Genomic DNA, 72,089 nt, shown 5'->3' with positions numbered 1-72,089 from the left:
ATATGGTCCGAACTCCCATATTTATCATCCAGTTAGGCCTAATCAAAATGTTTTCCATTTCACCTGGTAAGTGCAAAGGGCTCAGAAAAGGGTCTGAGTGATGGCGGTGGGGCCCCATCGCTTTCTCATCACTGAGCTGCAGTTGTTAAAAGTCCCATTTCTCCGTAGTGTCTCACTCAGAGCTGAGACAGGCAATTTCTCCCGCCCCCACTCCCAGCCTCCTCTGCTCCGTACGAGCTGCTCTTGGCAGCAGCAAAAATCTATGGCATTGACCCCAGAGCGGGAGGGAGGAAGGGCAGACTGTGACCCCAAGGAAGGCTAAGGTCAGAGGGGAAGCTCAGAACTGATAGATGAAATGAACCTTGGAGCAGGCGCCTCCTTGGATAATGAGGGGCTGCAACCTCCTGGGAGGGGGCAGAGATGGGGAGGGGAGGCCAGAGGTCCTCTTAAGTATGAGGGGCTGGGGAGGGGGCGTGGACTATCCCTGGCCCCTTGGGAGAAGCGAGGGTGGGGAGGGCCTGCTGATTAGAAAGAAAATGTGACAGCCATGTAAAGCTTCCAGCGGGATTTATGCATCCTTTGCCAAGACGCCGGGAGGAGGCTACTTGACAGCCCCCATTAGAGGAGGAGAAATAGAGGATATTAAGCCTTGTTCTGTTAGGGGAACCCCTGGGACTGGGGGATGGAGGTGCCCCTGCTGAATTCATTACTGAGGGAGCACTGTCTTCATAAGGAAGACAAATAATGCAGACATTTCTCCACTTTGATACAGCAAATTCTGATTGGGACTACACTGGGATGAAATATCCCCCTGTGGCTGTTAGTATCCGAAAGCAGATGTCATTATTTTCCTTCACAGGAGACTCTAGGTGGCGTGTGGGTGGTGGGAAAAACAGGAGCTTGCAGTTGAGTTGGGCTCAGCTGGGAAATGGGTTGTTCCAAGTGGTGGTGAAATAGAACTACGGAGACAAGCTCAGCAACGTGGTCCTTGTTTCAGGACCATGGAGAGCCGTGACCGTAATTTTCGCAGGGGAGTAACAAGATCAGAATTACTAGTATGCTTTTGAGGATAATTCTGTCAGCCCAGTGGAAGGTGGGCTGAAGGGACTGAATGGGGCTCTTCCCCCTTTTCACTTCACTGATGGCAAATGCATCTATTGGACACAAGGCAGGGAGGCCTTTAGAAGACAATCCCAGGGACAGCAGAAGGAAAAGGTTGAGAGAACTTCCTCCATAGGGGCAGGCTAGTGAGAGGGTGGTGGACAGTTACAATAAATTGAGTGTTTCGTTAGAGCCTACCTTGTACTCAACACTCCATGTATATCATCTCCTTTAACCCTTGCAGCCCTCCTGCAAGATAGGTATTAATATCACCTGTTACAGATGAGAAAACAGGCTCAGTGGTGTTAATTAACCTCTCTACATGACTTTAACCAACACACACCGCTTTCATTTGCTGAGAGAACAAAAGATCTTTCTCTTCAGTCCACTTGCCTCAGTCTGCCGTCTGTCTTTTTCCCTTTGGAGACGTGGTGTTTTATATCCAGAAAGGCTTTTCAGATGATCTCATCCACCTTTCCCACTGTATAGAGGATTGAGGTAGGAGGTGGAGGCAGATGCAGCTCAGGCCTGTATTCTCTCTCTTCTTCCAAGTGGCCTCTGTTCTCAGTGGTCAGTATGAATCCCCCTCTCATCTGAAGCTCACACTCCCTCCCAACAGACAGGAGATTGACTTAGAGCAATTATATTTCTGGAGCAGTATGAGATGAAGTGATTGTCAAGAATCCCATCATGCTCCCCCCCTCCCCCCTCCCATTGGGACATCAATTTGATCTCTCATCCCTTTGATCTCTGATGCTCAATGATCCTCCTTAATCTTTGTCACCAGAATCACCTTTATGTGCCTCCTTAAATCACCTACTGTGTGCCCAGGAGCTCCCTTCCATAATAGCAATTAATGTAATCCTCACCACAGCCTGGTGAACTCAGTGGCAGTGTTTTGACAGTTGAGAAAACTGGGGCTCAGAGAAGTTAGATAAGGTCATGCCACTAGGGAGTGGCACAGTAGGATTCTCACTGAGGTTGATGTCCTTCCAAAGCCTCGTTCATGAAAAGAGACTCTCATCCCATTTTCATGCCTGTTTATTATGGAACAAACAGATTTGAGTACCCACTATATGTCACCTATAGTGACCAGCACTGGAGGCTTGCCTCAAAGACGGGAGGTTTATTCTGTGCCCTCACTGAAGCCCTAAAAGGAAGGACAGAAGTCAAACTTCTGTTCTCCTGTTCTTAACAACAGACAGAGCACTCGTGTCCACAGCACTCATCAATTCACAAAGCACGTAGCTACACTAAGGAAACGCAGAGCTTCGGTCCCCCTTCCCATATGGAGGACAACATGGGAAACAGAGGAGCGAGGCTCAGAGAGGATGGGCTAAGTGGGCAAGGCCGCACAGCTGGTAGTGCAGGCTGACTTCTTGCCCCCTGCTCTTCGCACAGCTCAACATGGATTCTTTCTCTCCTCTTAACTCTTTGTTAGCAAAACCCCGATTCTTCCTTTCATCTCTGTTGAAACTTTCTCCATCACCTCCCTTGTAGCTAGAAGTTGACGTGGCACCTTCTTCTTCCTCACTCTAACTCAGGCTGTCTGTATTCACACTCGTCAGATCTGTGGTCCTTTATGTGGCCTGGCCCTCTTTTCTCCTTTAGATGGTGTGTGACCTGAATGATCCCTGAAGACCATTCTGGTCCATTTCAAAGTTTAACCCTAAGGAACTAGCAGGTTCTGTATGCACAAAGTTCTTTCTCATTCTTCTTTCAACTACCCACCCATCCACCTCACCTTCATCCATTCATCTACTCTCCCTCCTTTCATCCTTACTCCCCTCATTCCCTTCTACCCACTATTTCAACTCTTTCTTTCCTTCCTCTCTTCCAACTATCGATTCAGCTACTCAAAACATATATACGGAAAATCTACCATGTTTGAGACATTTTTGTAAGCACCAGGAACCCAGCAAAGATCAAGACATGCAAGTTTTCTATTCTAGTAGGGAAGACAGAATATAAATAAGAAAATAAACAAAAGCTTCAGGTAGTAGTCATTGCAATGAAGAAAATAAAGTGGTGAGGTAGAGAGTGACTTCAGGATGATGCTTTCATGGTCAGGGAAGGCCTTTTGGGATAAGGGAAAAAAATGGCACTTTCTACTCAACACAGATTCCTTATCATAATTTAACTGAAGTTTGATCCCAGATGTGATTGGTTGGTTTAGTTTACCTTTACTTCATTTATTTTAAAGAAGAATTCACTGAATATTAATAATTGCTAGGAATTTGACCAATGTGGAACATACCCCCCTCAAAAATAAAACACCACACAAAACCCACCAAGTTAAATATTTGGAATCCCTTCACACTCCCTCAAAATAAAAAATTAGTCCGGATGGGTAGCAGTGTGTAGCAGAGCAAGGAACCTGATAGCAGTTTTGGCAGACCCTAATTCTAAGTCCTTTCCAATATATCATGCTGTCTCCTTTCTTAGTAGGTGATAGAATTTGCTCAATCATGATAGAGGAGCAGTTAGGGGCATGAGTCAGACTACCTAGATTTGAAACTCAACTGCTCACTTACTACCTCTGTGCCGGCTCCACTCATCTGTAAAATGCAGATAATCCCTACTTCATAGGGAATGCTGTGTTTAACCAATGGTTCCAATTTTTATGTGTTAGATAAATTCCAAGGTTCTTTCCAGCTCAAAAAAGGCCTCTAATTGCTTCCTGCTGAAGGAGCCTGGGAATTAGAGTAGAAGAACATACGACTGGTAAGTAGGATTATTGGGTTTCAGTCCAAGCTTTGCTCCTAAATAGTTGTCAGTTTGGGGCAATCATGCAACTTTTCTGGGCCATAATTTTTCCTCTTCCAATTCAGATTATGTGTGTACTCTGAAGAGTGACTTCTTTTTGATTGATAGACTGCTATAAGAATGATGGGTTTGTCTTGAATATTGTAAGGAAATATTTGGAAAATTTAAACTCGACTGTCCTATGACATACTTTCTTTCTTTCCCTTAATTTTTAATTTCTATGCTCAAGTTACTTCACATGGTTTTTATCTAATAAATGATACTTGTGTAAATAATGTGCTAACATTAGCTGGTTTGCATAGGGCCAGAACATCTGGACAGAAATGGAGAAGATACTGGTGGCTAGCCAGCTATTTTATCAACAACAGCCCTCAAATACACAACATTTTATTTAATTTATTTAATTTTTTATTGATTAAGTTATTACATATGTGTCCTTATCCCCACATTACCCTCCATCCCCACCACTCATGCCCTCACCCCCCTGTTGTCTGTGTCCATTGGTTAGGCCTATATGCTTGCATATAAGTCCTTTGGTTATTTTAGATCTGCAATCTGGAACAAACTGGAAATGTCAACAAATTTCTCTTGAAATTCATCCTTTTCCAGAATCTTCTATATGTCCAATTTTCCCACCTATGGAGGACATCTTTGAAAAGTAGGTATTCCCCTTTCACAGGTGAGGAGACTAAGCTTTGATGTAAAGCTACTTGATTGAGGTCACACTAAGAAGTAAGGTCAGATATAGATTCCAACCTGATTTCCAATGTAAAATCTTAGTCCAGTCTTGCTTTAGAATGTTTTGTCTGTGATTCCATCTGGAGTGGTCATAGTCACACCAAATCACCCCTTTGTCAGGCAATTTTGTGACTTCAAAGTTGAGAAGCCCCACACTCCTTGCAGTCCAGGCTTTTGTATCTTTTTTAGATGAGGGAGAGACTATGAAGATTAAAAGTCACAGCTCTACTCTAGCCAGTTTGGTTCAGTGGATAGAGCATCGACCTGTGAACTGAAGGGTCCTACTTTTGATTCTGGTCAAAGGTAGGTACCTCAGTTGCAGGCTCGATCCCTGGCCCTGGTTAGGTGCCTGCAGGAGGCAACCAATCAATGTGTCTCTCTCACATCGACTGTTTCATTTCTCTGTCTCTCCCCTCCCTTTCACTCTCCCTAAAAAAAGAATGGGAAAATATCTTCCAGTGAGGATTATTACAAAAAAAGAAAAAAAAGCCACAGCTCCATCCTAACCCAGCTGCTGACCCTCATGAGTCTGGGGCTCTGAAATTGTATTACAGTTCTTACCATATACATCCTTTCACAGGGGGTAGAATGGGGATGGGGTGGGAGGTTGTGAACAAAGAAGATAGAATCCAACACAAGCTGAAAACCAGAGGCTCCTGAGCTGAAGGCTTTTTGGTGCAAGGAGCCTGGCTTATTTGGGTGACACGTCTTCCCCTTTCCCCCTCATTCCTGCCCTTCTATTATTGTTCTAGAAAAATTGGGGGAGGGAGGTCTCTAGCACCCAATAAAGTACAATTGAAAGATTTTTCTGGGGGAGTTGAGGGGAGGACAGAGAGAAGATGGTTATAGCAGAGGGCAAGAAAATCTTTACGTTAAGAATGCCTGGAAAATGCATAAAAGAAACAGTTTTTATAGAAAAGCACAAGAGTGCATTTGGTCAGAGATCTTTCTCTTACTGATCCACTCTCTCCTTATTTTTTATAGCTTTTACTGCAGTGTTAACAAAATCAATATTAGGTTATTTTATGGAGTAGAAGTATTGTTCAAAAAATTAGCTGTGATTAGAATTTCTAAAAGCAAATCCTATTCTTCTCTCTTAATTCAAATGATAAAATTGGAGAAAATATTGGCCTAGGATATAACAAAATTATTCTTAATATTGCAGGATGTCTTATAAAATCCTGTATTTACATTTTTAAATATTAATTTTCAATGAATTAATAATAACCTGAATAGCACCACAAAATCTTTATTGAAAAGCAATTAAAATATTTCTGTCTGGTAAATTATCTTAAAGTCTTACAGAACTGGAACAAGCTAAGGATAATATTAAGGTTTTAACTTGATAGATAACATTAACTGAGGCAAGGAATCAAAGAGAAAGATTAAGCTGGCTCAGGATGGGGAACAATCATGTGTTGTCCATACACATGAAGAAAGAAATTTTATGAGGTTTAGTGAAAATGTTAAGACTCTCTTTCTCCTGGGCCTTTGAATATTTTCCCTTTTGTCTGGATAATTTTGCCATATCCCAGCATTCTCTGAAGCTCCCCATGCTGTTGACTAGCTCTATTTTTTTTCAGCACTATCACCTTCAACATAATATAAAAATATTTTTATTATGTTTTTGTTTATCTCTCCCATGCTCCTTGAGGACAGGGTAGTTTGCCTGTTGCCTTCACAGCTGTATCCACTGCACCTGGAACTGGCCTCGCTGTGTAGAGAAACCTTGATAAATCCCACTTGGTGGGGCATCTCCTCCCTGAAATCCATCCTACACAAGTTTCATCTTGTACTTACTCTATCATAGCACTTTTCATAACATGCATTTAAATAAAATTTTATGTGAAGCTCATTTAACATAAAATTAACCATTTCCAAGTATACAATTCAGTGGTATTCAGTACACCTACAATATTGTGCAACCACCACTTATTTCTAGTTCCAAAACATTTTCGTCAGCTCCAAAGAAAATTGTGTAGCCATCAAGTAATCGGTCCCCATTCCCTTCTACTCCTAGTACCTGGCAACTACCAATCTGCTTGCTATGTCTACAGATATGCCTGTTCTGGGTATCCTATCTAATAAAAGAGTAATATGCAAATTGACCATCACTGCAACCCACAAGATGGCCACCCTCATATGGACACAAGATGGCCACCACAAGATGGCCGGCAAGGGAGGGCAGTTGTAGGGGACCAGGCCTGCAGGGGAGGGCAGTTGGTGGGGAACCAGGCCTGCAGGGGAAGGCAGTTGTGGGGGACCCAGTCCTGCAGGGGAGGGCAGTTGGGGGGGATCAGCACTGCAGGGGAGGGTAGTTAGGGGCAACCAGGCTGGCAAGGGAGGGCAGTTAGGGGTGACCAGGCCGGCAGGGGAGCAGTTAGGCATCGATCAGGCTGGCAGGGGAGGGGTTGGGGGAGATCAGGCTGGCAGGCAGAAGCAGTTAGGGGCAATCAGGCAGGCAGGCAGGCAGGCAGGCGAGTGGTTTGGAGCCAGCAGTCCTGGATTGCAAGAGGGATGTCCGACTGTCCGTTTAGGCCCGATCCTGGTAGGGCCTAAATGGGCAGTTGGACATCCCTCGAGGGGTCCCAGATTGGAGAGGGTGTAGGCTGGGCTGAGGGACACCCCCCATGCACGAATTTCATGCACTGGGCCTCTAGTTTCATATAAATGGAATGGTACAGAATGTAAACCTTTTGTAACTGGGTCTTATAGTTCATTCATGGTATAGCATGTATCAGATCTTCATTCCTTTTTACAGCTGAGTGATCTTCCATGGAATGTATAGACTTACTTTTGTTTACCCATTCATCTACAGAAGGACATTTGGGTTGTTTCCACCTTTTGGTTATTGTGAGCAATGCTGCTATAAATAATCCTTTGCAAGCATTTATTCACACCATATTTTGATTGCTCCTTTTCTGATTTGTCTCCCATACAAAAGTATGGACTCCATGAGGGCTGGGACCGAGTCTGTATGGTTCAAAAACACATTCCTAGACTGAGCTGTGGCTTGGAAAATATTTGTCTATGAATGATACCAAATGTCCAAGTTCCTTGAATTTCTAATTAACCAGACATAATTGAAAATTCTTAAATAGCAGGGATACCACAGCCTTTAAAATTTCAAAAATGCCACAAATATAAAAGAATATCAATTGCTTGATTCTATATAAAGGGTAACTGCCGGAGAGGGGAGGGAGACAGGAGGTAGGAGGGAGGAGGCAACAGAAAGAGGTGGAGAAGCAAGGGAAGGAGAGCAGAGGGGGGCTGAGGTGGGAGGAGGAGGGGGGATGCTCAGGATGAAGGAGACAGATCGCCTTTCAGGTGTGCTGTGTGCCTCTCCAGACTGAGAGACGTCCTCTCTGCCCCCAGGAAACAGCATTTGTCTTTCATTTTCAAACATCAAAGTTCATTTCTGAGATAGAGGTTTGCTTTTGTGTGGAATTCTGAAGGTGTTCAAGAGTGACTTTGGCTTTTAGAAATACACTTTTGAAATGGAGAGTTGATTTCTAATTTTAGTCACTGTTTTTTTTTTTGTTTTTTGTTTTTTGTTTTTTTTTTTAACTGTGGGAAACATCACATAACAAATTTATCCTTTTAACAGTTTTAAGGTGTATCTGACAGTATTATTAACTCTATGCACATTCTTGTACAACAGAGCTCTGAAACTTTTTCATGTTGCACAACTGAAATTATATCTAGTGAACCTATGTAAGCATTTATTGAACACTTATTATGTACCTGCAATGAAAGGAAACTGTTGTCTCTCTGGGTAACTAGCCCCTTTGTCCATTTACATGTAGGAACTATCTCCATTTTTATAATGTTTCTCAGTTTATAGGTACTTCCTTATATTTCTTTATATGCACCTTATACTTCATTAAGTACTTTCCACTTATCCCATTATGTGACTCTCCCCAACTGTTATTATTTTCATTTTCCAAAAAGGAAACTGAGGTCAAGGAAAGACAATTGTTTTATCCAAGGTCACAGAGATAGTAAGTGACAGAGCTAAGATTTGATGTCAGATTTTGAAGGCAAGTTTATCCCCAATGCATTATGCTACAATGATTTGTTCCAAATAACATTAAAGAGTGACTTTAGCATTGTCTCTTGGGTTGCTGGGAAAAGAGGAAGGTTACTTATAAAATAAGATTCATTATTCTGGTTCAAAATATCTAAAAAGCAATCTACCACATAAGTTGCTTTCTTCTTGCAATCAACTTCTCTAATTTAAAATATTTTTCTTATTTAGCTTTTCTCTCTTGTTTTGAGTATTATTAATTTGCAAGTTTTAGCCATTGCATTTGATAAGTGCTGAGGTATTGGGGCCAAATTTGAATCTTGGGTTTGCTGCTAAATTAGGTCTTTAACCTTAGAGTAGTCATTTAACCTCCTGAAGTTTTGATGGCCTTGTCTGTAAAATGTTGATTACAATAGTGTTTATCTCATACTGTCCTAATGAGGAGTAGATGAGATAATGCATCGAAATTGCTTAGCATATTTCCCATATCAACCATTTAACAAGGGGGAGATGTTATTATTATCCTAAATATAAAAAAATGAATGTTCACATTTGTAATACCTTAACTAATAATAAAAAAAATAAAAAAATAAAAAATGAATGTTTTATCCAATTGAAGGCATTTTTGGTAAAGGACTGAATTCTTACACCTTAGAAAGTATGGAAAGAGTCCAGAATTTGAAGTAAAATACCTACAAATAGTATGAATTTGGTTTCCTCATTGTAAAATTTGCATGATAATACCTATCTCACTGCATTTTTGTGAGAATATTTCTAAAGGTCCTGAAACAAAATAAATATTCAATAAGTACAAGATACTGTTATTATTATAGACTAGAGGCCCGGTACACAAAAATTTGTGCACTCGGGGGGGAGAGGAGATCCCTCAGCCCGGCCTGTGCCCTCTCGCAGTCTGGGACCCCTCGGAAGATAACGACCTGCTGGCTTAGGCCTGCTCCCAGGTGGCAGAGGGCAGGCCCAATCCCTAGGTGCAGCCCCTGGTCGGGCTCAGAGCAGGGCCGACTGGGGAGTTGGGGCACCGCCCCCTGTCATGCACAGAGCAGGGCGGATCGGAAGGTTGCGATGCCACCCCTAGTCATACTCAGGATAGGGCCGATTGGGGGGTTGGGGCACCGCCCCCTGTCACACTCAAGGCAGGGTCGATAGGGAGGTTGCGGCGCCACCCCCTGTCATGCACAGAGCAGGGCCGATCAGGGGGTTGGGGCGCTGCCCCCTATCATGCACAGAGCAGGGCCCATCAGGGGGGTTGGGGCTTCGTACCCTGTCACACACAGAGCAGGGCCGATCAGTGGTTTGAGGAGCTCCCCCCTGTCACACACAGAGCAGGGCCCATCAGGGGGTTGGGGCGCCACACCCTGTCACACACAGAGCCACAGGGCGATCAGGGGGTTGGGGACCTCGCCCCTGTCATGCTCAGAGCAGGGCTGATCAGGGGGTTGAGGAGCTCCCCCCTGTCATGCTCAGAGCAGGGCTGATCAGGGGGTTGAGGAGCTCCCCCCTGTCATGCTCAGAGCAGGGCTGATCAGGGGGTTGAGGAGCTCCCCCCTGTCAGGAACAGAGGAGGGCGGATAGGGAAGTTGTGGCCATGCCCCCTGTCACACACAGAGCCGCAGGGCGATCAGGGGGTTTGGTCGCTGCCCCCTGTCACGCTGATCCCGGTCCTTGGAGGCCGCGCGGCTCCGCTGATCCCGGTGCTGGGAGGCATATTACCCTTTTACTATATAGGATAGAAGCCTGGTGCATGGGTGGAGGCCGGCTGGTTTGCCCTGAAGGGTGTCCTGGATCAGAGTGGGGGTCCCGCTTGGGTGCCTGGCCAGCCTGGGTGAGGGGATGATGGCTGTTTGCATCTGGTCACACCCCCTCGGGGTGGGGGTCCTGCTTGGGTTCCTGGCCAGCCTGGGTGAGGGGATGATGGCTGTTTGCAGCTGGTCACACACCCTTTAGGGTGGGGGTCCCCACTGGGGTGCCTGGCCAGCCTGGGTGAGGGGCTGAGGGCCATTTTCAGGCTGGCGGGTGACTGAAGCTCCCAACCTGTCCTTTTTTCCTTTTTTTTTTTTTATTCTGGGCCAACTTTAGCTCTGAGGCTTGGCTCCAGCTATGAGACCTCCGCTGCTGAAAGCAGGTTTCTGGCCTTTGTTTACCCTTCTGTATTTGAAACAATGTTCCGGTCCTGTTGGCGGAAGCCCGGGGTTTTGTTTAGCTTCTATATTTGCTACAATGTTGCTTAGAGTGCAGCTGAGAGGCTGGCAAGGCAGGCGGGGAAGCTTGGCTCCCTCCGTCACTGAAGCAAGCAAGCCTCCCTGTTCCCGTTAGCTGCCTGGCTGCCGGCCGCCATCTTGGCTGGCAGTTAATTTGCATATCTCCCTGATTAGCCAATGGGAAGAGTAGCGGTCATACACTAATTACCATGTTTCTTTTTTATTAGATAGGATACTATTATTTCAAATTAAAAAGTCCCAAATTCACAGATCAAGAGAGTTAAGTACTCCGAGAAGACACCCAAGGAGAATGCTAGCTGGGCACAGAATTATTATTTTGGGATCAGAACTCAGATAAACATTCAGACTCATTTCCATTTGCCTGTTTTCCATGTTCTATTTAGGTGTGAAGCATCTCAAAGGTAACGTGGCCTAAACAGAACTGTTGCCATATACTTCTCCCCCTGCTCTATAGATCTCCTCTTCCCCCAGTATATCACATTTCAGTAAACGGCACCATAATTCATCCAATTACTTAGGCCAAAAGTGGACTAATCCATGGCCTTTGCCTTTCTTTCACATCCTATATCCAATGCATCAGCAAATATCAGCAGCGTTGCCTTCAGAATGTAATCCCAATCCAACCACTTCTTACTGATCTCCTCCACCATTATCTTAGCCCCAAGCATCAATCTTTTGCTTGGCCTCTTGCACTGCTTTCTGACAGAACCCCCTACTTTCACCCTGGCCTACAGGCCAATGCCTATGACCACATACATTGTGTACAACACAACTTCGGGGACGCCCTTCACATAGACTTCAATGTGAGAATACCTCTGGAGTCATGCAATACAATGACCTTATTTGCCTTCTTTCAGTCTATTCTCCATGAAACAGAATGTTCAAATTTAAGTCAAAGTCTGTTGCTGTTCTGCTCAGAACTCCAGGACTTTCTTTCATGCCTACAGTAGAAAGTGAATTTTTTTGTAAGATGCCACAGAACCTAATTGCAGGCCACAAATTAAATAATTTTGCTCTTTTACTATTTTCTAGCCACATGCATCTCCTTCCCTTTTCTTGACCATCTCAGCTACATTTCTCTCAGGGCTTTTGACCTTGCTGGTTCCTTGCCTGGAATGCTCTTCCCTCAGGTATTTGCATGGCATTCATTTTCATTTTAGTCAAGTCTTTTTCTCAGGTATCCCTTCCCAGAGAGGACTTTCCTGTTTATCCTGTAATTTAATTTGATGTTATTTTACACTGCTTCTTTTTCTTTATTCTACCTTACATTATATATTTACTTGTTTGTTTGGTTGTTCTATGTTTCTATCATGAGCACTTGGTCCTTTTGAAGGTAGGGATTTTTATTTTTCATTTAATACACCACTGTAGTGCCAGAAAGGCTAGTATTTAATAAATGTTCAATAAACAGTTAGAGGTTGGACAAATGGAATATGAAATTCATTCATTGGTTCATATATTCCTTTCTTCCTTCCTTCATTGAACAGTCATCCACTAATAAACTATGCTGTCTTAGGATCCCACATACATCATTTCCTTTCATTCTCACAATGATATGATTTTCAATTTTACAAGTTAACGGAGTCTTACAGAGAGTAAGAATCTGGGCCATATGAGATATCAGTCTGATGGGCTTCATTGTCCATGAGCTTTCTACTCTAGGAAGTTTCACCTACCAAAACCATGCTGGCTGGTGGTTCTACATAGCAGTTGATAAAATAAAAAATGAGAAATAATTTAATTATGACAATATGTAGAGTTTATTTGAGGGTAAATTACTAAGATTTTTCTGCAACAGTGAACAACCCCATTATCTCAGAGGCTCATGGTAACAAATACTTCATTCTTGCTCATGAGGGCTATGGATTAGCTGGGCTCAACTCAGCTCATGTGTCTTCTTATCCTGCAACCCAGACTGAAGGAGGAGCTGCTGTCTGGGACATGCTATTTTGATGGTGGAGTTGGAAGTGAGAAGGAGCAAGCCAAACCAGGCAAGCACATTCAAAGCTCCTGATTAGATATGGCAAATGTCACATATTTCTGATAGCCTATTGGTCAAAGTATGTCATGTGACCAAATTAAAAAATCAATGAGGCAGGAATGTATATTCCTCCCTCAGTTTGTGCCATCCTATCACATGGCAATAGATGGAAATATATAATCCTATTACAGATAAACAGAACAGTTCAGAAAAATCATCCCCAGTGTATCACAGCAAGAGAAGATATTTCCAAAACGGGCTCTACAGAGCAAAAATAACAAAAGCCCCCCTCTAGATGTCTTTGCAGGAGAGGTGTCAGCATGGTTTAGGGTCTGTCTTCACACTGGCAAATCTGGATTGACAATATTATTATTTCCACCAGCAGTGAATGGCTTCCAAGGGACTTTAGTCATGCTTTCCTTTATGTGTTCACTCAGCAAAGACTGAGCTCTCGCTCTGTGCTAGACACAGCGGAAACTGAGATAAACTTCACAAAACATTGTTGGGAAAACCAGCTGTTAAATTACTTGTTTACAATTAGAGCTATGGATTTTTTAGCAGCCAGATCTTTGGTACACTGCTTGGAAGATCTTTTTCTCTTGCATCCTGGGAAGTCAAATCAGCCTTGGCGAACAAGGAATTAGAATAAAAGGAATTAAAGTGTCTCATCAGAGCTTGAGCCAAAACATGGACTCATTGATTCTTAAATAAACAGATTGGTTGTAACCCTCATATACAATATCTTAATATCTCTCTCTCTCTCTCTCTCTCTCTCTCTCTCTCTCTCTCTCTCTCTCTCTCTCTTTCTCTTTCTCCTTCTGAACACACACACACACACACACACACACACACACACACACACAATCTTGGAGATGCCCCGACATATTCATGCTCTTTTGCATCTTTTCTCCTAGATTTCCTGTATAACTCTTCAGCTAAATCCTTTATCAATGCTTTAATGGACAACTATAATTTTATTTATTCAACAATGCCCCTCTCTTTTTTCTTGGACCATTCCCTCCTGTTTCTTTTACCACAGTTATGCAGTCTGCCAAAACCACTGTCTTCTCATATGCTCCTTCTCTGCCTGCTGTTGATTGGTTTATAGGTGGGCGTCTGATCTAAGTCTGGCCAATGAAAGCTCTTGTTAGAACTGGGATTAGGAGTAGCAACATTTCCCCTCTCCACAGGAAACATTATGGGTGATGTGAGCCTAAGAAGGTTTAGGCCTCCACATTTCCTCTTTGTGAAGGAAGGCAGCCTGAATCGGGGGAAATAAGACCAACACACTGAAAGTGTCAGAGAGAAGACACCCGCACACACCATTATAGGTAGTTTGCAAGTCCCATGTCCAATTGTTCCTGGTGTCCAGCATATTTCTGTATTTTATTATTCATCCCTCTCTTGGATCCTGTGAATAATTAATTCCCACCCTTTGAGGCAAAGAGAGTTTAAGTTGTATTTCTGTTTTTTTGAAAACAGGTCACACTTTGAAGAATAGTGGCATTTTAAAAACTGTCCTTGAAGAAGAGAGGACTAAAGCGGAACATAAATAAGTGTTTCAAGGATAGGCAGAGGAAGGGGGGGCTGGCATAGAAGCAAGAGGGAAGCCAGGAGGAGGCGGGATCATAGATGATTTAAGGAGGGCCATGTTGAGCAGGAAGGCAAAATCTACAGTAGTAACACACTTCTGAGAGAATTGGCAGGATGGGGACCAAAAAATATTGGATGTAATTGTAAGCAGGCCATTGATGACCTCAGTGTAAAGCACACCCAGAGGCATGATGGAGGCAGAAGCCAGCCAACATGGGTTAGGGAGCAAATAGGAGCTGAGGAAGCTGGGCTCCTGAGAATAAAGAATGCTAGGTGATTCGACAATGAAGAAATGGCAAGAAATAAGGCCAGTGTCAGGACGGGGCACTTCTTTGAGGAAAGGTTCTTTACTTCTTCCCCTTTCTTAATATGGAATAACTACAATCAATAAACATTTACTAAGTACATATTATACTTTAGATACTATGTTATGTCTTGGAATAAAAAGATGAATAAAACACAAGCAAGATTAAATAAATTACAATACATCCATAAAATGGAAAACTAGTAGCCCTAAAAAGGATGTTGTAAAAAGATGATTTAAATAATAACATCTTAGGAAAATAGTTTAAAAAATAAGGTTTAAAAAATACCAGCACACACATATAGTTCAATTTTTACTGTATACACCCAAATAGATATATATGCATAGAATAAAGGCTGGAAGAATACAGAGAAAAATGTAAGTAGTGGTTAATAGTGGTGCTGAGATTTATGAGCAAGTTTCATTTTATTTTCTTACTCTGCATTTTCTAAATTTTCTACATTTAACCTATGCTATCTTGCAGTACAAGAAAAATACACAAAGATAATATATATTTCTAAAAATTGATGTAATGTAGACCCTGAAGTTGGTCACCAACTAATAGAAAAAACAATAGACTAAACAACCAAATACACACAATACTTATTATTATTATTTTTTTTTATTGTCTAAAGCAGTGGTTCTCAACCTTGGCTGCACATTAGAATTACCTGGGAATCTTTTTAAAATCCTGATTTCTGGGCCTCATCCTCCGGAAATTCTGTTTCTTTGTTACTAATGTTGTGGCCCCACCCCATAACAAAGAAACAGAATTTCCAGAGGATGAGGCCCAGAAATCAGGATTTCAAAAATATTCCCAGGTGATTCTAATGTGCAGCCAAGGTTGAGAACCACTGGTCTAAAGTTTTACAAATGTCTCCTTTTTTCCCAATTGACCCCACCCCCCACCATTCCCACTCAGGGCAAACCCCCACCACCCCAGTGTCTGTGTCCATTGGTTATGCTAATATGCATGCATGCAAATCCTTTGGTTGCTCTCTAATCCGCGCCCCCTCCCCCCCCCCCACACACACACCTCCCCTACCATTTGTCTCTGGATCTATTTTTGTTAATCAGTTTATGTTGATTATTATATCCCACATATGAGTGAGATTCATATGACTGGCTTTATCTGACTGGCTTATTTCTCTTAGCGTAATGCTCTCCAGTTCCATCCATGCTGTTGTAAATGGTAAAAGTTCTTCTCTTTTATAGCGGCCTAGTATTCCATTGTGTAGATATACCACAGTTTTTTAATCCACTCATCTGCTGATGGGCACTTAGGTTGTTTCCAAATCTTAGCTATTGTAAATTGTGTTGCTATGAACATAGGGGTGCATATATTCTTTCTGATTGGTATTTCTGGTTTCTTGGGATATGGTCCTAGAAGTGGGATTACTGGGTCAAATGGGAGTTCCATTTTTAACTTTTTGAAGAAACTCCATGCTGTCTTCCACAGTGGCTGCACCAGTCTGCATTCCACCAGCAGTGAAGGAGGGTTCCTTTCTCCACATCCTTGCCAACACATGTTGTTTGTTGATTTGTTGATGATAGCTATTCTGACAGGTGTGAGATGGTATCTCATTGTTGTTTTGACTTGCATCTCTCAGATGATTAGTGACTAGTGACTTTGAGCATATTTTCATCTGTCTCTCAGCCTTCTGTATGTCCTCTTTTGAAAAGTGTCTATTTAGATCCTTTGCCCATTTTTTGATTGGATTGTTTATCTTCCTTTTGTTAAGTTGTATGAGTTCTTTGTAAATTTTGGAGATTAAACCCTTATCTGAAATAACATTGGCAAATATGTTCTCCCATGCAGTGGGCTTTCTTGTTTTGCTGATGGTTTCTTTTGCTGTACAGAAGCTTTTTATTTTGATGTAGTCCCATTTGTTTATTTTATCCTTAGTTTCCATTGCCTTAGGAGCTGTGTCAGTAAAGATATTGCTACAACATATGTCTGCTATTTTGCTGCCTATGAAGTCTTATAGTATTTTTATGGTTTCCCATCTTACATTTAAGTCCGTTAGCCATTTTGAGTTTGCTTTTGTGTGTGGTGTAAGTTGGTGATCTAGTCTCATTTTTTTGCATGTATCTGACCAAATTTCCCAGCACCATTTATTGAAGAGACTGTCTTGACTCCATTGTATGCACTTGCCTCCTTTATCAAATATTAATTGAGTTTGGGTCGATTTCTGGGTTCTTTGTTCTGTTCCATTGGTCTATATGTCTGTTCTTGTGCCAGTACCAGGCAGTTTTGATAACTGTGGCTTGGTAATATAGCTTGATATCTGGTATTGTGATCCCTCCAACTTTGTTCTTCTTTCTCAGGATTTCTGTGGCTATTCCGGGTCTTCTTTTTTTTAAATTTTTTAAAAATATATTTTTATTGATTTTTTTACAGAGAGGAAGGGAGATTTATAGAGAGTTAGAAACACCAATGAAAGAAAAACATCGATCAGCTGCCTCCTGCACACTCCCTACTGGGTATGTGCCCGCAACCAAGGTACATGCCCTTGACCGGAATCGAACCTGGGACCCTTGAGTCCGCAGGCTGATGCTCTATTCACTGAGCCAAACTGGTTAGGGCTCGGGGTCTTCTTTTATTCCAGATGAATTTTTGGAGAGTTTGTTCTAGATCTTTGAAATATGCCACTGGTATTTTAATGGGGAGTGCATTGAATCTGTAGATTGCTTTGGGTAGTACGGACATTTTAATGATGTTGATTCTACCAATCCATGAACATGGTATGTCCTTCCATTTATTTATGTCTTCCTCTATCTCTTTTTTCAATATCCTGTAGTTTTCCAAGTACAGGTCTTTTACTTCCTTAGTTCAGTTTATTCCTTGGTATCTTATTTATTTATTTATTTTTGGTGTAATGGTAAATGGGATTTTTTTTTTTTGTTTGTTTCTCTTTCTGTGGGTTCATTATTGGTATACAAAAGGCCATAGATTTCTGGATGTTAATTTTGAATCTGCTACATTGCCAAATTCATTTATTAGGTCTAGTAGTTTTTCGATGGAATCTTTGGGGTTTTCTATGTACAGTATCATGTCATCTGCGAATAATGACAGTTTTATGTCTTCTTTTCCAATTTGGATGCCTTTTATTTCCTCTTCTTGTCTGATCACTATGGCTAGCACTTCTAGTACTATATCGTACAGGAGTGGTGAAAGTGGGCATCCCTGTCTTATTTCTGTTCTTAAGGGAAATGAGTTTAGTTTTTGCCCATTGACTATGATGATGGCTGTAGGTTGGTCATATAAGGCTTTTATTATGTTGAGGTATGATCCCTCTATTCCCACTTTGCAGAGAGTTTTTATCAAGAAAGGGTGTTGGATTTTGTCAAATGCTTTTTCTGCATTGATTGATATGATTATGTGATTTTTGTCTCTCAATTTGTTTATGTGATATATCACATTTATTGATTTGTGGATATTGTACCATCCTTGCATCCCCAGAATAAACCCCACTTGGTCATGGTGTATGATCTTTCTAATATAATGCTGGATCTGATTTGCTAGAATTTTGTTGAGGATTTTAGCATCTATGTTAATCAAGGATATTGGCCTGTAGTTCTCTTTTATTGTGGTGTCTTTATCTGGTTTTGGAATTAGGGTAATGCTGGCTTCATAGAAAGAGCTTGGTAGTGTGCCTTCCTCTTGAATTTTTTGAAATAGTCTGAGGAGGATAGGTTTTAGTTTTTCTTTGAATGATTGGTAGAACTTCCTTGTAAAGCCATCTGGACCAGGGCTTTTGTTTGCTGGGAGATTTTTGATCACTGCTTCAATTTCTTCTGTAGTTATTGGCCTATTCAGATTTTTTGATTCTTCCTGATTGAGTTTTGGGCACTTGTATTTTTCTAAGAATATGTCCATTTTGTCTAGGTTGTCCATTTTGTTGGAATAGAGTTGTTTATAGTATTTTTTCACAATCCTTTGTATTTCTGTGGGATTGGTTGTTACTTCACCTCTTTAATTTCTGATTTTTTTTTTTATTTGGGTCCTCTCTCTTTGCTTCTTGGTGAGCCTGGCTAGAGGTTCATCAATCTTGTTTATCCTTTCAAAGACCAGCTCTTGGTTTTGTTGATCTTTTGTATTATTATTATTTTTTTTTTTTGGTCTCTATGTCATTTATTTCTGCTCTGATTTTTATTATTTCTTTCCTTCTGCTTATGCTTGGCTTTTTCTGTTGCTCTGTTTCTAACTCTTTGAGTTGTAGGGTTAGATAATTTATTACCATTTTTTCTTGTTTTTTGAGGTAGTCCTGTAGAGCTATGAACTTCCTCCTCAAGACTGCTTTCACTGTGTCCCATAGATTTTGGATTATTGTGTTTTCATTGTTGTTTGTTACCAGGATGCTTTTTATTTCTTCTTTGATCTCTTTGGTAACCCAATTATTGTTTAATAGCATGCTATTTAGCCTCCAGGTGTTTGATTTTTTTGATTGTTTTTATTGTAGTTGATTTCTAATTTTATGCCATTGTGATCTGAGAAGATGCTTGATATGATTTCTATCCTCTTGAATTTGTAGAGACTTTGCCTGTGCCCCAATATGTGGTCTATTTTTTTAAAATGACCCATGTGCACTTGAGAAGAAAGTATATTCTGTAGCTTTGGGGTGAAATGTTCTGAAGATGTAAATTAATTCCATCTGATCTAGTGAGTCTTTTAGGATTGATGTTTCTTTGCTGAATTTTTGTTTAGAAGATTTTTCCAGTGGTGTTAGTGGGGTATTAAATCCTCTACTATGACTGTATTGCTGTCAGTCTCTCCCTTGATATCTTCCAGAAGTTTTTTTTTTTTTTTTATGTATTTGGGTACTCCTGTATTGGGTGCATATATGTTTACCAGAGTTATATCTTCTTGTTGAATTTCTCCCTTTAGTATTATGAAGCGGGCTTCCTTATCTCTTGTTATGGCCTTCACTTTGAGGCCTAATTTGTCAGATATAAGTATTGCCACCCCAGCTTTTTTCATTTCCATTCGCCTGAAAAAATTGTTTTCCATCCCTTCACTATTAATCTGCGTGAGACCTTTGTTTTGAGGTGGGTCTCCTGTAGACAGCAGATATATGGGTCATGTTTTCTTATCCATTCAGCTACCCTAGGTCTTTTTGATTGGTGCATTTAATCCATTTACATTTAAAGTTATTATTGATAGGTACTTGTTTGTTGCCATTTTTACAATACTTATTATTAAAGCCAAAGTCAAGAGCTTATGTGAGTGGAGAGTAATTATATCCATCCATGGGGCTGGGCAAACTTCTCAGAGGAAGGCCTTGAAAAGTGAGCAAGAATTTGTCTGGTGACCAAGAACACAAGGAAGTAAGCACGAAGTGGAGCAGTCCATGAAATAGTCAAGGAGTCTCCAGCAGTCTGGGGCAGAAGGGAAGGGTAGAGGAAGGGGGCTGCCGGGGCAATAGGCTCTGCTGCCCACAAAGGACGAGGGCTTTATCCTGTAGTGAGCCCATGGAGGAAAATCAGAGTGAAGCAGGTCTTTTTTTAAAAAAAAAATGTTTGTTGTTTTTTTTTTATTGATTTCAGAGAGGAAGGGAGAGAATCATTGATTGGCTGCCCTCTGCCTGCCCCCCGACTGGGGATCGAGCCTGCAACCTGGGCACATGCCCTGACTGGGAATCGAACCATGGCCTCCTGGTTCATAGATTGATGCTCAACCACTGGACCACACTGGCCAGGCAGAGTAAGCAGGTGTTTATACGGGAGCTGTTGCTCAGATGCAGAGGATGCATAGAGGGTGATGGGTCAGTAAGGAGGCTAAAAGTCCAAGTGTGAAAGGGTGAGGACCTAGACTAGGAAAATCATGGTAGACCTGGAGAAGTGGGACTGTACTTGGGAGTTATTTAGGAAGAGAAATTTATAGGGTTTAGTTACAAGAGTAATAGCTGTTGCAAGGTGGGCTCTCCAGCAGACCTTTACGATTATATTTTGAGGTGCAAGATGTGCATTAGGGATACACACGTGTGAAGAAAAGGGATAAGAAGTAGGTCCAGAGGGGGGAGTCAGACTGCACCGTCTCAGTCAAAAGGGCAGGAGTTCAGGAGCTAGCACTGCACCTCCCAGCTGTACTGCATGGACCGATGGCCACATCTTGGTGCCCTGTTTCACTCAGCCACAGGATATGACGACTCCAGGTAGGGGTCACCACAGGCAAGGTGGCTCTCTGAAGGCAGACGCTGAAGAGCTGATAGCTGTGTACCAAGTTTTAGGGTCATTGTATCTCTGTGTCCACAAGAACCAACTGTGGAGTGCATACTGATATCACAGTGCTCATTTCATCTTCCCCCACCCTATAAAGTAGTCACGGCAGTCATCCCATTTTATAAATGGGGGAAGATGCCCAAATAATCAAGAACTTTGCTCAAGGTCATAGGGTGAACCACAAACCTACACTGCCTGTCCCTGAGAGTGCAGAGGGGGAGAGGGGACAGATGTGACCAGGGCCCGGCTGGGCTGGACTAACAGTCCTCCTGATTCTCCTGTGACATTACAGCCTGAGGACTTGGATGTTGTCTGCTTCTTCCCTCTGCCTCACCTCTCTCCCTCCCTCCACCCCTCTCTTCCTCTTTTTGTCTCTCCCTCCCTCCCCCATTTTTTCTCATATACCATTTATTATCACAGGAAGGAAAATCAAATTCAATAAAGTACACATCAATTTATTAAACAAAGTCCAGCATGGGGATTAATAAAATAAATACAGACTTCAGTGAAATTGTGCCCTAGTACTTATTTTTAAAGTCATGTTTCAACAAGGTTATCCATAGGAGTTAGGGATAATTTTTATCAAATGACTAGAATAGACACTAGTTAGTAGTGGCAAAGTTTTGTGCTCCACGTCACTTACTACTTAAGTGTCTAAAAGAATTCCCCGCCACCCCACCCCTTAAGTGACATGATCACTTGAAAGCATTGCTGACAGAGTGTCTGGGACAGCAAAACGTGCTGAGGGGTTGGGCAGTGGCCTTCAGGAGTGTGGAGACCCAACAGACAAACAATGACAAAGGAGAAGGCAGGGAAGCATCCTTCATAGTCTCAGGATCTGAGTAAACATTTCAGCTCCTCTCACTAACTTGCTCTGTGATGGGTGAAATCATCTCGTGTTTCCCAGTTTGGTTTCCACAACTAAAAATGCCCGTGTCATCGGGTTATTGTCAGAATGAAAGGAGATGGGGCCTATGAAAGAGCCTGGCTCCCCATAGGTACAAGAATCAGAAGCATTTCCTTCATCTCCAGCATTTATGCTTTGAGACCGGCTCTTCCCCTCCTCCTCTCATCTTTCTCATCTCCAGTCCTCCTGCAGAACCCAGATTTCTGCATGCAGGGGCTCCCGGGAGCCCTGGGCTCTGAGCACCGGCAGAGCGGATAATGCCTCCCTGCACTCAATCAACCTGGCATTCATCCGCAGCCAGGGAGCGCAGCCAGTCTGCTTTCTGGGCATCACACACAGAACAAGGAAGACAGGCCCCACCGAGTTATTTAAAACCCGATTCGAGAGAGAGCATCTTGAATCCGAAGTTCTTGCCTAAATATAAACGGCAAAGCTTATTCAACATCAAATCAAATCAATGATAATTTGAGGCCTAATTAGCACTTGGGGCTTTTTTCGGCAGTGTGGTGATGTGGTGTATAATGCTACGTGATTGGGGAGAAGCGCGCAATTATGAAGCTGAATACATTGTCTCCTGGAGACTCAGAAGGAGCAGATTTCCTAGCAGGAGAGGACTGCCACGGCCAGAGGGAGGGGGTGTGGAGGTGTGGGGGTGTGCGAGGGGGTCGCTAAGTGGAAGAGCCCATGTCACCCATTGCCAGAAGGGGTACCGCTGAGGGCAGCCTTCTAGTTGGCCCCACTTCCTGACAGAAGGTTTTTATTTCCACTTGGATCAGCAAAGCTTCACCGCTCACTTTAATTCTAAGAGGTGAAAAGAGGAGATGAGATGATTTCAGACAGGAATTGAACAAAGGGAAATTGAACCTTGGCACATGCTTGCTAGGAGCAAGGGGTCAAGATAATCAGCAGCAAATATTGGTGGAGTACTTTCCATGTGGCTATGCGTAAGCCTTTACTTACTGCACCAATTTAATTCGTAGACTAGCCCAATGACGTCAGTAGTGGGTTAATTGGATGAGAAAACGGAGGCTCTGAGAGGTTGAGAACTTTCCTAAAGTCTTACAGATGGAAGTGAGCAGCTCAGAGCTTAATATACTCAGTATACTTCTGGCTCCAAAGTCCATGCTGCTAATTCCTGCACTGTACTGCTTTGCATAAGTTACGCTGTGTAATCAATCTCAGGACACCTATGGAAGGGGGTATGTTCTTAGAGAGATAAAGAGATTTACCCAAGGTCACCAGGTGATAAGTGCCCAAGTCTGAAGTCTAAGAGAAAGGTAAAGTGAGAACAGAGAAAGTAATAACAAAGGAATATTAACTCCTCACACCAAGACTCTGTTGAAGAGAAGTGCCTGCAGTCTGCTCCCCCGTCCTTTGAATGAATTCCTCTAAGCCTGGGATTTATCACTGGTTCCAGGATTCTGGTGCCAATTGAGACTCTGGCCTGAGAGCTACATTCTGGGAGAGGACAGCATATGTTTCTCATATGTGGACTCTGGCCCACCAGTCACAGCTGTCTGGGGTGTTGGGTTGAGAAAGATTCTAAGTCCCATTAGGGCTCAGTAAGAAAGAGGGACTGGGTTGGTTAGTGATGTCTGTGGTGGCCACAGCACAATGGAATGGTGGCATATCTGCCAGGTATTGGCTCTGCTTATCTTAGGTTCTGATTATTCCAGCTGCTCCTATAGTCTCTCTCTGTGCAGTGAATATGTATCAGGGGATATATTCTAATGTAACAGGTTGAGACAGCTGAATTCTGTAGGAGTCCCTAACATGAACATGTAACACACCTATTAGTTAACCACATCCCTTCTCTTCCATGGACTCTGAGATGCTTTATTTGAACCTATTGATATGATCAACCAAAAAAGCAGGTGTCTTGAAATAGAAAAGCACAGTAAGAAAAATAAAACCCTTGGGCTGAATTTCCTTTTCCAGATTGAACATGAAGAGGCCAAAGAGTGGCTGTTTTTTCCAAGTGTGATGAGGATGATTCAAATTATACTCACTCAACTGGGGATGGCCTGATGGGGGTCCAATTGCTGAGTACCACGTTGGACACAAAAAGTGAGACAATTAGTCTTCTCAAGAAGCTATCAAGATGGCTTAATTGGCACCAGGAAACAAGAGGGTTTTTTTTTTTTTTGCTGTTGTTTTAATATGAATAAACTCGAAGAGCTGAGGCCTGACGATATTGGCATGAGCAATCGATATGAATACATTAGCAATTTTATTAGATTATGGTGTGGATTACCATCTGATTTGGTAATAACTCAATCAATTCTTTATTGAATGTCTACTATATGTCTATATAGTAGGTGATCTTACAAAAAGGATTATGTATTATAATGTGTATTCAGTCTAGATGTAGATGGTATTTGAGGGGCCTACCATCAAAGATATTTATAAAATAAGGTTGCTTAAATAGAATTAGACAGTATCTGTGGCAGAAGGCAGAGGCAAAATCACTAACTACATAGGTTAATGTGATTACTATGAAAGAGAATTAAGATTATCTATGAGCTTCTTAGCATGTAAGATAAAATGGAGATCATGATGGATGCATGTTTGCAGTACCAGATAAAACAAGAAAATCTGGAAATAGAAACTTCTGCTGTTACTAATTTCCAAAAGAACTTAGATGGCCAGCTTTCTGAGCTTGGTTACTGGTTGATGTATGGCACATACTAAGTGTATAATAAAAGAGAGCTTGTGGAATTTATTCCATGGATGCACTGGTTGGTGAAGATATAGAGGATGACAACAGCTTTAAGATAGAGTATATTATGATCTCCAGTAGGGAAGCATTTTTGTGGGTTTCTAAGCTATTTTTAACCAATGATACAGCTTCCTGGTGATCAGTCTAGATCAGGGGTGGGCAAACTTTTTGACTCGAGGGCCACAATAGGTTCTTAAACTGGACCGGAGGGCCGGAACAAAAGCATGGATGGAGTGTTTGTGTGAACTAATATAAATTCAAAGTAAACATCATTACATAAAAGGGTACGGTCTTTTTTTTTTTTTTTAGTTTTATTCATTTCAAACGGGCCGGATCTGGCCCGCAGGCTGTAGTTTGCCCACGGCTGGTCTAGATACAAAGATAAAACTCAGAATACTAAAAGGAGTACAAACATAGATGCAGACTACTGAGCCTATTGGCAACACCAAATTATAATTCATTCAGAAAACCTTGGGTTGGAGGATCATAACCTTTACCCTTCTAAGGGGAGTGATGGACATGCTAGGGCTCTGGCTACATGCTGCTGCAGCATGAAGGAGGAAGAAGCCATGCAAGTCCAACTGGAAAACTGAAGCAATTCTGAGTATGTCAGTTGGAGGACATTTAATGTGGGGAATTACCTTCATAGGTAATGGGGATCTGAGAAGGCAAGAGGACATGGTGAGGCAACTCAGAGGTCAGCAACACCAGGAAGCCATATACTGCTGAACTAGTGGGAGGAGGTGGTATTGCTAGAGTTGGTCCCCTGGGTGCAGCTGGAGCCATAGCATGCCATGCCAGCTGGGAGCTAAGCTGTGGTGGGGATGCAACCACTGCCAGAGATCCTGGCCTACATAGAGAGGGAGGGGAGAACAAGCTGCCCTTCCCTTCCCCACCCTCTACCCTCTTGCCTCCCATTGGCAGAACTCATTTGAAATCAGCTGATGTGGGAATCTGGGAAACACTCTCAAGTCTTAGCTCCTCTTAGATATAGAATGAGCAGAAGAAAGGCAAAGATGGCTTTGAGGGGAGAGGCCCAGGACTGCACAGGAGCAATAGGAACCTGGTGTATCTGTGCTCAACTTGGCCAGGCCTTGGATTGTGAGCACTGTAAGGATCCTGGAGAGGCTGGTGTCTAGTTTATTTTTTACAGTCTCATGCATAGAAAACATTCTGGGCTTCTGATAATCTGTAGGTCCTTTGAGACTGTGATTGGTTGCAGACAGACCTAGGTTTAAATTCCTGCACCGCCACATGCCATGCTGAGAATGTGGGCAAGTTACCCCACTTTCCTGAGCCTTGCTTTCCCCATCTCACAGAATTGTTGTGAATATTAAATCAGAAAATGAATGAAAAACACATAACACAATGTCTGACACACTGTGATGTTATTAATAGTTGGGAACTGCTTCACATTCATGGCTACTGCTTTCAGCAGAGCCTCCTTGGCTTTCAGAATTCAAGTGTCACCACCTCTAAGAGGCCTTTCCAGGGTGTCCTGCCTGTGTGTCCCCAAGGTACCCTGGATGGACCTCTGTCCAGGCACATTTCATGCCATGTCAGAATTATTGGTTTCTTACACTAAAATGTGAGCTCTTTCCAGAGAGGAGAGTGTGTGTTGCACTCTACATATCATCCCTAGCATAGTGCTTGGCAAAGCAAGTGTTTGTTGATGAATGAATAAACGATTGCTATCATTCACTCACCAGAAGTAAGATGAACAATTTTTGCAGTCATGGCAATCTGTCTTCTCTGGCTCCCTCTTCCTTAGAGGCATCTTTGCCTGGTTTCTAAACTAATTCTGAACAACACAGTGAATCTATGATCATCCAGTGAGAAGGACATGGGAGAAAATTGAATGAAATATTACAATTGGCTAGAGTAAGTTGGAAGAAAGAGAGTGGACATCTATTGGATATTAGATGAGCATTTCTTTCCTAGAAAGTGACCCTGGGAGCTGCCATGTTTGTATAAGGAGCCCTGGATACTGTTCTCAGTTTATTGCCTAAATGGAGGCTATGAGACCCACATGGAACCAATCAGGGTTTTTAAAAATATGTTTTTATTGATTTTAGAGAGAGAGGAAGGGAAAGGGATAGAGAGATAGAAACATCAATGAGAGAGAGAGAGAGATCGATTGGCTGCCTCCTGCACACCCTCCACTAGGAATCAAGCCTGAAACCAGGGCATGTGCCCTGAATGGGAATTGAACCAGAAACCTTTTGGTTCATTGATCAATGCTCAACCACTGAGCCACACTGGCTGGGCATAACCAATCAGTTTTGATCCCTTGGAATTTTAGAACAGATACTTATAAAGAGAAGCCAATCATTTACCCGTGATTAAAGGTATAAGATGTAATACCCAGAAGCAGTTGGCAGCCATACTTTTCTCTCCTTGTAATGTAAAGAGAAGTTACTCTGCAGATAGGTGAAAGAATGAAGGAATTATACAGAGAGGAGTGGAAGGGAGAGAGAGGAGTCATAAGAATGTGTGCCCAGTTCAAATAGTCTGTGTCACATTTCTGTCCATGAATTCCATGAATCACAATAAGGTTTATTATAATGCCCCCTTTTTGTTTATGCTAGTTCAAGTTTGGTTTCTGTTAGGTATAAACAAAAATGTTTTAATCCAAAAGGGTTGTGAACATGGACTGTGCACAAGAAAAGTAATTTGAGACTAACATATCAATAGCTATGAATGCCATATATAATCTTTGGATTTTATTCTGTAGGCCATGTGGAGCCTTTGCAAGGTTTTGAGGCAGGAAGTCAAACAAATAGGCCTGTATTAAAGGAAAAGGCCTTCACTGATACCCAAACCAAGTGGGTAGCTTCCCTCACTCCCATCACTTCTGTAGCTCAAAAGTTAGTAATACCAGGGATGTGCTCGTCCCAGTTCCTCCACAAACGCCTCAGACTCACGTGAACACCCAGCACACATTTCACTGACTCCAAAATCTTTTCTCGCAAATATGTTGTGTTACAATGATCTGCTCTCTGGCTGTAGGAGAATTGTCCTTCTATAACCAATACTATCACCATGGGAAGAGGCCAGATGTCTGCTAGCTACAGGGGAGATGGGGTGGTTCCAGTCAGCATGTCAGAAAGAGAACAAAGATTTACAGTGCATGCTTGGGTTAGCTGAAAATTAATTCTTTCTGTCTTTTAGGTCTTAAATTGTGAGGCGAGTAAAGATTCAGATTCCCTGGAGAAGAATAAGAGCCTAAGGCCAGTCATCAAATGGATGCTATGAGGCAGAGACAGGGTGAATTAGAGAATCAGAAACCCTGGCATAGACTTGGCTCTCATACTAATTAGCTTTTTAAGCATAGACTACTTATTTCCCCCCTCTGGCCTTCAGTTTCCTCATCTGTAAAATAAGGGAGTTACTCCATAGAGGTCTCACATTTGATGGTTCTGTGTGTCTGAATATGTCTCAGAGGGCAGGACCATGGCTTGGGGCCTGGGTCACAATCCCCCAGGGATGGCCCACTTCCTGGATGACTCCTTAGACCAGGCTTGTAAATAGACTTGCAGGTCTCTCCCAGGCTTCATCTCAGTCAATGGAGGCTAAACATCTGTGGGTTGAGAGTTAGGAGTCAACCTCAGCAAAGACATCAATGTGATGCCTCAGAGGTCCACCTGGAGCTTTTGGAGTATCCATCATCTCCAGTACCAGCTTAGATGCAATTTGTGTTAGCAGGAATAAGGCATGGCTGACATGAGGTGAGAGGTGAGGAGGCGTTTACTTGAATAAGGGGCAAGCTAACATCTTCCCCGAATGTTCCAATCTACACTGATCTCAAACCTCCCATGGCAGTTATGATCTGGGCCACACAGTCCAGCACTAGGTCACATCATCTCTTAAATTGTTCTATCATTGTTTATGTGTGCTTAGTTCAGATCCCTAACCTTGCCTGATTTTATTTACATTCAAGGGCAAATATTTATCGGACACCTACTCTCTGCTGGGCCTTGTGCTACTCATTGAAGATAAAGAGACACAAGGCACAGCCCCTGCTTTTGAATAAACTCACTGTTTAGAGAGGGATCCAGACAAGTAAACAGATGTTTACACAGAGGGAGCTAGGGTAGAGGGATGTATTCATTTTCTATTGTTGTGTAACAAATCACTACAAATTTAGCAGCTGAAAACAGCACCCAAGTATTAGCTCACAAGCATGTAGGGCAGCATCTAGATGGGGTCGGATGAGTTCTCTGCTCAGGGCCTCACAGGCCAAGGTCATGGTGTCAGCTGGGTTGGCTTTCATCTGGAGTCTCAGGAGAAGAGTCCACTTCCAAGATCATTCAGCTCTGGCAGAATCCAGGTCCTTGAGGTCGTAGGTCCAAGGTTTGAATTTCCTTGGCAGTTATGACCCTGGGGCCACTCACTGTTCCTAGAGGCCAGCTGCATCCCTTCTCATGTGGTCCCACTTGTCTATCTTCACAACAGCAACAGAGGGAGGAGTCCTTCTCATGCTTTGATTCATTCCCTCTGCTTTCTTCTTCTACCTTCCTCTCCTGCCACCAGCCTGAGAAAGTACATTTTAGGGCTCTTGTAATTAGAACTGGCTTACCTCATTACTTCCCTTTATAAAACTCAGCTGTGCCTTGTAACATAGCACGGTCACAGGAGTTGTATCTCACCATATCCACAGATTCCAGGGCTTAGGGCAGTGGTTCTCAAACTTGGCTGCACATTAGAATCACCTGGGAGTCTTTTTAAGATCCTGATTTCTGGGCCTTTTTTTAAAAAATATATTTTATTGATTTTTTACAGAGAGGAAGGGAGAGGGATAGAGAGTTAGAAGTATCGATGAGAGAGAAACATCGATCAGCTGCCTTCTGCAACACCTCCTATTGGGGATGTGCCCACAACCAAGGTATATGCCCTTGGCTGGAATCGAACCTGGGACCTTTCAGTCTGCAGGCCAATGCTCTATCCACTGAGCCAAACCGGTTAGGGCCTGAGCTTTTTTAAAATCAGAATTTTAAAAAGATTCCCAGGTGATTCTAATGTGCAGCCAAGGTTGAGAACCACTGGCTTAGGGCAGCCGTGGGCAAACTATGGCCCGCAGGCTGGATCCGGCCCGTTTGAAATGAATAAAACTAAAAAAAAAAAAAAAAAGACCGTACCCTTTTATGTAATGATGTTTACTTTGAATTTATATTAGTTCACACAAACACTCCATCCATGCTTTTGTTCCGGCCCTCCAGCCCAGTTTAAGAACCCATTGTGGCCCTCGAGTCAAAAAGTTTGCCCACCCCTGGCTTAGGGTGTGGAAGCTTGAGAGGCTCTGCCTGCCTCTGTGGGTGTGGAACTTGTTAGGGAGCAGAGTGGGTGGAGACAAAAACCCCAACTCTTATGAGGTCATGGGAAGGTCCTTGTGGACAGTTTGCCTAATTGAATTTTCAAAGGATGAATTATACTTAAGAAGGGAGAGAAAGGGAGGGGAACTATTTGGAAAAGACAGAAGGAAGAGCACCATGGCAAGCTCACTGCTCTCCTTCCTCCCCTGCATCGAACTCAGTGCCGAGCACATAAAGTTGTTCAACATTTTCTTGACAGACTGACTGATTGGTTATAGGTCATAGTTATCCTATATAATAAAAGGCTAATATGCAAATCGACCATCAAACAGCAGAAGGACTGCTCACTATGATGCACACTGACCCCCCGGGGGCAGATGCTCAATGCAGGAGCTGCCCCCTGGTGGTCAGTGTGCTCCCACATGGGGAGCGCTGCTTAGCCAGAAGCAGGGCTCACGGCTGGCGAGTGCAGTGGCGGGAGCCTCTCCCACCTCCACAGCAGTGCTAAGGATGTCCGACTGACAGCTCTCAGACTGTGAGAGGGTGCAGGCTGGGTTGAGGGATCCCTGAAGTGCATGAATTTCATGCACTGGGCCTCTAGTGATTAAATAGCAGTAGTACTCAGAAAGTACTTAGAACATTGCTTGAAACAAACAAATGATTAATATGTACTATCTATTATTATTTTACAATTCAAAATAGGAAACTTTGCAAATACATCTGGAATATTTATTCATTCATTTAACAAATATTTATTAAGAACAAACCAAATGCTTGTGTGAGTTGCTAGGAAGACAGTGGAGAACAAAGAAGATGACTCTGACCTTGTGGAAATTACTGTTCAGTGGGGGAGACGGACAAGTGAGTGCAGCCACGGTGGTCAGGTGTCACGCTCTTTTCATGGCTGGGTTTTGGGAGGTTGTTTCCTTCTTGTTCAGCTAATGACAGCACAGCAGCCCCTTTAGGTCAGACATCCCTCTCCAACTCCCAGCCCTGCTCACTGAACTCCTCACTCTCTCCCTCTCTATTAATTCCTTGTTGTCTGTGGCTGTCTCCCTGGTCTCAGCACAAGGGCAAGGGGCAGGAACTCTAGCCTATTCACTGTGTCCGCAGGGCCCAGCACCATGCCTGGCTCATGGAAGTTCTCGGTTAAATGAGTGTCGAATCAATAAGCCCTTAGCTTAGACTCTGATTTCTTATTTGGATCAAACCCACCACTCTAGTTTATTTTATTTTAACATTTGCATAGCACCTGTTATGTGCCAGTAAGTAAGTGATAGATCCAAGATTCAGAAGCAGACAGTCTGCTGCATGGGACACAGGTGAGTGTGAGGCTTCAGACCTGCCCACCAGCTTCGTACCTAATATGACTACTAACAACAAACACAAATGGTCACCACAACCACTTACTGAGTACTAGAGGCCTGATGCATGAAATTTGTGCAAGAGTAGGCTTTCCTTCCCCTGGCTGCCAGCATTGGTTTCCCTCCGGCTGCCGGCACCCAGGACCCGGGCATTCCTTGCAGAGGGAGGCCCTGCCCACCCACCGCAGCCCTGTGGTTGGTGACCTGGGCCACCTTCTTTGGGGTGATTGTGGAGCCCCTGATTGATCACCCTGCCGGCTGGTGGCCTGGGCCTCCCTGGGCCTCCCTCTGTGGAGTGATTGTGGGGCAATGGCCAGGCCCCCGACCAATCTCATCGCACCTGCCTTGGCTGGCCTGGCACCAGTGGGTGTCATAGCGTGGTCCCGGATGGTCATCTGGATGGTCATTCTGCTGTTCTGCCATTTGGTTGATTTGCATATTATGCTTTTATTATATAGGATTAAAGCACGGTTCCTGTATTGAATTTGCAGCACAAATTTCTACAACATATTGGGGAATAAGAATTATTATCTTCACTTTAGACATAGGATTACATCTCTCTGAGAGGTTAAGTCACTTGCATATGGCCATAGGCCAACATGCAGCAGACCTAGGACTTAATCCACAGTCTGATTCTAAACCTGGGCTCTTTGGGGGAAGATTTAGTGCTTTCATCATTGTTTCCATTGAGTTGGTTGTTCATTTTCTTTTGCCACCCATGTTAGCATCCATGCCATCACTCTCTCAGTTACACTTTAAAAATGTTCAGGAGAAAGTCAGAATCTTAGTATCATGGGAACAAATAGCATAGACCAGTTCACAATTGTGTCTGTGATTTAACATAATAAGAGATTGGTTTTTCTGTGTCAGTCAGCTCATGCCCTGTGTCTTCTGAGTCTCCATCTAGAGGCTACAGACCAATATTGTGACAAACAGTGCTTTCCAGGGTACCATAGACAGCCTAGTGACCTCATCAGCTCACTCTCCACTGATAGACATTTTGCTTAAGTCATTTCTTTGTTACAGGGGAGAATCATGCACACACAGATACACCAAGTTTGTATAAACACAGCAGCTTGTCTCTGTGAGTGCAGTAGCACCTTAACTAGTCGATAGCTGGTACAAGGCACTGAGACGAGGTACTGGTCACATACAGGAAATCACAACAATGTCAAATTACTATAACAATTTTTAGAGCTAACCCTCAATTTCTGTACTTACCTCATCATCAACCAGAAGCAAACCACCTTTCTGGGAGGTTATGTGATGAGGATCCAATAGAATCATTCATTCAACATTCATTCAACAAGCATTTATTAAGCTCCTGTCATGATAGATTCTCTCTTTTTTTAAAGCACTGGAGCAAAAGGAATGAACAAACCAGACAAAAATACATGTTTTCATGGAGCTTAGATTGTGGTGAAGTGGTCTATATAAAGAAGACAGCCTTGCACTGGCCAGTGTGGCTCAGTTGGTTGGAGCATTGTCCCATGCACCGAAGGGACACGGGTTTGATTCCTGGTCAGGACACATACCTAGCCTCAGTAAGGGTGTATACAGGAGGCAACTGATCAATGTTTCTCTCTCTTTCTCCTTTCCTCTTTCTCTAATCAACAACAACAAAAAAGAAGGTGACCTGGTGGGCATGGCTCAGTGGTTGAGTGTCGACCTATGAACCAGGAGGTCACAGTTCAATTCCTGGTCAGGGTACATGCCCAGGTCGAGGGCTAGGTCCTCAGAAGGGGGTGTGGAGGAGACAACCAATCGATGATTCTCTCTTATCGTTGATGTGTCTATCCTTCTCTGAACTCAATAAAATAAAAAAATACATATGTATTTTTAAAAGAAGGCAGACTAGTACCTAGTAGATTAACTGTGTCATTTGGCAAGTCACATCACTTTACTGAGAATCATATTACTAAATATGGAGCAAAACAATGACACACACTTTCTATGATTATTTTGAAGATCCAGTGAGATCAGGGAGATGGTCACTTGCTGTGATAGTGAGTAAATACAACTCAAAATGAAGTGCAAAATATCATGTTTCTGGATCTGTAGGCTCAGAGTTGTAGAGTATCCTACCAGTTGGGAAATTCAAGGTTGTGGGGAGCTTCCCACTCAAAACAAAGTGGGGCATGAAAGCTGAGCGATTCAACAGAGCCCAGAAACTGAATGGGAAGCCAACATCTAAACCCAGATGCATGGCCAACTGAACCAAAGAGGAGCATATCCAAGGGACTGAAAGCAGATGTCAAGGCCAAAGAATAGAATCAGGATTGTGGAATTAGGCAGATAAGAACTAGGACAGAAGAGACAGCATAGCCTATGGCTTTAAGTGCTAATTGGAGCATGTTGTATTGACATGAGGCAAAGCTTAGAGGGATGGGTTAGCACAGACACGACATCCAGGAGATGGTACCAAGAACATGACCAGAGGGCCCAGTGTGTAATCAGGTCTACAGAGTGAGGTTAAGACTAACACTGGGAGATAAAGCCAATACGTATAGTTCAGGAGCCTTGAAGAGTTAAGAAGGAAGCATGAAGCAAAGGACAAATTATGCTAGGAGGCTAGAATTTATGCTGGATAACTTCTGTTAGCTTCTCTGTTTCTGCTCTCTATTATTCTTAAACCTGTTCTGTACCCTGGAAGACAGACCAACACTGAGAGTAAATGGGTCTCTGATCATCTGGTTCCTGAATGATTTCAGCCACGGGGAAGACAGGCAAGAGACTGAAAAGAGGGAGGGAGGGAGGAGAGTGAGGTCAAAGGATTTCTCACTTCAGGTGACGTGGGATCCACTTTCCTCAACTATAGATCTTTGTCCCTTTTATGCTCTCTGGGTTCTGGTAACCACTCCCTCCCCTTGCACCTTCAGATCTAGAGATGTCAGGGAATCCCACCTATTACCAGCCCCTGGATGCCACACCATCCCCTGCAGTTTCCCTATACCCTGACCAAAATGTTGTAAAGAATCCTATTATCCTAATGGAGTGTGCCATCTGTTTTCTGCTGGAACCCTGGCTAAAAGCTTTAGGGCTTTTGTCCAAAGCTCTGTCTTATTGGGTTCTGTTTGATAAACTATGGGTGGTTCAGCCTAATTTAAAGAGACAGTGTTGGGCAGATTCACAGTAGAGAGTAAGGAAGGCTGGAGTCAGTTCGTGGGAGTGATGCCACCACCATTTTATGAAATGAGGAAACTGAGGACAGGGAAGTCAAGTAAATTCCCGAGATCACAGACCTAGGAAGTGATGGCAGCTGGAATCTAAACCCAGAAAGTCCCACAACAGAGCCTATGGTTCTAGCTACCAACCTCCCACTTTGTATAAACACTTGTTATTCATTTCCATTTAGTGATTCTTGCTAAACTGATTTTGCTAAAGGTTGGCTTGGTAAGCCAAGGTCAGGGCCCAAGGTGAAGGCATAGTAGAGAAGAGGGTTCAGAGGAGCCTGACTAAAGTTTCATCAAGGAGAGAGTCTCTGTTACCCACCATCATTCCTAGATGAAAAGTGCCCAGGGAGGAAGCATGCCCAGGCTATTGTTTTACCCAAACTCAGCCTTTCACCCAGTGCCTAATGCCCAGTAGGGCTCGTAAAGGTTCATGGAGTGATCATATAGTGAATATTAGTGCCTGTAAGGAATAGACTTACTAACCGGAACCTGATGGTTAGGACCAACACATAGTGTACCTGGATGACACCTGTGGACAGCTGGGCATGGTGCCTCCTGAGTCTCTCTTTGCAACAAGCAGAGTCCTCATGGGTCTGAACTCAGGATTGAACATCTGGGTAGTCTATGTAGATAGGACAGCTGGTAGCCATACGCTGGGGAGGAGGCACCTGGACATGACATATTCATATACTATGCCTTAAGGAGCTACGTATATGCAAAGGTTTTGTTGAGTCGAGAGAAGGCTAAAGCCTTCATTTTCAAATTCTTAATTCTAAATTTAACTTCTTTAAAGCAAATAATTCAGAATATTAAATAATCTATGTACTTTGTACCTTCCTATAATGTTGTCCTCTGGGACCATCTTAACATCCCACGTAAATTTCTTTGAATGGTATCCATTACATCCCAGCTTTGTTCTGAATACTCTTCTATATCAAATTGTATGAAAGGAATTTTTTTTGTATATCCACCCTCAATTTATATATGAAGAAACATATGTTTATTGAGGGCACAGGTCTTTACTAAGGTAAGAGAATAAGTGCATGGAAGAATCAAAAGTTGGATGCCAAAGTCCTGACCTCATCCCTCTGCTACATTCTCTTTAAATTCTCTCTCTCTTTCTGTCTCTCCATGTTAATAGACTAATAGTCACCCGCCATGTAGTCATTTGACTAACTGCCTTGATCAAACTTATTCTGGTAGTGGGAGAGCACAATATTTTTGAAATTAAGGTACTGAGTTATGCAAGGTCTGGATAGGCACCATCAAGATTTAAATTTCTCCAGCTGTCTGTCTATCCAACAACTGGCTTTCTTTATTAGTCTCCAGTGTGAGTTTACTTTCCACACTTCTGCTGAGCTGGTAACTTGGAAGTGCATTATCTCTCTGTCAATTCCAGGTCTGCTCATCTCCTCTTCACACAGATTTGTGAAGGTGCTTAGAGCTTTATTGAAGGAGCCATTAGTGCTCCTGGATCAATTACGGGGTCATCATTATCATTGGGAAAGAAGCCCACTGCAGGGTAATGTTCACCAAACCCCATTCCAAGTTTAAAAAACGGACCTGCCTACAATAAGGAAGGTGGCAGGGGAAAGGGAGAAAGCAGTGGACTTGTGGTGGGAAGACTGGGTTTCAATAGAAGAGCTATGGAGCTCTTAGTAGCTCTGTAGCCCGGGACAAGTGATTAGACTTGCTTGTGCTTTAGATCCATCATTTATGAAAACCAAGGAAGGGTTGGAAGTAAGGCTTATACCCCACCCTCAGCCCCCACCCCTTTCAGTCCCCTACAGGAAGGAGGAGCTCAATATCTGAGATATCGGTAATGCATTTATAGTGGCATCAGTTGGGAAGTGCTTCAAACTGATTATTAAAAAGCAGGCACTCCAAGGAAGGGTGATAGGCTAATTACCGAACATTTCAGGCCCTCAAAGTGAAGCTCCATCTAAGCCCTTCCACGGTCTTATCCTAGCTGGGAACAACACAAGATCCATCATGTATGGAACATCTATATTGGCAACATGCTTCCCATAACATCATCTCACATTCTGACAACAACTCTGCAAACTAACAAACAAAGCACTAACATCTCCATTTCACAGCTAAGAAAACTAATGCTCAAAGCGCTATGCCTAATCTTTTTCCTATTATCACCTTCTTCAGCTTAGTTCCAGTCTCTCTCATCTCACCCTGCATGGCATTAATTCATTCACTCACCTGACCCCTAAGGCACACTTTGAGGCTGTGCACATAGTAGGTGCTCATTAAAAGCTTGTGAAGTAAATGAGGGAGCATATGCTACCTTTCTATCTGGTGATTTGACCAGGCAGACCCTGGAGTGTGGGGAATGGCTGGAACCCATTTTAGGAATTAGTTCTTTGTCCAGCTATAGGTGATAAAGGAGACTATTTCCCATTGGGCAAGACCCACAGTGAAGTGGTCAGAGATTTCTGCACTGAGTGATGGCATAGTGGCAGCATTGTGGTCCAGCGGTAATTTCAGGACTGGGTACTCACAGCAAGTTTAAGACTGGTTATCTGAAGAAGGGAGTCCTCAGAGGCTGTCAGGGTGGCTAGAAGCTGAGTGCATCTACTAGACCAGAGGTTCTCAACCTGTGGGTCGTGACCCCTTTGGGGGTCGAATGACCCTTTCACAGGGGTTGCCTAAGACCATTGGAAAACACATATATAATTACATATTGTTTTTGTGATTAATCACTATGCTTTATGTTCAGTTTGTAACAATGAAAATACATCCTGCATATCAGATATTTACATTACGATCCATAACAGTAGCAAAATTACAGTTATGAAGTAACAATGAAAATAATTTTATGGTTGGGGGTCACCACAACATGAGGAACTGTATTAAAGGGTCGCAGCATTAGGAAGATTGAAAACCACTGTACTAGACTCTCTTCTGCATTCTAGGAGCTGGGGACATACCGAAGCCCCCAGTGTTTTGTTTTGAAGCATAGTAACCTCCATCTTGTGTAAAAACTGCTGGCTGAAATTTTAACCCTGCTATTTTGGCTTCTGTAAACACTTGCTTGCTTAAATAATAGGGAAAAATAAGACTACTCCCATTCCAGAGAGGCCATAACTATCCTCAGACAGAGTTGTCAGTGCTGGCACCAGACCAGGCCTTGAGATATGATCTCACAGCCCTGTCCCAGCACACAGGACTTTTTCTCAAAAGGCCCAGAAGTCTCATTCCAAATTTGGAAGACAAAGAGCTGAAAAAAGTATAAATAGGGAAGACTTCCACCATGTTGGGGCCCAGAATTTGACAGAGACATTCTACTCTGAGCCTGCTAGTGCTAGCATATAATAAAAGACCCCAAATTAATTTGGCTTATTGATTAAGGCGTCTTCTGATTTACAATATAACAGTTTTGGGAGGTGAGGGTAGTCAGATGCCTCAGTTGTGGAAGGAGGAGGGAGAACCTCAGGAAATAAGTTGGGTCTCCCATCTCTACTGAACCAGGCAGTATGGAGATGCCCCAAGTCATGTCTTTCCATCCCCCCCCTCCCCAACCCTCTTCAGCATGTTTGCATTTAAAAAGGCTCATTGAGAAACAAGTAGTTCCACTCAAAGGAATGAATATCTAATTGGATGCCTTTCAGATCCTTGTCAAGAAAGTGAGTGAGATCCTTTGTGATATTAAGTCCTTCCAGCAAACCCTGTTAAGGCCACTGTTTTTGGCTGTTTAGGTTGGGCTCTATACAACTATATGTGGCACCCTTGAATAGCAACTTGGAGGAATGTGTTTTCTGGAAGAAAATTCGCTGCATTGTCATTCTATATGCACAGTGAACAGAATTTGCACTGTAAAATAAGCTGAATCGCCCCAGAATTTCCTTTTCTCCTTCTACATGGAGCTAAATTCTTGTATTGTTCAAGGATCAATTTAATTGCTGATGCTTCTGAAGTTCTCCCTGAAGGCCAACTCCATCCCCATGGAATTAACCATCCCCCTCCTTTCTTGGTGTTCCTGGAGTGACTTATTTGCCTAGGTTTCACACTGATGTGATTCCCGACCAACGCTACAGCTCATTTCTCAGTACCCTTTCCTGTCAGTTATGCTGTAGCAATGCTATCCCTGCTTCCACACACACAGCAAAAACACCTCTCCCCCAAGTGCTGCTTCATATTTCTCTGGCGATGCATAGGCTGCTCCCTCCATCTGGAAGTCCTTTTCCCCACTTGCTTTCTGGCTAACTTTCAGGCATATTCCAAGACTTGGCTCTAGCCTAAGGCAGGGACTACAGCTGTATGATTCACCAGTGCTTTCCAAGCTCCTGGCATGCCACCTGGAATGTAGTAGAAACTCAGGGAATACCGGTTGCATCTATGAATGAATGGATCTTCTCCAAGAAACATTTTCTCTGTTATTCATCCCCCAGTCTGAGATGGGTGTCAGTCCTCTCTGCTCTGTGCCATTCTGTTTTCTTCTCAGTTACCGCTTTATGCTGAAAAGTGTCTGTGTCTGTCTAGCTTCTTCACTCCTCCCCAACCTCTAGATTCTCACTTTGTCAAGGGCAGGGGTTGAGTTTCATTCATCTTTAGACATCAGTGACTAGTCAAGTGCCTGGTGTGCAGAGGGCCCTAAATCAATGCTGAATAATAAATAATGGAATTGAACTATATGATCGCTACTCTTAAGACATTGCATGATGTTAAATAATTTTCTCTCTCATTGACTTGGAGCTCCCAGTACCACACACAGTGCCTTATACATACTCAAAATATGGCTATTATTTGATTTGGGAAGTAAATGACCTCTTGGAGTGGAGAGAACACTAGTTGGATAGTCAGCTTCTCATCCTGATGTTGGCACATGGCAACTGGGGACCTTGGGAAAGTCGGTGAGGCTCTTTGAAACTCAGTCTTCTAATCTGCCAAATGGGTATACAAATTTTCTGCTATCTTAGTTTAGTTTTCCCATAAGTAGGCTCTCAGACAAGGGCTTGGGTTATGTAGTTTATTTGGGAGGTGGTCTTGGGAAGCACCAGTGAGGGAGTAGGAAAAAGGAGATGAATGAGAGATAAGACAATATCATGCACTTCAGTGATGGGCTGCTGCAGTAGATAGGGCAGGCCCAGTACTGCTGGGGATGCTCTGAGAAACATTGCAGAAGGTGCTTCAACTGTGGCTAGAGATGAGCTGGAACATGGGAGTGTTGCTCATGACCCTCATTCCCCATTGACTGAAGATTGCTCCTGGGAGTAAACTTCCTCCCAGTTCTGCAGCCAAGCAAACTGCACTAGGTGCTGCAGAAACCCTCAGGCACAGGAGCAAAGAGATGCAGGGACTTGAGATGGGAAGCTGTTTGTATGCCAGAAACTGACCACCACAGATACAGGTGGTCTCAGAAGTGGGCTGAGGAGAAACAGGTGAGGCATGCACAGCACCTGTGCATCAGCTCGTAGTGTCCATATGCTTAGAAGGGAAGATGCTTTGTCAGCTTAACACACATTAAAGGTGAGGTATTTAAAATGTACTTTCTTTTTTACATTTCAACATTTTCTTCAAAACTTCACTTTGCCCTTTCCATTTCTCTCCTATCTTCTCCCCGTTGGACTATTTTTGTGGATTAGTCTAATCAAATCCAGTTGCTTTGCTCCTGAAGGGTCCTCACGGAACACACAGAACACCGGTGACACTCACTGTTTCTCCAGGGGAACCTGGGACCCCGAATAATGAGAGCTCACTCAGTTCTCTTCTCTTCTGAGAGCCAGCTCCTCCTCCTGCCCTGTTACCCACATAGTTGGGGCCTGACCAGCATGTGGGCACTGGGGAGGGCTGAGTCTTTCCTCCACAGAGAGAGGTCTACAGCAGAGTGCTCTGATCACAGATCCTCCCTACCCGAGAGTCCTGGAAATCTGGAAAGATCCTCATTACACAGCTTTCCCTTGAATGTCAGCTCCGTGGCAAGGGCACCTCAAAGTCCTTACAATGAGGTTTATGTGTAGCTTGTTCAAGGAATTCTTTGCATGTTGCTGGTTTTGAGATCTTTTCTCTAGCAAATCAGCTCTAGTTTTAAGTATAGAATTAAATATTCTGGGAATGGACTGACCTACTCAATAGAACTTTTAAATTGTAATTATAACTACTTGATCTTTTTAGAGAAAGAAAAGTCTTAAATATTCATATGCTTTGATCCATAACTTTATTTCTTGGCATGTATTATAAGGAAATACTCCAATATGAAATGCTTTCCACACTGAGATGTGTGTCACAGAATTATTTGTAAGTTTAATGATGTCTCGCAACAGGGTGGTGGTTAAATTTTGTGGAGAGTTTGTAATAGTGTGGGGAAAAATTGTGTTATCGCCATGTTCAGAGTAAACATATGTATGTGAAAAATGACTGGAAGGAAATACAGCAATGGTTATTGTTGCTGTGGTAAACAGGCAATGACCCCACTTCTTTTTTTTTTTAAATATGTTTTTATTGGCTCTAGAGAGAGGAAGCAAGAGGGATAGATAGAAACATCGGTGAGAGAGAAACATTAATTGGCTGCCTCCTGCATGACCCCTACTGGGAAATCAAGCCCACAACCCCGGCATGTGCCTCGACCAGGAATCGAACCAGTGACCTCTTGGCTCATGGATCAACATTCAACCACTTAGCCACACCAGTCAGGCAATGACCCTACTTCTGGCTGCACATCAAAGCCCCCTGGCCAGCAAGTGAAAAACATAGGAAACCAGGTTTAATCCTCAGAGTTTTGGTAAGTCAGGTGGAGCCCTGGAGTCTCCAGTTTTGATCCCCTTTCCTGTGATCCTTACTCAGTTTATCCATAGAGCAGCATTGGGAATCTACTGTCATTTGGGGACTTGGAGATCTTTTTTCTATATCATAAGTGTTTTGTACTGTTGCCAAATTATTTTTATGATTGGAAAATGCAAAAGCACGTGTGAATTTAAGTGTTCAGCAATATGGAAATGGCTGCCTTCCAATTCTGTAATCTCCTCTTGTCTTTCAACTTTAAGAGTTTCTCTTCCTACTTCATAATGATGATTTTAGAGGTTACATATTATTCTGCCTAGTGTATATACTTTAACTCATTAACCAGTCCTTTTCTCTGGAGGAAGTGTCACTGAAGGAATGGCTGAAGAAATTTAGAAATTTTTGTTGTAAGAGCAAAGGTATCTAAAAATAGACAGAGTAAGTCTTAAGGAGCAAATACATTTCCCATGGACCCAGCAGGTAACACCGTGACCAGTGAGTGGAAGTTACCATTAGATAAATGATAGTTTTCAAAGCTACACTTGGCATATACTTGGTCAAGGTGTTTTAAAAAGGGTGTCAGATATTTGAGATTATTTCTGTTTACTCCTGACAGCTCTAAGGTCTTCCCAGCCCCAATATGTCCTGAAATCAATGATTCCTTTTCTTCCCCCTACTTACCCAGAATACATTGCTACTCACCCTAGGCAAGACTATTTGCAAGGCTAATACAATCAAAATTTTACTCAACTGATTGTGGTTTATTCCAAACAGTGCTTAATTCAAAGCAACAGCTCATCCCCAGCTGAGTTGGGCCCTATTGTTCCTGGGTGAAAATAAAGAAAGAAACAAACAAACCCAATATATGAAAATCCAAACATAAGCAAATGAATTAAGGGAATAATTATTTTCAGAACAAAAGGATTCCCCTCTAACATGAGCTCTCTTATACATCTGCAGTGTAAGCTCTCTTACACCACTGCTGGTGAGAGCTGGAGTCCTGGAGGACTGCCTCTCCCTGCCCTGGAATCTCCAGTCTGCACTTATTGGCTGAATTCAGCTGAAAGCCAGTTAGGACCCTGGTGAATAACATTTTTAGGAGTTGTACCCAGTGATAAGAGCAGAACAGGGGAAGGTGAGCAACAGATCTGGATGCCAGTGGGCACCATGCCTGGCATAACAACTAGGAAACTAGGATTGTAAAATGGGAGTTCTAATTCAGAGCTGGTGACCCCAAAGCCCTCTAGGGCAAGGATGAAAACAGTAATTTTTTAAAAAGTAATAAAACAACAACAGCTAATATTTATTAGTTACTTTTGAAAAATATGTTTTCATTGATTTCAAAGAGAGGAAGGGAGAGGGAGAGAGAGAGAGAAACATCAATGATGAGAGAGAATCATTATCGGCTGCCTCCTGTATGTCCTCCTCCACCCCCCAGGGAATCGAGCCTGCAACCCTGCAATATGCCCTGACCAAGAAGCTAACTGTGACCTGGTTCATAGGTCGATGCTCAACCACTGAGCCACACCAACAGGGCTATTAGTTACTTTTTATACTTACTTTCTGTTCTAAATACTTTACATATACAAATTTAGTTAATGCTCACAACAGCCCTATAAAGTACTTTAAAAAATTATTTATTATTTAAAATATTACATATGTCTCCCTTTCCCCCCATTGACCCCTCCCCAGACACTCCCACCCCCCAGCACATGCCCTCACCCCCTTAATGTCTGTGTCCATTGGTTATGTTTATATGCATGCATATAAGTCCTTTGGTTGATCTCTTACCTGCCCCCCCCCGCCTCAGCCTGCCTTCCCTCTGAGGTGTGAGTCTGTTCAATGCTTCTATGACTCTGGTTCTATTTTTGTTCATCAGCTTATGTTGTTCATTATATTCCACAAGTGAGTGAGATCATGTGATATTTATTTATCTTTCTCCGACTGGAAAATTTAGCTTAGCATAATGCTCCATGCTGTTGTGAATGGTAAGAATTCTTTCTTTCTTACAGCAGCATAGTATTCCATCGTGTAGATGTACCACAGTTTTCTAATCCACTCATCTGCTGATGGGCACTTAGGCTGTTTCCAAATCTTAGCTATTGTAAGTTGTGCTGCTATGAACATAGGGGTACATATGTCCTTTCTGATTGGTACTTCTGATTTCTTGGGATATATTTTTAGAAGTGGGATTACTGGGTCCAATGATAGTTCCACTTTTAATTTTCCTGAAAAATACTTTCTATTTACAGATGAGGAAGTGGGAGACTCAGAGAAGTTAAGTAATTTTCTCTGGGCTACAGTTAGCAAATGGCTGAGCCTATCCTTGAACATAGGCAGCTTGGCTTAAAAGCCCCCAGGCTTAACAATGCTGTACTACTCAGTCTGAAGTCCTATGCCCTTACCCAATAGCTGTTTGACTTTGAAAAATAAAATTCTTACCAATTTCTCTAATTGTCAACTTCTTTACTTTGGAAAAACTAATAATACCTATTTCACTGAGCTGTTGTGAAGTTAAATGACAGAATACATGTAGACTATGAGCACAATGCCTGGCACACAGACAACATTAAAAATAAACTGGGATTTCTACACTGTAATTGACATCCCTGCCATCAGAAAGGAAAGCACATGAGGGAATCCTAGGGCAGATCTAGTTCAGGTTCCCCTGTTTTCCTCGGCTCTCCTCCACCCCCTGGTTCCTGGATCAGGGCCTCCTTAGGGCTCAGAACCACCACTCAGTGTCTCTCTTTGACATTTCATGGCCATGCTCCCCCTTAATGCAGACAACATTGTCGAGAGAATGGATTTTCTTTTTTCTTTTTTTTTTTTTTTATTGCTTAAAGTATTACAAAGGGTATTACATATGTGAGAGAATGGATTTTCTTGAACTAATGAGAATGTGTCCATCTCTTGCTATTGCTGAGTCTCAGTGCAATGTTTACAATGAGAAGGGATTCATTTTGTGACATTTTCAATGCCATCTGGACTCATCAAAGGTCTAAGTATGCATCTATCTCAAAACTGTTTCTTAGTTTCAGGGGAACCAAATTCCCTGAGGTCCACCCTTCATTTCTCCATCCTTAAGCTATAGTGTCCTAACGATAAAACGGAGGGGAGGCTCCTAAGGTACAGGTGAGAGTTAAATAAGATAGTAGAAGACAATCCTATTGAGTAGATTCTATTATTAGCCTCATTTTTGCAGATGAGGAATCTGAGGCCTAGTCAGATGAATTATTTTGTCCAAGGTTACAGAGCTAATACCTGTCAGAGTCATAATTTGAACTCAAGATCGCCTGGGTCCAAAGTGAAAAAGATGTAGTAGTCCTTCTGGGCCTCAGTTTCCTTGTATGGACTCTTTCCATTCTAAACTTTTACGATATCAGACAATTTAGGTCCCAGTGATCTACAGAGGAGGGGAACACAGAGGCTTCTACAGTAACCTAGAAATCTCATGGACCTTCTCTTCTCAGAGGTTGAGGTAAACTTGGCTCAACCTACCAGTCTTATAGCTTGTGAGAGTCTAGTGCCTTCCCCAGAACTTCTGTGAAGTCCTGACTTAATTTAGTGTATGCTACCCTCTGCCTCTGCTGCTCCATTAGTCTTGAAACTGATACCATAATTCAAAACCCCACCCTTTGCAGGATTCCACAGGCGATTCAGTCCTTCCTAGCACATCATATTTGTCGTTTTCCTGAAAATTTTTGAGTCATGATGTGGAGTCTATTCATGGCCACTGAGTGCCCATAACACACATTTGTGCAAATTAGAAAAAAACAACATATCCCCATCAACACCTGAGGTTAATTAGAAAAAGAACCCTCTAGGTCAGTGGTTCTGGAGGATGAGGCCCAGAAATCAGGATTTTAAAAAGATTCCCAGGTGATTCTAATGTGCAGCCAAGGTTGAGAACCACTGCTCTAGGCAGACAATAAAGAAGAGCTGCCCCTTCTTTGCTAACACAGGGCCACAGCAAGACCCCAGCTTGTGGACAGAGTGCCAGTGGACTGGATTTTAGTTCCACTCCTGCTGTTGACTGCTCCCCACCTTGTACAGGGCATGTGAGCAGAAATGCATGCATTAGCCCTGCTGCTGCCATCTTGATGACCCCATTCCATAATATTTTAAAAATAAATCTTGCCAAAACCGGTTTGGCTCAGTGGATAGAGTGTCGGCCTGCGGACTAAAGGGTCCCAGGTTTGATTCCGGTCAAGGGCATGTACCTGGGGTGAGGGCACATCCCCAGTAGGAGATGTGCAGGAGGCAGCTGATCGATATTTCTCTCTCATCGATGTTTCTAACTCTCTATCCCTCTCCCTTCCTCTCTGTAAAAAGTCAATAAAATATATAAAAAAATAAAAATAAATCTTTATTGTTCAGATTATTATAGTTGTTCCTCTTTTTTCCCCCCATAGTTCCACACCACCCAGTTCCCACCCCACCCTCTGCCCTTACCCTCCCTGCACTGTCCTCATCCATAGGTGTACGCTTTTTGTCCAGTCTCTTCCTGCACCCCCCACACACCTTTGCCCTCCTAGAATTGTCAGTCCACTCCCTTTCTTTGCCCCTGATTCTATTATATTCACCAGTTTACTCTGTTCATCAGATTTTTTATTCACGTGATTTTTAGATTCACTTGTTGATAGATATGTATTTGTTATTCATAATTTTTATCTTTACCTTTTTCTTCTTCTTCCTCTTCTTAAAGGATACCTTTCAGCATTTCATATAATACTGGTTGGTGGTGATGAACTCCTTTAGCTTTTTCTTATCTGTGAAGCTCTTTATCTGACCTTCAATTCTGAATGATAGCTTTGCTGGATAGAGTAATCTTGGTTGTAGGTTCTTGCTATTCATCACTTTGAATATTTCTTGCCACTCCCTTCTGGCCTGCATAGTTTCTGCTGAGAAATCAGCTGACAGTCATTTGGATACTCCCTTGTAGGTAACTGACTTTTTTTCTCTTGTTGCTTTTAAGATTCTCTCTTTGTCTTTTGCCCTTGGCATTTTAATTATGATGTGTCTTGGTGTAGCCCTCTTTGGATTCCTTATTCCTTTTGTTTGGGGTTCTTTGTGCTTCCTGGACTTGTAAGTCTATTTCTTTCACCAGGTAGGGGAAGTTTTCTGACATTATTTCTTCAAATAGGTTTTCAATATCTTGGTCTCTCTCTTGTTCTGGCACCCCTATAATTTGGATGTTGGTATGCTTGAAGTTGTCCCAGAGGCTCCTTACACTATCTTCATATTTTTGGATTCTTTTTTCTTTTTGCTTTTCCAGTTGGGTATTTTTTGCTTCTTCGTATTTCAAATCTTTGACTTGATTCTTGGGATCTTCTTGTCTGCTGTTGGATCTCTGTATATTATTCTTTATTTCAGTCAGTGTATGCTTAATTTCTAGTTGGTCCTTTTTCATATCCTTGAGGGTCTCACTAAATTTATTGGCAGTTTCTAGAAAATTCTTGAAAAACCTTATAACCGTGGTTTTGAACTCTATATCCAGTAGTTTGCTTTCCTCCATTTCTGTCATTTGTGATTTGTTTCTTTGTCTCTGCATTTTTTATGCTTCCTTGTGTTGGTAGATTGGCTTTGTGTGCTAGGTGTCCTATAGGGCCCAGTGGCTCAGCCTCCCCAATTACCTGAGATGGACACTCTTGGTGCACCCCTTTGTGGGCTTTGTGCAGTCTTGTTGTAGTTAAGCCTTGATTGTTGTTGGTATCACTGGGAGGAATTGACCTCCAGGCCAATTGGCTGTGAGAATCAGCTGTGCCTACAGTGGGAGAACTTCTGTGCTGAAGACACCCTTATGGAGCAAGACTTGCTTCAGTGGGGCTTTGGTGGTCACTGAGTCTTCCACCTGAGTGTGTCCCTTATGGATCTGAGGAGTTGTAATCTCGATGGTGCCAATCTGACCACTGGGTACACGGGATCTGGGATCTCTAAGGAGGTGCTAATTTAGCCTCTGCCTGAGGCTACCCAGCAGGAGCTATGGAGAGATCTGCAGATTCCTCTTCCTTGTTTGGGGTTTGGAGGTGCCCAGATGAGGCCCACCTGTGGAGCAATGCAAGCTGCTGTGGGGCCTTGAGCCTTCTTTTGGATGTTCTGGGTCTCTCTGACCCAGCTGCAGTTTGTTAGGTATTTTAGATCTCAAAGGACCAGGCCTTTCATAAGCAAAAGCCTCTGCTCACAGCTTGGGTGGGACAGGGTCTCAGGGAATCAACAGGGTGGAGCAAACAGCTATGGCTGGTCCTCAGTTCTGCTTAAGAGGCCCCCGGGTCTCAGTGTCCTGCGGTAATTGCTGCAAGCACCTCTGAGAGAAAGCCACTCTCGAATTCCACCCAATGCCAGTTTCTCCCTATATGAGCTTGGGTCCCTAGAGACTCGCCCGGAACTGGAGTTCAGAGCCGTCAGGAGCTTGTGATTCCCTCCCTATTGAAAAAGACACCAGCGTCCTCCATTGCCAGCCCTTTCTGCGTGCGCCTCCGTACTTGCACTTTACTTCCGCACCTCCTCTGAGTCTCAGTGTGCTTTTCTTTTTCCTTCTAGTTGTAGAATTTCCACTCAGCCAGCCTTCCTGTGGTTCTGGATGATGTCTGTTTTGTATTTTAGTTGTAGTTTTAAAGTGGTTGTGCGAGGCAGCAATTTCCAGTGTTTACCTATGCTGCCACCTTCAGTTTCTTCCCCATTCCATAATTTGAACTCAAGGTCATCTGGGTCCAAAGTGAAAAACTTCCCTGCTTTCTCTCCTTGGCTGCCTCTTAAAGCAGCACCACATTCCACAAGCCCAGTTCCAATGACTGCATCCTTCCACCATGCTCAGACCCTTGAAAACCATCTTCCAGAATCCCCTTTTCCTTCTGAGCAAGGCCCACCGACCCATTTTTCTGTATTGCCACGAGTCATCTGAGCAGCCACTTCTTTGCCTAAACTTAGCTTGTCTGCTCAATAAATTTCATTTCTAATCATGGCTCCTTCTTCCAGCAACCCGTGGGGTTGAGCCATAAATGATGCAGGATTCGGGGGCAGAGGCAGGAAAGCTTTTAACTCATCCTTGAGCCTATGGGCGCATGGCCTTCTCCCCTACACAAAGCAGCTTGCTTCTGCTTCCAGGAAGCACATGGCTGGCCTATACATGGCAGATGAAGGCCGTCCCAGCCAGCCCTGCACTCCATAGCCAGCTCTCTGTAGGCAAGAGACAAACGCACAGTCCCTAGGAATTCTGAGCAGCGGTGCTTACCCTCCTGCAGTAATTATGCCATCCATCTCTCGCTCTGCCCCCTGAGAAGTCTCAGCAGGGTGTGTCCCATTCTGTGTGCAGCATCTTTAAGGTGCACAGACTTGGGCACCACTGTGTTACTGTCACAGATTAAAGGCAGTTGGACTAGTGAGCTCCCATGGCTTTGACTATGCACCCCTACCAGTATGATGATTTTGAGCAAGCACCCCATATACACATGTTTATTTATGCATTCATTGCATACATGTATTCCTGTACATTTATAAACCTATGAAAATAAAAATGAGAAAGCATGTATGAAAATAAATATAAATAGAAGTTCCAATTTCCTTTTCCCCACCCCAATCATTTTGCATACCTCCTGTGAAGGACACAAATATTTAGATACTGCCTGCAGGGGAAACCATATCACACCCTTGCTTGGGATTATGGGAAAGACATACCCTTTGGAATCAGTCAGACCAGAGTTCTAATTCTAGCTCCCCAAATCCATGGCTAGGTGATTGTGCATAAGTGACATTATTTCTTGGGCCTTAGTTTGCTTGTCTGTGAAGTGAGGTGTGATACTCTTTAGCCAGAGCCTGTCCTGAATCCTACAGAGTTAGAGATAGGACAGGTCCCTTTGTCTGGAGTTCGATCCAGACAGAATTTCCCAGAATCTGTGACAACTAACTTTAGATAACTTAGGGTGCTTGTGGAAGATGCTGACTCCTGAGCCTCACTGTAGACATAAAATCAAAATCTCTTGGACTAGAACCAGGGTGTCTTCATTTTATACATTTCCTGGTGGTTCTTATGAACAGAAAAATGAGAGAAAGGTCATCAGAGTGTTACATAGATGCAGTGACAGGGTATGAAGCACATTCAGGAGAAGTGCTGCAAAGAGGGATAAACTCTGGGAGGTCTGGGAGCCCAGAGGTGGGGAAACTATTTCAGACTGGGCAGCTTCCTAGAGAAAGTGATGCAAAGCATTGTTCTTGCCTGTTCCAGGCTGGTCTCCCTCTCAGGGTCATGTTTTGGCTTGAGCCATGCCCTCATCAAAGCATTTATTTGGTTCAGCCCTAGCCCTTGGAGTCTTCCCTCTCTTTCCAGCTTCCCTTAGCCTCCCCAGCATGTGTGAAGTGACAAGTCTCGCCTGGACCTGCAGGACACCTGCCCCACCAGCTGCTGCAGGCTTGGAGAGAAGACAGAGGTGCTCCAGGGGCACAGGTCTCTTTTGTGGGACATGTACGTTGTTGCTCTTCCAAAAGTCTGGTGTTGGTCATTTATTTATACCCTATCTCATTCTAACACAGATTTGAAGTGTCTTTATTAGATACAAATCATACCAGTCAAAAGATGAGATAAATGAACAAAGATGGACAAAGAAACAATAATGGCAGGAAAATAAGGTGAAGACAACTATAGACTCAGTAAACAAACTATCTAGTACTGTACAGCTGTTAGAAGTGATCATAAGTTTGGCTTGGAGCCTCTGAGTAGTCATCAGAAGTTGGGAAAACAATATCCCCTTTGCAATATTCATAACAGCCATCTGAGTAAGTTGAACTGGCTGCCAAGGAGAAGCACAGCTTTTCTTAGAACTTTCCTGAAGATTTCAAGTGTCCAATGTATGGTGGGTGTTGAAATCTCCAGTACCCTTGCAGCAATTAGCATTCATGTAATTCTTTAAATGTTTTTCAGTGTGTAAAATTTAATCAAAAGGTCTTACTTGACAGCACTTTGCGGGTCATCTGTTCTACCTGGCAAGGGGGAATCTCTGCCCTGAGAGATGGCAGCCTTTCTCCCAACCTCCCCACTATAGCAACACTTCTTCTCAGCTCTGCCCTCTCCTCTAAAAACACTATCCAACCACACTTGAGTGTTTCTAAACAGTATGGCACTAGCCCAACCCTAAAACCTTGTCCAATCTGCTCCTACTACCTCAAACATCTCTCTTACGAAGTCCTACCATCCTTCAAGACCCAGTTCAGCTCTCACGTTCACAGGAAGCCTTCTCTGATCCAACCAGTAGGATTTATTTTCTTCCTCACCCTGTTTCTATATGACTGTGCTGGGCTTTAAATTTTAGTGTTTATTATAACCCACCTTGAGCCAGGGCATATATGAGCATATCCATTAGGTATGTTTGTCTCATTTTGTTTACTGTGTATGTCTCCTAAACTCAGGGGGAAGTGAAGCAAAGGCCACTTGGAACCAGAGGTGAGAAGCTAGAGAAGAGCCTCCATTGAGTGCTCTCTCTGTGCCAGTCATTGTGCTGTTGGGTTGGGGGAGCCCCGAGATGAGGAAGACCTAGTCATGAACATAAGCCATTGCAATAGCCCACCAGGCCATGGACTCTTCAAGGGCAGGGATATCTGTATTCATCATTGCACCTTCAGAGCCTGGTCTTGATTTGAACTTGAAGCAACTTACCCAAATAACATGAAGTGACAGGTCATTTGAAACACTCCTCTTAGCTTCTTTGTCCTCTACCAAATCATGTATGTTCTCACTTAATTCTCACAACAACTCTGAGATAGTCATTATTAACTCTATTTTACAGATAAAGAACCTTAAATGTTCACCTTTTTAATCATATTAACTTTCAATTTCTTCAAGTGAAAAACTGGTTAGATACTACTTACTGCACAAGGCTGTTGTTAAGAAGAATAATGAAATGGCATATAAAATATATTGTTGCTCAGTGGTTAGAGCATCGATCCATGCACCAAAGGGTTGTGGGTTCGATTCCTGGTCAGGAGCACATACCTGGGTTGCAGGTTTGATCTCGCATGCAGGAAGTAGTCAATCAATGTGTCTCTCTTGCATTGATGTTTCTCTCTCTCTCTCTCTCTCTCCCTCTCTCCCTCTTTCTCCCCCTCCCTTCCACTCTCTCTAAAAATGAATGGAAAAATATCCTTGGGTGAGGATTAACCAAAAATCAAATATCTTGTATCTTAATGTTTTCAGAAGTGTTGTTGTTTATTTATTTATTTCTATAACTAGAGGCCCGGTGCACAAAAATTTGTGCACTGGGGGGGGGGGACAGAGAGGGGGTCTCTCAGCCCGGCCTGTGCCCTCTCGCAGTCTGGGACCCCTCAGGAGATAACCACCTGCTGGCTTAGGCCTGCTCCCAGGTGGCAGAGGGCAGGCCCAATCCCTAGGTGCAACCCCTGGTCGGGCTCAGAGCAGGGCCGATTGGGGAGTTGGGGCGCCACCCCCTGTCATGCACAGAGCAGGGCGGATTGGGAGTTTGCAATGCCACCCCTAGTCATACTCAGGGTAGGGCCTACTGGGGGGTTGGGGCACCACCCCCTGTCACACTCAAGGCAGGGTCGATAGGGAGGTTGTGGCGCCACCCCCTGTCACGCACAGAGCAGGGCCCATCAGGGGGTTGGAGCGCTGCCCCCTATCACGCACAGAACAGGGCCCATCAGGGGGGTTGGGGCTTTGTACCCTGTCACACACAGAGCAGGGCCTATCAGGGGGTTGAGGAGCTCCCCTCTGTCACGCACAGAGCAGGGCCCATCAGGGGGTTGGGGAGCTCCCCTCTGTCACACACAGAGCAGGGCAGATCAGGGGGTTGGGGCGCCGCTGCTGTCACACTCAGGGCAGGGCCGATGGGGGGGGGGTTGGGGCGCTGCACCCTGTCACACACAGAGCTGCAGGGCGATCAGGGGTTTGGGGAGATCCCCCCTGTCTCACACAGAGCAGGGAGATCAGGGGGTTTGGTTGCTGCCCCCTGTCACGCTGATCCCAGTGCGGGGAGGCCTTGCTGCTCCTCTGATCCTGGTGCTGGGAGGCATATTACCCTTTTACTATATAGGATAGAAGCCTGGTGCATGGGTGGGGGCCGGCTGGCTTGCCCTGAAGGGTGTCCTGGATCAGGGTGGGGGTCCCGCTTGGGTGCCTGGCCAGCCTGGGTGAGGGGATGATGGCTGTTTGCATCTGGTCACACCCCCTTCAGGGTGGGGGTCCTGCTTGGGTGCCTGGCCAGCCTGGGTGAGGGGATGATGGCTGTTTGCATCTGGTCACACTCCCTTTAGGGTGGGGGTCCCCACTGGGGGCCTGGCCAGCCTGGGTGAGGGGCTGAGGGCCGTTTTTAAGCTGGTGGATGACTGAAGCTCCCAACCTGTCCTTTTTTCCTTTTTTTTTTTTATTCTGGGCCAGCTTTAGCTCTGAGGCTCGGCTCCAGCTATGAGACCTCCGCTGCTGAAAGCAGGTTTCTGGCCTTTGTTTACCTTCTGTATTTGAAACAATGTTCTGGTCCTGTTGGCGGAAGCCCGGGGTTTTGTTTAGCTTCTATATTTGTTACAATGTTGCTTAGAGTGCAGCTGAGAGGCCGGCAAGGCAGGCGGGGAAGCTTGGCTTCCTCCGTCACTGAAGCAAGCAAGCCTCCCTGTTCGTGTCAGCTGCCTGGCTGCCAGCCGCCATCTTGGCTGGTAGTTAATTTGCATATCGCCCTGATTAGCCAATGGGAAGGGTAGCGGTCGTACGCTAATTACCATGTTTCTCTTTTATTAGATAGGATGAGTTATAGTGGGTAATAAACAGTCACCTATTAAGCGAAAAAGTCTTATTATAGTACTTGATCCAGGGAAGATGCTTCAAAATTGTAGGTTTCACTCTCCAGAAACAAACATTTTATTGAATTCTTACTATTTGTAGGCACTATCCAAAGTACCTTAAATATTGAATTAACTATTTTCCTTTCCTGGACAACACTATAAGGTAGGTACTAATTATTACCCTCATTTCGGAGATGAAAAAGAGTTTAGTAACTCACCCATGTTAAACACAGGTAAATGGAAGTGGATTGGGATTTGAATCCAGGTAGTCTGGCTCCACACTGAGTTTTTAAACATTCAACAGTTCTGCCTCCCATTAGAGTTGCAATTCAATGTAGCAGTTGTTACCATAAAGATGTGTTCAGAGTGTATGGTAGTATGCAGTAGAAATTAGCTAGAAGGAAAGACTTCCTGTGAGAGATAATGGCCTGAGCACAGTCTTGAGATTTGAGTGGGAATTGGGAACAGCGCAGCTGGTGAAGGGAATAGCATAAGCAAGAGCAGGGAGGCAGGAGACAGTCGATGTGCATGTGAGCCTCTGGCAGGACATGCCACTAGAGCTCTTAGTTGCTGATGTTTGCAATGTCCACAGCTCCCTTGGTTCTCATGTTTTCTGTTATATTTCTGATGTCTGGCCGTCTTGGAACCTACCAGTACACGAACTGTGCTTTGCCCCTCAGCTGTTTCTGACTCACCTTTCACCATCCCTGCAGCTTCCTACCTGCCAAGGACACTGTGCCACCTTGGTGCCTCTGCTGGCTGGTCATATTTCCAGGTCCTTCAGGCAGGACCTTGGTAAGCATTGTTCTCCAGCTGAGGGTCCCCAGAAGGCTCTCCACCACAGTGTACACACTGCAAAGACATTGTGACTCTCACTTCTTTTGATGACCACATTCCTGTCTGTAGAGCTTCTGTCCCTTGTATCCTAGGGTGTTTCTTCTAGTCATTCAATACAACTATAGGCTAGACATGTCCTTGGTGCTTGGTATATAGCAATAAATGAAACGGATAAAATTTCTTCTCTGTTCTCCTTTTAGAGAGGAAGAAAGGCAACAAGAAAACGCATAATGAATATTTGCTATAAGTCAATAGAGAAAATGTGACTTGAGGAGACAGAGAATAAGGAGAGTGGAGGTGGTCAGGAAAGGCCTCTCTATTTTAGAGATTTTGATCAATGAATCCAAAAAATATTGCTGTCTGTCCAGTTCTAGAAGGTTACAAACATATGCCTCCCTCTGCACCCGTCCTCCCCACCTCATGAAACTAAAGGATCTGGAAATAAATTTTATCATAACTGGCCTTGAGACTGAAGCCAATTATTTTATTTCTCCATGCCTCAGAATTCTCACCTGAGTGAGAAATAGTGGCAAAGGCACAAATGGTAAGTATCTTCATTCATTCATTCATTCATTCATTCATTCATTCAATAACTTTATGTACCCACTGTGAGTACCTAGTTTGTGCCAGGAAGCATGCTGGCAGTCATTGCCCTCCAGTGGTTCACAGTGTAAGGGAGAATGCAAGGAACAATAGACAATCATCATGCCAAATCTCAGTTGTTCAGAGGAGTCACCTGAACCAGTAATAGGTGGTTGGGGGATGGGGGTTGGGGCTTTTCAGAGAACATGGTCTCTGAGTATCCAGTGATAGCTATGAAGTGCTTTGCTAATTAGTAGGAGAACCAACTTGGGTCCTCACTTAGCTTCGAATCTTCCTTATCACTATTCACCACACACACACACACACACACACACACACACACACACACGCACCCCATAAAGATCTGGACAAAATATGCCATTTAACTCCTTAGAACAGTGTGCACCTAGCAATGCCAACTTTTGTTTGTATCGTACCCTCTATCTAGAATGTGTTCTCCTTATGTATAGCCACCAAGTTCTTGCTCTTTCCAGAAGCCATCCTCTCTCTGCCCTGGTTGTAATTAAGATCTATCTTCTAAGCTCTTAGTGCAGTCTGTGTCATGGTTATGGTACACACTTTCTGAAACTCGGTTTATGTTTTCTGTGATATCTCTACTAGATGGTAAGTTTCTTAAAGATGGACTTATGTGCCGGGAGCCGGTCCATGCTTGCTGTTTCAAGGTACCTGGCATATATGGCATACTGTTCTTAATATGTTTGCTCACCTTCTTGGCACTATGTGTTTTAATCAAGGTCTCTGAGAAAGGTTGTTTCCCCAGGTAGGGATTTTCCCCTGAAGTTAGGGAGGGAATAAAACCTCTTAACTAAGTGCCAGGTGGGTAATTAATCACTTTAACTACGAACAATCATGCTTAAGCTACATAATCTTTACTCCCTGGAATGGAGATAAGAAACGCCCTAACCTTTGAAATAGAGATTGATAGGATTGGAATCAACTGGTATAAATACAGATGTAAGAAGACAGAACACACAGAACTAGAGACAGAAGAACTTCGCTGGAGAGAACATGGCAAAAGATCCTGGACTGAACCTGACTACAGAAATGGGCAAGAGAACCTGACTAGAACCTGGTGACTGAACCTGGCTGGAGAACCTGGACTGAACCTGGCTGGAGAACCTAGCAAGAGAACATGGACACAGAACCTGGCTGGAGATCTGAAGCAGAACTTCGCTGGAGATCCAGACCAGAACTTGGCTGGAGATCCTGGCTGGAGATCCTGGCTAGGCTGCTGATCAACTGAACACTGTCTCCGTGTCCTTCCTTCCTTCACCGACTCCGTCCACACCTTTGGGGACCCCTGGACCTGCTGGGGTTGGACCCCGGCACTTATGTCTCCTTCACCCATGTATCCTTAAGACCATGTATTGTACCTGACATATAGTAGGTGCTTAATTAACATTTCTTAGCTCCAATAGAATTTAGTCAATGAAGCAGGTAGGTGTTGAATTAAAATTTCCCTTCAGCCACTTACCACTTATGCTATGAATGAATGGTTTAAAAATTAATTTTTATAGGATATATATAGATGAGTGATTTTTCCAGCAGGTCAAATTGTCTTAGGCAGCGGGAAAGTTTTTCCCATAGTCAAAGATGGTTAAGTCCTACCAGATGAAATTCCATCTCAACTCTCTAGTATGATATTATTTATCTACTAGTAGAATTTGAGTAATTTAGGAATCTGTCAGCTCCTTGAGTTGAGAGGATTTAGACTAGATCTTAGCATCTGGCAAGATAGAAAACATTAAAGGCCTCAGCCACGAGTCAGAAAGAGAAAGAAGAAAGGCTGAATGATACAGGAAGTAAACCACCAGTTTCATAGCACCCAGGGGTCTGTAGGCCTGGGTTCCATTGTCACCCAAATGTACTGTCAGGGCTCAAAGAACCATGAGCTCCAAGAGGGTTCTCTGAATGGCTGCCCGAGGGCCCCATCCTCCCCCCAGGAGTTCTTCTGAGCAAAATATCTATTGGTTGCTTCACACTGGAGCATTCCTCAGATGTACTGCCTTGGGCCTTTCTAAGATTGACCACCTTGGGGAAGAGAGGAGACAGTTCAGCCAAAGGAATTGTGATCATGGCCTCTACCTATTGGTCTATCTGGGACCTCCAAACAACCTTCCTGGTATCAGACCCAAGCTCTGGGTGTCTTCCACTCTGCTGCAGAGCTGGAACAAAAAGCCAGCAGTGGGGTCGGCTAAAGGTCACCCTGCCAGTGCCAGGCTCTCCTGTGGTTTTCTAGCAGTGAGTGGCAGAGGGATTAAGCGAATTAGCCTCTCTATCACTGTGTAGGCTTTATTTATACTCTGCTCAGTTATGTTCTCCCCTTATGACTGCTGCATCTCTCCTGGGGCTTTCTGAGGCTGCTTCAGTGGGTTATATTTTTAATTTTGATTTTCCATGGCTTGGCTGAGGATTTTCAGAAATAAAAACCAAATGGAAGCAAAATGCACAAACTTAGTGGAATACAGGGGGTTGCTGAGAAGCTGGAGTAAGAAAGCTCTGTCCAAGATGAAGGTTTTAGACTCAGGCATTCCCAGCTGCTCTGGTCACCAGCTGATGTCCAACAGCATCTGCAGTTCAGCCTAACTCAAGCCATGACTTCTGCCAAGTTATCAAATTGACTTTTATTTTTTGCCTATCAAGGAGTTTTACAAAACACCCTTGTTCACTACTCACTGATTCATGCTGTGAGCATTTCCTGAGAGGCAGCAATGGCGTGGAGCCGAGGCTTTGGGTGCATGCTTTATATCACCTCACTGTGCAATCTTGTGCAGGGCACTCTCCCTCTCAGGGTCTCAATTTCACCTTTCGTGTGTAGATTTTAGAATGTGATCTCAGCAACGGCAGGAAATGTGTCTGCATGTTCATTTTCACATCCCTAGTGCCAAGCACAGGGCCTGACATCTACGAGGTGCTCAGAATATTTGTTGAATATTAAATAAACAGATTGTAGAGTGCGTTATGCTAGGCTACATGATCTCTAATATTCCAACATGATCCACCAATTTTTTCACGTCCTCCCTTGAGAATTTTCTCTACATCCTAATGTGTGTATCTCTTTAACTTCTCAATGTTGGGGTTTCTAGAATCCAGGCATAGAGCACATATCATAGGTAATACTCTAACTCCCCAACTCTGAGTAGGCACATTTTCTCTGAATTCCCATAGCACTGGTGCTAACCTCCATCTAAACAACCATTATACTATCATATTCTCTTTTATTTTTGCTTGTCCTTGTCCCTCACGAGTTATGAACACATGGAGCACAGGTTATTTTGTTTCTGTATCCTCAGTGCTCAGTACAGTGCCTATGTGTTGAGTGGAATTGATGGATTATTATTTTTCTTTCTTAATCCTCATTGCAGTGCTTCATGGGTTCTAATAATATTTTTAAAGTTTTGGCTACATTTTCATTCTTGTGTGTATTGCTATGTCTCTTTCTGGCTTTCTCTGTGCATCTCTCATCACTATAGTACAATGATTAAGAACATGGGTTCTGGATTTAGATTTTTTGGCTTTGAATCTCGCCTCTAATTTCCTCTGTGACCCTGAGAAATGAATAACCTCTCAATGTCCCACTTTTCCCATATGAGAACTGGAATAATAATACTACCTGTTTCATGCAGCTGTTATAAGGATTAAAAGAGGTAGCCTACAATAAAGCTCTTGCCACATAGTAAACACTCAATAAATATTAGTTACTATTATTGCTGTTATTATTGATCATATATTAGATATCATTATAGGTGCTATGAGCAAGAAAGAAATCTATCCTGTCCTCATGAATCAGTCCCCCAACTTCTGACTTTCCTCTGAGAGATAGCTCCTTAAGTTTTAGTGGCCACTTACACCTTAGTATAAATCAGTCAGTGGATCTTTTCTGTAGAGGAAGTTCTGATTGTGGTAGGGGGCTACATGAGGCCACAGGGCACATGTCCTGAAGGAGAGAAAGATAAAAAGAAGAAAAAGCTGTGTGATGCAGAACATAAACCACCAGTTACATAATTTTACTGTGCCTCTCTCATCTCCAGGCCATGGTCAGTAAGTTTAATTTATTGTTTTTTGTGAGCAGCCACGGAGCATGTCCCATCAATATTTTGTTCTCGTTGGCTGTGGAGTGACTCAGACTATTAACTTTGTATGATTACAACATCTGTATTATGATGTCGAGGACATGTTGCTGCTACAATTTATTCTTTTTATTTAGTTCACTTTGTCTCACTCAGTGACTGTTCAAGAAAACAATGGTGATGGAAAATTCCTCTTTCTCTCTCCTCCACTGATATTCCTTCTCCTTGCCTGTCTGTCTTGGTTGATGTTTTGTTTAAAGGGAGATTTGTGGATCGCCTGGTTTCCTCTAGGTTGCCAGACCCTCAGGTCTGGAGCTGTCAGCAACGTGGCACCTCTCCATGGTTCTGAAAATAACCACGTGGCTTTAGCTCTCCAATAGCCACTAAGGGGTAGGATCCTAACATGCAGCAGCAGAAAGTGGCCCAAGAGGGCATCCTACCCAGTCCTTTTTCTTTCAACAAAAAGGGACAAGATACACAGAAATGAAGAGTTATTGCCCTAAGGATGGTCTTTATTGCTTGTGAGATCAGAATGCAGCTTTTCTGGAGACACATTGGGAGCTTCAGAGACAAGCTAAGAAAATTCTTTCATCTCCTTGGCCCTCACTATCCCCATCTGTAAAATGGGGGAAATGCCAAAACCTTTTAACAACTATTGTGACATACAGATTAGGTCATGTGTGTAAAGTCCTCAGCACACTGCCTGGCTCATGCCTACGTCTCCAACCTCATCCCTTGCTGCTCTCTGCATGATGTGTTGCACTTTAGTAACATGGAATGATTTATGGTCCCACTTTCCCATACCATGCTGCTGTAGGCCTTGCTCATACTTTTCTTCTGCCTATGTTGTCCTTACAGGTTCTTCTCTGCCTTTATAATGCCCACACTTTGCTCACAATTCAGATCAGCTGACATCTCCTTCAGAAAGCCTCCTCTGTTCTTCCCATTCTCTCCTCCAAAGTGGATTAGCTGCCCCTTCCTGCTGCTCTTGTGTCACTCTACACATATCATCTTACATGTCTTTCTATCAAGACACCTACCACATGATCATGACTATTTTGGTCTTTCTGACTTACTAAACTACAAGCTCTTTGAAAGAAGGGGCCATCTGTCATCATTTCTAACACACTACTGTCACCAAGTGAGTGCCCAATGTTTGTTGCTTTGAACTGAATACGATAGGGACTCCAAGCATGCAAGCTCCTTTCTCATACCTAGCCCAGTACTCTCTCCATATTATGCTGTATATAGCTTGTTGGAAAGTTATTGTGTTGGTTACTATTGTGAATACCTCCATTTGCTAATGCCACATGCTTGTAAGGATTACTCAATTTGCTGTCGGTCATCCTTTGAGTATGCTGAATTCATATAAATATGGTTTGTCTTATTGCCTTTGGCATAGATTCTCTCCAAACCAGAGACTTCACAGAAGCCGTGAATTAGATCCAGAGGGGAGAGGACACCTGCCTGCATGAATTAGCTATACAGTTGTCATGATCTGGCTTCCAAGAATCCTTAGCAAATTCTAAATCATCACTAGACTTCTATTTAATATCCACTGGCAAGAACAGCTGTTCTTATTTTAGGAAAATTAATTGCCTTTTAAATTTTTCTAGAAGCTTAAGTCAATTTTGATAATTTAATAGGGGTAAATATTCAAAACTTTTAATATGAAGCCCATGAAAGCCCAAGCTATAATGATTTCCCTCAGACTTTGAAGTCATATGTTATCCAACTCTTGGTGACATCATTAGAGGCCATTCGGTTATTAGGGAAATTAGTAGAATCTAACCCATGACACTGAGATTCTGTTTCTGTTCTGATAATTTATCATGTTGAACAAGACATTTCACATCTTTTAGCCTCTGTTAAGCCATGTATAAAATGGGAACAACTGTGACAATCTTGTTACCTTTATTAAAGATGCGAAGGGGATACGCTAAATTGATGCAAGAGTGCTCTGAAGAGCATACCATTCTATACAAATCCAGGCATAATACAAAAGGTGATGCCTAGAAAAAGTAGGAACTGGGAGCTGGAAAGAGAAAGTGAAAAATCATGAAGGGCAAAAGCTAAGGAGATGTTTATTCAATGTAGATGTAGGAAAGGGGAAGAAAGCTTAGAAATTATAGCTAATATTTATTGAGCACTTATTACATACAAGGCACTATACTACATGATGAACTTTTCACAACAACCCTAGAGATAGATGTTTTTATTATCCCATTATATGGATGAGGAATGGAGGCATAAGAAGTTTGGCCAGAATATATATGCTAGAAGGGGTAAGGCCAGAAACCCAACTGAGGCAGTCTGACTGCAGAGCCCATATACTTAACCAGTCTGGCTGTAAATTTTCCCAACTCATGACACTGCCATGCTGATGTCTTCCTTGTTACTAAAGAGACCCAGACAGAAACTTCACATGAGCTGTAAGAGGTAATTTTTAAAAATGCATTTATGTTATTTGGAGTAAAAGACACCAAGAGATTCTAAGGGAGAAAGTTGAGGCCATTAAAATTATTCCTGGAATAATGAATATCTTCCATCTTACACTACCTTTTGGTTTGAGTATGGTCAACAAGTATTTATCATTTGTGTATGCCAGATGCTTTTCAAGGTGCTGAGATCACAGAGAGATGCTATAAAAGCATTTCTGTGGCTTATTAAAAATGTCAGCAAACTCTTTGCTACTCCATTGAATTTTGGCAGACTTAGTGACTTGCTTGACCAATAGAATGTGTCAGATGACATAGTGGACTTTTGAAGCTAGTCATAAGAGGCCTTGTAACTTCTGATTGAGCTTTTTGAAGCACTTACTCTTGGTACCCAGTCTTCATGCTGAGCAAATCCCCACCCCATGAATAGCTGCTCTGCTGAGTTTCCACCCAGGGGCCAGCATCTACTAGCAGCCATAGGAATGAGCCACCTTGAGCATTCAGCCCAAGCGAGTCTTCAGTCAACTCTGGCTTCAGTCACTGACTGTAACCACATGAGAGGCCCCAAGGAAGAACTTCCTGGCTGAGCCCAATTAATTAACCAGAGAACTGTGAGAAATAATAAAAATGTTCTTGGCCTGTAAATTTTGAGGTTATTGGTTATTCAGCAATAACTATATAGAGCAGTGTCATCAAGAAAGTCTCTGTCGGAGAATGGCAGGCAGATGTATGAACAGGTGATTTCAACATTCGGAGTGAATAGCACTGAATGTAAGCAGATGATGCTGTGGAGTTAGCTTGGACCTTGAGGAGTGAGATGGTGTCCACTCTACAACTAACTCTGCTGCTTTTCTTCATGTGGAGTTGTCTAGGATTTTATCGTCTGGATGGATCCTATCATCTCTGCTTTCTTTCCAATAATGAGACGTCATGATGGCATAGATCCCTTATTACTTGTGAGGCCTGGTGTACCCCTCTGTCAATTAGAGATATTAAGGAGGCAAGAAACCTAAGATAGGCTGTGGAGATGGGACAGAAAGAAGGAAAGAAGAATGCTCCCCCCCCCCCATCTCAGTGGAAAGACAATGGGAACATTGTTTGCTGTGGTGAAATGAGCACAGGCTCTGAGGTCAGAAGGCCTGGGTTTGAGTTCTGACTCTTGACTCTGTATCTTCCAGCTGTGTGACTTAAGCTCTATACACTGTAGCTTTCTCCTGTATAAAATGGTCTTAGATGTGTGATGGGCACAAAGGAAAGTGGCTGATAGCCGTAAGCATTGCCTTTCTTCCAGATCTGTTCTTAGTCCTGGTTGTCTTCCGGTGCGGCTTTGTGCAATGGAAGGAGCTAGGCTGGGAGAATGGAGACAGAGGCAGGGTAGCTCTGTAAACATCATGAAACAGGGAGCCATGTGGGTTTCCAGCAAAACCAAGCATTATGGAGCATTGGCAGAGCCATCCAAGGGCAGGCTGTGAGGGGTTAACTGAGTCAGTGGGCCAACTGGCATCTATGCTGGCACTCAAGGAGAGGAAGGAAAGGAGCCTCAGTGTCAAGATAAGAAAGAGAAATAAAACCAAACACCAAACTTTAGCCAAATTCCAAAGGTTCCATATTGATAGAGAAGAAAACATCCAGCCAACTTCATGCAGAAGCTGCTGGTCAGAAAAAAAATCTAAAGTCTAGGCAAGTCTGTGAACCTGTTTGGGTAACTTATCTCTGTTGGATTGCTTGTGAGAGAACCAGACTGTCCCTATTCAATGTGGCAAGTAAAAGGCGCATGATTTTACTTTATAATTCAAGCCTTCACCCATCTACCCATCCATCTACACACCCACCCATCCACCAATTTGTGCATTTTTTATACCAAATGTGTTAAATACCTGCATTGAGCCAGACATCTGTGCTAGGTAACTGGAACCACAGTCAAATCAGGAGACACAGATAAATAAGGCACCATGGTCTTTGCCTCAAGAAAAAAATTCGTCAAGTCTAGATATTGTGGGCAGCTCCAAGGTGAGCTGGAAGACCACGTTCATGGGTGGAAAAAAACCAGCACTTGCTGCTCATTTATTGTGAGGCAGGCACTGGGCTAAACATTTTATATACATCATCTCATTTAATCCTCCCCATTAAACTAAGAGTTTGGCAGTGTGATTTGCCCTGTTTCACAGCTGAGGAAACCCAATGCTCAGCTATGAAGGGACTTTCTCAAGGTCACTGTCACTATGCATCAGAGTCCTGATCCGAGCTTATTCAGTGAAGAGGAGAATCTGGAAAAGTGCAGACAAGGACATATGCAGGGGCTGGGACTCCATGTGCCACATAGAGTCTTACTATTGGGTGGGAGTGGATGAGTGGTTGGAAGTAGTTGGGTGGTCAAGGGAAGGAGACGCTGTGGGAAACAAGACAGGTTCTGCCATCGGAACCCAAATGACAGAGTAGCATCTGGATTTGCAGGGTCATTCCAAGCTGAGAGGATACTATCCCAGACCTGCCAGCCCCTTCTCAGTTTGGGTAGAAAGCATTTTCTACTCCTCTGCTGAGAACATGCTTATGAAATAAAAATCCTTCTCTCTGCTTTCTGGCTTGCCTCTTTTACCCATATGTGCACTGACAGATGGATGGGATATGGAAGCAGCTGAGAATCAGAACAAGAGGGGAGGGTGCTGCGATTTGGGGGGTTGGAGGAGGACCCCGGTGCAATTTTATCAAGAGGGTTGTATGTCTGGGTGTCTGAAGGAATGGAAAGCTTTTCTTTTTTTTTTTTTAATCCTCCAAGCTATTACTCATATGGTGGTTTGGGATGTAGCAGGCAGGGGGATGGGTCACCTTCAAATGACTCTCTAGGAGTTTCCCAGGAAGTTTTCTTCTCTGCATTCTATTTTCCTTGTCTGGAGTCAGCTCACACCTAATATGGAAGGATTGCAGTTACTCTACTCTTGTTGCTATGGCAGCTTCAGAAGAGGCTGCCCACAGAGCTTGGAGCAGCCGCTTCCTCTTCTCCCAAACTCTTTTGGCACCAGGCTGCACACGCATGGTTTCAAGACTATGCAAGTGTTAGTGGATGGCATGCCTTTTATTTTGGGAAACATCTTTCAAGTGGGCAGAGTGGCAGGCTTGGATGGCCCCTCCGAAGGCTCTGCTAATTCGAAATCATGTGTGGCTTCTGTAGTTGGCTTCCCACTCCACCCCCCTCTTTAGAACCAGGGCTGAAAATGGCCCTTATAAATATTTTAAACGATTTAGCTAGTTGGGTTAAAATGTGACCTTCTTGTTAGTTTTTTAACATAATTTTAAAAAAAGGAGTGCTATAAATAAGTGGAAAACTTATTCCCATTAGGAGGAATGCTTTCCACTATGAAAATGAGAGGGTGTTGAGAAAGGAAATGGTGTGAAACATGTTGGAGTTGAGAGAGTGGAGAGTGGGCAGTTGGACTGGTGACCGATACATACTTGGTCCTAGTCCTTGAGGAGTTTACAATAGGTGGGTAAGAGAGATATTGAATAAGTAATTATGAGTGTGATGAATATTATAAAGTGAGGGCCTAGGGGGTAAAAATGGAAAGCATACCAGGCATCTTACTTCCACCTGAGTTGGTCAGGGAAAGTTTTTCTGAGGAAGAGAGGCTAAAGATGAAAGGTAAAGAATCATGTTGTGCGGAACTATGGGTCTTCCCTGGTAGAGAGCTCAGCATATACGATTCTGGGAGGAGATGGTATGTTAGGAGTAATTAAATCTAGCAGAGAGTGAGAGGGAAAGATTGAAATGGTGAGGATGATATTGGCGGTGGTGACAGAGACAATTTAAAAACATTGCAATGTTCCAGGCATTGTTCTAAGTGCTTTACATATATTAATTTATTTAAGCCTCACAGCAACATTTAAAAATGTGCACTATTATCTTCATTGTACAGTGAGTAAATCGAGGCATAGAAGAGTTAAGTAACTTGCTTGAGATCACAAAGCCAGAATGTGAGCAGCCTGGATCTTGGATCTCTGCCAGACAAACAGGGACCTGCCACAGTAAAGAGCTGAGAGTTTATCCTCTGTGAAGTTTATCCTAATGTGAAGCCACCTAAAGGTATTAACTAGGATAGAGACATCTGCACTGTACAAAACTTCACTCTGGCTGCAGGAAGTACAATGAATTGGAGGGAAGGGAGTTGAGGCAAGGATACCAGGTGGAGGTTGATGCAAACGCTCAGATGAGAGGTGAGGATGAAGGTACCAGTAGAGATGGAGAGAACTGGGTGGGTCACAGAGTTTGGGGAGGTAGGATCTGTGGAACCCGAGGGCTGCCTGGATGGAAAGGTATTTGAGGATGAATCCCAGGTCTCAGGCTTCATAACCAGGGAGAACTGTCAGAGAGACTTCAATTGCCCTGTGCTCCCACAGGATAGTCAGGATAAATGGATACTGGATGGGCAAAAACAACAGATGAGCACATCAAAAGTCAGAAGTAAAACACATGTCTCCTTCCTTTGCCCCTTCCTAACTCCCTTAAGGTGTGGTCCCGTCCTGCTTATGTTGTTATGGTCCTTTGTATCTGAGAATGGTTTAGTCAGAGGAGTTTCCTCCCTGCTCACCTGTACTGACTTGCCTTCCTTCCCAAACACAGTCTGTGTCCATTTCACCATGAATGGGATGCCTCTCTCATGTCTGCCAACACCCATTTATAAATACATGGCCCATCCTACCTTATGGATCTCTCTTCTCTGAGCCTCTTTGGCTCTTGCAGTCTCTGGGCCCCCACAGTAAGACCATGTCACAGATAGTCAGATCTCTTTCTTGGTCTTGCTTCCATAACTAAATGTGAGCCCCCTGACTGCCATCCTTACTCCATGTCCCAAAGGGTTTCATGAACATTACTTCATTTTCCAATCTCATCAATTCCACAAGGTCCAAGGACAGGCCTCATCTCTCCCTTTCTCTTCCTGCTCCTGTTTTACAGATGAAGGAGCTGAGACCGACATGATATAGTGGGAGAGTGCCAAGTAGGATTTAGAAATTCCAAATTTCTTGTCTTTCATTTATAGGCTTTAAAAAATCTACAGGAGTTTGGGTAATTATTCTACGCCAGGTGTAAGCTCAGGATTTTACATGATTTTCTTTGTGGCAGTCCTATGAGGTAGTCATTGTTATTATCCAAATTCTACAGATGAAGACACTAAAGCTCAGAGAAATGGGATCACTTGCCCAAGGTCTCAGGTGCCCAAGACAGGGCTAGAGCGCAGGCCTATCCATTGCCAAGGTGCATTATCTTAATCTCCATGCTGTGCTGCCCCTATTCTTGTTTCCACACTAGATTGCAGCCTTCTGCTAAGTGCCCAGAAAGAAGAATGCAGAGAAGGAGTGGAATGTACTATGTCTGGGGAGGAAAAGTGTGCAAGAGAAAAGGTGGACATGGGTGGCTCTTCATGAGAGGTGAGACCCTCTTGTGTTAGAGAAGGGCAGGCTTCATACAGACAGAGGGTGCTTCTACTCTCTCAGTTACATTGCCGATGCCCTTACCTGAAGAGTGGTTTCTCATATCCCATACCCTGGCAGCCACTGCCTCCTGCTGTTTGGCTCAAGGTAATTCTTTTCCTCTGGGAGCCCCCTCTCAGGGTGTGCAGATGGTTGGCCCTGATCTCCTGGAGTCATCCTGTTGATGAGGCCAATATAAATGCATGAGAGAGTCCAATTCCAGGCGCTCATTTCTGTGGGAGCTCAGCAGAGCCCATCCACAATGTCATGACAATAGCTCTGATGGGCTGGAAGGAGGCATTTGAAGGTCATGCTTTTCTAGGAGGAAGTGCACTCACCACATCCCCTGGGACAAGTCAGGGACCTCCTTAGAGGTGACAGCATCTGTCCTTTGGGCAACTAAGTATGGAAGGTATATATTTACAACCAAGGAATCCTGCCTGGGCATAGTTCTGAGAGGAGGGACTTCCTACATGCCTCTGTGTGGTGCCCAGAAAGAACCTGGTGCAGTGGAAAGAATATGGGGTTGGCTGCCCTGGACTCAAATCCCAGCTCTGCCACTTTGAGAAATACCTCCTCCTCTTTGAAATTCAGTTTCCTCATATGCAAATGCAGATAATAATATCCTGCTCCAGGATTTGCTTTGAGAATTATTTTAACTGACTTCTATAAAATGCTTATTACAATTCATGGAGCAAATTAGATGCTCACCTTACAATCCCTTCTTTCTCTGCCCAGGGAGATGGGTCTAATCACTGGTCAGGTCGCGCCCTGATCTTTTGTATTTATGAGCTGTGTGTTTCTGCAGGGAGAGATTTGAAGGAGTCCGTTTTATTGATCTCTGTATAACCTGTAGAGTAATTAGAGTGTTTATTCTCGGCTCTTTGGAAAGAAGTAACTATAATTACAGGACCAAATTAAATGGCATTATCTTTTATTGTCTCATACTGTTTGCAGGCGTTCTCTGCCAAGTTCTAAAGAATCTGAAAAATTTTCTCACATCAGCTTTCAGTGTCTAAATGCTGAACCTCCCCGCAGGTCAAAAATTTACTGTTATCTCCTGAATACAATGGGCATGTGTTTAGAGAGTCTGTTTTTGTCACTGTTGGCAGAGATGGCCAGAGATGGCCTACAGTTGCCCACCCACTTCACACCCAGATGGGGCTGCTTGCCCAGCTCCCCAATGAGATGTGAACAGAAGACATGTGTCCCTTCTGGCCCAAGGAGGGTTATGCCTTCTCCACTATTTTTTCACTCATCTGGTGACTTAATGTGGACACCAGGGAGATCTTGGAAGCCATAAAGATGGCAGAACTTTAGTCAAATTAGCCCCTTACTGGCTTTATGGAGCACAGTCCCCCAGTGCCTAATCAGGAAAACCTGGTTGAAATTTACATGTGCTGGATCACTGAGATTTTAGGTTCTATCTATTAGAGCAGTTTGCTTTACCTTAACTAGCACACTGCTTGATTCTGCATTGCTGACAAAGGGTAAAACCATGCCCCGAGTCCTGCCTTGTGATAGGCACACGTGTAAGTGAGTAATTTCAAAACAGCACAGTAAATGCTACAGAAGTAGGAAGAGAAGGCCATGAGCACAAAGAGGTCAGGATGACTGCCCTGAAAATTTGAGTTTGGCTTTCAAGGGTGAAGAGGAGCTCACCAACAGGTGAATGATGATGGCTGGGAAGATTATTCCAGGCAAAAGGAATCGCAGGAGCAAACACATTGGAATGTAAAGTGAGATGCATTGAGTTGCTATGAATAAGTCCCTGTTATGAGGATTACAATCCAGGTGGTGGATGAACATACTCTAACAACTACATAAGTGGTCAGGATGGAACAGGGGCCAGGTGAGTGGTATATAGAATAAAGTACACTCGGGGTTTGTAGCAAGAGAAATCATCAGCGCTACTGGGTCAAGAAGTCAGGAAGCCTCACGGAGCTGGAGGTAGGTCTGAAATTGTACCTTCAATAAGGGGGGGTGGGGATGCTGGTGAGGAACATGATTTGTTCACTTATTTGTCTTCCTTTTTTAGACCATGAGGTCCTTCAGTGCTGGGGTCCAACCCCAGCGGGTCCAGGGGTCCCCAAAGGTGTGGATGGAGTCGGCGAAGAAGGAAGGACACGGAGACAGTGTTCAGTTGATCAGCAGCCTAGCCAGGATCTCTAGCCAGGATCTCCAGCCAAGTTCTGGTCTGGATCTCCAGCGAAGTTCTGCCTAGGATCTCCAGCCAGGTTCTGTGTCCATATTCTCTTGCTAGGTTCTCCAGGTTCTCCAGCCAGGTTCAGTCACCAGGTTCTAGTCAGGTTCTCTTGCCAATTTCTGTAGTCAGGTTCAGTCCAGGATCTTTTGCCATGTTCTCCCCAGCGAAGTTCTGTCTCTAGAGAACGTTCTGTGTAGGTTCTGTGCCTCTTAGTTCTGTGTTCTAAGCTCTGTATTCTAAGTTCTGAGTCTTGCTGTCTTGTTACACCTGTATTTATACCAGTTGATTCAATCCTATCAATCTCTATTACAAAGGTTAGGGCGTTTCTTATCTCCATTCCAGGGAGTAAAGATTATGTAGCTTAAGCATGATTGTTCCTAGTTAAAGTGATTAATTACCCGCCTGGCACTTAGTTAAGAGGTTTTATTCCCTCCCTAACTTCAGGGGAAAATCCCTACCTGGGGAAACAACCTTTCTCAGAGAGGAGACCTTGGTTAAAACACATAGTGCCAAGAAGGTGAGCAAACATATTAAGAACAGTATGCCATATATGCCAGGACCCTTGAAACAGCAAGCATGGACCGGCTCCCGGCACTTCAGGGCAGGGATCAGGCCAGAGTCATCTCTGAATTCCCAGAGCAGTGCCTTACTGGCTGAATGAGTGAATGAGAGAAGGGAGGAGTGAATTCTGATGCTTCTGTGGCAGACCTTGCCAGGTCCAAGTATTGGGACCATGTATTGAGCATCAGAGGCAATGGGAACTTTCCAGTGCAGGGATTTCCCCCATGGTCAAGAGGTTCCTGGGGAGCCCAACCACATTGCCAAATCACAACTAAGATTATAGTATTTGAATAGTGATCTTGCCCTAGGTAAAGTGATACTAGATTAAGTGCTAGAAATAGGCTTTGTGTCTGCACCATTCTCTTCCTCATTCTACCAGTAGCTAGAGAATGCCTCCTATATATGCGGGGCTCCTGCAAATTGTCAGGGCACAAAATCACCCTCATGAAATAGAGAGTTCACACCCTAATTCCACTCTATGTAACTTCTCCCTACCCCAGCCACCAAGTAAGGATTTCATGATTTACATGATTTCTAGCATTCCTTATGTCTATGAAATTTATGATGTTGATATTCAGTGAAATGAAAAAGAAAGCAGCATAGAGAAAATGACAACACTCGTATAATTCACACAGATAGCCAGTTCTCAAATCATTGAGACATGACAGTTTTGATGACTCCAATCTATTTTGTGAGCAGTAAGCGCCTCCAGGTGAAAGTCCAGTCTCCTTAGTGGGACAGACAAACCTGTTTCTCTCCAGCCTCCTCAGCCATCACTCTCTGTACTCAGCTCACACCTGGACTCCCCGGTATTTCAGCGTGTGTGACTCCCTCGCTGGCTTTACACGTGTGGCTTGTTCTCTGCTTTGGAGATATCTACTAGCAATTTAAGTGTCTCCTCTGTGTAGCTTTTTCAGAACTTCCAAGCTAATTTTATCCCTCTTCCTTTATGAAAAGCACTCCCCTAGCAACGGAGAGGAAGGAAGCTTGCATTAGGAAGCACCTAGGGTATTTTTGTAATTTAAATTTTTTTTAGTTGTGATAAAATAGATATAACATAAATTTTACCATCTTAACCCTTCGAAGTGTGCAGTAGTGTTAAGTGTGTTTACATTGTTATGCAATCCCTCTCCAGAACTTTTCATCTTGCAAAATTGCAACTCTATACCTGTGAATGGCAATTCTCATGTTTCCCTCCTCCCAGCCTCTGGCAACCACCATTCTACTTTCTATTCCTATTAATTTGAATTTTCTAGTTATCTTTTATAGTGGAATCATACGGTATGTGTGTTTTTGTGACTAGCTTATTTCCCTTACATAATATCCTCAAGGTTCATCCGTATTGCATGTGTCAGAATTTTTTTTCCTTTTTAAGGCTGAACAGTATTCCATTCTATGCACACATCACATTTTGTTTATCAATTCATCCATTAATGTGCATTTGTCTTGCTTCCAGGCTTTTGGCTACTGTGAATAATGCTGCTATGAAGATAAGTGTACAAATATATCTTTGACCCTGCTTTCAATTATTTTGGATATATACCCAAAAGTGGTGTTGCTGCATCATAGAGTAATTCTATTTTCAATTTTTTTGAGGGACTTTCTTTTCCATAGTAGCTAGCCATTTTACATTTCCTGCAAGAAAGCACAAGGATTCCAATTTATTCACATCTTTACCAACACTTTGTTATTTTCTGCTTTCCTTTTTTGTGTGATAGTAGCCATTCTAATGATTGTGAGGTAATATCTCATTGTGGTTTTAATTTGCATTTCTCTAATGATTAGTGATTTTGAGCATCTTTTCATGTGCTTGCTAGCCATTTGTATATCTTCTTTGGAGAAATGTCTATTCAAGCCCTTAGCCCATTTTTAATTGGTTTATTTGGTTTCTTTACATATTTTAGTTTAGAGGCCCATTGCAGGAAGATTCCTGCAAGAATAGGGCTTCCTGCGGCCATCTCCGCTGCCTTGCTCCCTCCCATCTCTGCTGCCTTGGCTCTGCTCCCATGTCCACTGTCTCGGCTCCGCTCCCATCTTCGCTGCCTCTGCTCCCCCCTTCTCCACCGTTTTGCTCCCTTCTGCAGTGCTTGGCTTCCTTCTATGCTGTCTTCAGTCTTCGCTCCATGCCTACATATGCAAATTAACCACCATCTTTGTTGGCTTAATTTGCATACTCATCCCAATTGGCTGGTGGGTGTAGCGGAATGACACAAATTTGCATGTTTCTCTTTTATTAGTGTAGATAGTAACTCATCAGACTATGATTTGCAGTCCTTTTTCTCAAAATGTTGCTTTATCACTCTGTTGATTGCATCCATTGGTGCACAGAAAGTTTTAATTTTGATGAGGTCCAATTTATCTATTTTTACCTTATTTGCCTCTGCTTTTGGTGCCATATTTAGGAAATCATTGCCAAATCCAATGTCAAGAAGCATTTCCCCTATGTTTTCTTCAAAGAATTTTATAGTTTTAGGTCTTATGTTTATGTCTTTTATCTATTTTGAGTTAATTTTTATAGATGGCATCAGGTAAGGGTCCAACTTCACTCTTTTGTTTGTGGATCTTCAGTTTTCTGAACACCATTTGTTGAAAAGACTGTCCTTCCCACATTGAATGGTCATGGCATTCTTCTTGAAAATTATTTGACCATACATATGCAAGGGTTTATTTTGGGCTCTCTATTCTATCCCATTGGTCTTTATGTATTTCTGCCAATACCACACTATTTTGATTACTGGAACTTTGTAATAAGTTTTGAAATCAGAAAGGGTAATTTCACTTTCAGATTGCATTAAATTTATAGATCACTTTGGGTAGTATTAACAACATAACAATAATAAGTCATCCAATTTATGAACATGGAATGCCTTCCATTTATTTGTATCTTTTGGGATCACTTGTTTTAAACCAGCAACCAGAGGCTATGCATTTCAGAGCTCATTTATCCC

This window comes from Myotis myotis, unplaced genomic scaffold (assembly GCF_014108235.1).
Source record: "Myotis myotis isolate mMyoMyo1 unplaced genomic scaffold, mMyoMyo1.p scaffold_m19_p_2, whole genome shotgun sequence".
In the NCBI taxonomy this organism is placed as follows: Eukaryota; Metazoa; Chordata; class Mammalia; order Chiroptera; family Vespertilionidae; genus Myotis; species Myotis myotis.
Note: the sequence above shows the minus strand (reverse complement) of the source record.